Raw genomic sequence first — 62,178 nt, forward strand, 5'->3', positions numbered from 1 at the left:
ATTCATTCATCACTGGAATATACTGTCGCCTAATATTCCAGCCAATATGCTATTCATTCATCACTGGAATGTGCCTGGAGCTGTCCTTAATCCCATCGGCATTCTCCTATACTGATAATGCCCACTGTCTGTAGAGAAAGCAGTCTATTTGCGGGATTCTTACATCTGAGCCTATCTGCATGTAATAGCAGCTTAATAAATCGTTTGTAGAAAAGCACCATATTTTCTGGTCCAATGTTGTGCAGGACATCACTTAACAGTGTCATTGGAAAACGTTCGGGGAATGGTTTCCTGATTAAGTTTCCGATAATCAATAACTGCCCTTCATTTCCCGTTTTGTTTAGGTACAAAGAAAAGTGGTGCATTCCATTGGGATACTGAAGGTTCAATGGATATCCAAACTTAACATTTCATCAACATAGGCTACTGCTTTGCATAGTGCACGTTGTGAATGAGCAACTCTGTACGCTGACTGTGTATCCTGTTTTACGTTAATATGATGTTGGATTAGATTTGTGCACCCTAAGTTTTCACCAGGAAATGCAACAGGCTGTCAGTGTTTCTGCAGAACATCTAGTAAATCATTTTTTCACATCATAATTATCTGAGCAAACCAAATGCTCCTTTTAAGTGCAATCTCTTTCTGACAAGTTTACTTCTGCTCATTGCTTCCGCTACTGTCACTTCGCGTATAGGAGCTGGGCAAATCTCTAACCTACAAATACAAGTTCTTCTTTCTTAATTTAATCTTCACATCTCCATTCATGGTGTTAGCTAAAATGACATTAGTCTCACCCTTGTCATTCATCCAGCAAAAGGTGCTTTCTATCAAAAGGCTATTTATTCTAACCGTCTCTTCTAATGCAATGACATTGCAATTTCTCAATTTACTCTTAATCGTAACTTCTTGCATGAATGATTTTGGTGGTAAATTTATATCATAATTAATGCTGGCTGGATGAGTGAGCGAGTCACAATTGCATTGTGGGTGAGTGAGGAGTAGGTGTTGGCCTGTGACAGCTGGTCTTCGTGCCCATTTTCTTTGAGAAGTTATACGTCAGACTCCCCCATTTTGGTTTTGTGTGTAATCGTTCTTGTGACGCTAGTTTTCCTATAATTACTGGATGTATTATCAGGAGATGAAATTTCCTCTATGAATTCCTGTCATAATGAATTCCATTGAAATGTGGGATCAATACTACAGTATACTTTGTGTCCTCATTGTATATAGTCCAAGCAACATATTTCCTCTAATTGATAATTTTTCTACTAGGTAAAAGGTGGTAGTGAATGATTTAGTGGTCTCTGTGAATTCCATATTTAACTCAGTCATACCAATAACTGGTATTTCTTTTCCATCCACTGTTGTGTATAAATTTAAGTCTGAGTTTTCCAAAACCATCACTTTTCCTCTATTTCTAAAAATTCTTTCTAACTCATCTTGCACTATTAAATTCATTGGTGAGCCTGAATCCAAAAATAATGAAATCTCTTCCTCCTCACATTAAGCAGAGACCAAAATACTTTCGTTTCCAAAGAGACTTCCTATGTTGACTGTTTAAGTGCTGGTACGACCTTCCCCCGACCTATAGATGGATACCAATTTTTCTATTGGTTTACATTCTGAGGTCCAGTGACCAGAGTACCTATGATGTCTACAGTATGCTTCGATCCCTTTTGCCTATCTTCTTTCGATTAAATGCAACACTCCGATTTTGTGTAACCAGGATTTGCGCAATAGTAACAGAGAGTGATACTCGAGTTCAGCCTACGAGGCGATCTTCTATTTGCTTGTCTTTGTGCCGATCGATGTCTACTAGGACTTTGGCCACACTTTGTACCGCCCTGGTACCTAGTGTGCGGGAACAAGTCCTTGAGCTAACTTGACCGTGTGTTTGTTTCTGAACTGGGCGAGATTGTCTCTGGTCCTTGACAGGACTTGACTTATTTATCCCTGCTACGATTTCTGGCACTTTGATCCCTGTCCTGTTGGCCTGTGATGTGTCAGTCACACCAGCTTTAATGCAGTTTAATTCCACCCCACAAATGAAATCAAGTAAACACATCCATGGATTATAAGGGATGGTTTTGGCAATCTTTAACACCCTGTCAGGAAAATTTGCATAGGACTGATATGTGGCCAGTGGTGTCAACGACATGCACTAGTGACATATTACCATCATCTGTGACCCAGTCTGGTTTTCTAGGCTAGGTAACAAGGTTGTCTTAACAGTGGAAATATCTGCTGATATTTCCTCTAGATCTGGGCCTGAGTGTGTTTGCAAGTTAGGTCTACAATTTTGTGTAATTCTGGGGATATACCACCAAGAAAATTCTTGCCTGTCTTAAATTGCTCAAATGTTGAAGCTCTCAACAGCTTGTCTGACCTGAGCAAATTGCCAGCTGGGCATCGTTCGTGCTTTATTCTAGCTGAAAAAATCAGCTATTTTTCCTTTCACATCTGTAATGTGTCTCCTAATGAAATATTACGAACGCTGTTCAATAAGTGTGTTTATGTCACTCTTGTCTTTTTCCATACCAGAGAATTTTGTTAGTTCATTGTCTTCATGATAAAATATACGCTGGAGGTGAAGTATTACTGGAATTTTGTGGAGAAGGTACTTCACTAGTGCTTGCTGCATCTACATTAGGCATCTTTACAGTGCTTTTCTTGCAATCATCATTTACAGGCAATTTATATGTATTTTCTGATCTTAATACTCTATGGTCTAAGTTATAGTAAACTGGAAGTAAATTTTTATAAAGTTCATTATAGACATCTGAAATTTCTGACCAAGTGTCATCATCATTTGTTTCAGAGTAAATTGCATCTGTTTGCTGTTCTTTATCTCGTGCAAGTTTTGTTTCCTGGAGTTTGGTTTTCCGCTTGTTCTTCTGTCTCTGATGGTGTTTCGGAATTTATATTTTGTTGATCGATTTCCTGATGTTTGTGTCAGGGTATTTGTCAGTATTAATGTTAATCCTTCAGGCACTAATTGTGGAACTTTACTTAGCAAAATGGGATTACACACAAAATCATTTTTTACTTTTCTGTTGATTGCTTATAAAATTAAAATTATAAAACATATCTGTCAGTTTAAATTGTGTAATTGTCTCTCACTGTGTAGACTGTAATATTTATGATGATGAATAAATAAATATATATATATAAATATATATATATATATATATATATATATATATATATATATATATATATATATATATATATATATATATATATATATATATATATATATATATATATATATATATATATATATATATATATAAAATTGTTTGGTTTGTTAACTAAGTGTTAGTATTTTATGGATAGTTATGTAAGTGGTGAAGTGTTAACTAATACAACCTTGGTTAGAATAAATCAACTCACTAGAACAGCGGTGGAGATACAATCGTGGTGTGACGAGAGAGGTGTTGTTGATTGTTGATTACATCTGGGGTCAAGACACTCGTTCTCCTCTTCCTGGTGGTGGAGGTCAGATGTCACATTTCACTCGGTAGGGTTTGGTTGAGGCTATGACAGTGTCAGCGCTCGGTGTCGTCACTGGGGTAGGCAGACTGGCTGGCAGGCAGACAGTGCGGTATGGCAGGCTGGTGTCGTCGGGCACTTGGGCTGACTAACATGTTATGCTGTGCTTAGCAAATGATGACACTAATGAATCGCTGCCTTGCTTTGGTAGTGGTGGTGGAGAAGATGATGGAGAAGATGGAGGTCGTGGTGGAGGGTGGTGGAGGGTGGAGGAGGAAGGAATGGAGTCAGATGTGTTGATACATCGCCATTCTGGGTCAACACTGTTAGGAAAGTACAGATGAACTTCCTTCCTTCTCACTTTTCCTTGTTGTTGCTTGTTCTTCTTCTTAACTTGCAGCGTTTGATTTTCCTTACTTGTTGAGGTTAACTTGCAGGGTTGTAGAGTTGTTGATAGATGTAGTTTATCACTGCTACTGTTTCTCGTAGATCGTGGAGTTACTGTTGAAGTGTTTGTTTGATTGCTGATTGTTCCTTAAAGAGGAGCCGTAGACTGCTTTGACTGAGACGTTAATCGGCTTCGTTTACAGCTCGCCACTACTCTCAGTGAATGTAGTGAGGTAGATATCGTAGTTTACCATTGTAGCGGTTCAGGAGAGTAGTCTGCTGCATATATCGATGAACATATAAACTAATATCGATGAGCGTTGTATAAACTCATAAAGCATAGTTTGTCGTAGTTTACCACTGCCACTAATCTCAATAGCGTGGTCGTAGGTACTTGTAGGGAGATGGGGAAGTCGATTGTGGGTCGACAAGGACAGCCAGAATGAAGTGTTGAGATGTAGTTTCAACGAAGCGAGTTACAGCACTCTTGGGTTACGGAGTTTGTTGTACAGTTATATCAATAGTGAATTACAGCGTAATGCAGCGTGACGGCCAAGTCTTCTAATGATCCTAGTGTCGGACCTTCTCTCAAGCCCTTCTCTTCCCTTTCTGATCTGAAGGGAATCTCTCTGACATTATATACAGCTTGGAGAGGATGTGTGTGTGCGATGCAGTGTCTAGTAGATTTCCATTCACGTGGACTAACTGACTAGGGCTGGTTACTCCACGTGTTTGAATACGTCATGAAATTCTTGGTCATCTGGACTACGAGGATGTTTGAAATACATCATATGTTAAGGATTCTTGATGGTTTTAGACAACAAGATTGTGGATAGACATTATGTGAATTGACATTCCTAGTGAGAAGCTGTGTACATCTCCAACAGACACTACATCCTGTGCATTGTGTTTATGAGATGTATACTAATGGCTATATAATGCCTATATAATACCTACATTGCGCCCAGTCTCCCTCTATCGTGTCTTATGCGTATTGATACGAAGCGATCACTGAGCACTGGTGTGTATTGAGAACTTGACATCTATATCAATTGTATCTTATACTCAGCATTCTATATCTGTAGTCATTTGAGCAAGACATTCCAAAGGATTTTCACAGACCTATCGTTAACACATGAGAGAGGATGCGCCTTTTTCTTTTTTGGCCATATTCGGAATATTTTATTGTTTCAGATGACTTTTTGACCTGGAAAACCTACACATAACATCAATGAAGAGCTTCAGTATGAGAAAACCATATGAGTGTAATAAATGTCTCGTAGCAGGAAGAATAGCCCCCAAAGTAAGTTACTTGGTTCTGAGGGGTTAAAACTTTATGCGGAGTTTCAAACAAATCCTCAGTTATTGACAGCTATTATGGAACACTGTAACTGCTAGATGCGACTAACCTGGATCCCACATTACAAAGTGCATTCAGCAGCAACACAGAATGGTTAGACATTGTATCATTAACATATGCATTAGATTTTTCTTTTTCCAAAACTGATGACTTGACCACAGTGTCATCGTCAGTTTTAGTAATACTGCACAAGTCATGGCTCCTTGGTGTTTAGGTCCTCTTGTTCATTTCTGAACTAAGTGTCTTGATTATTCTATACATAACTCAGCGAGATTTATCTTATTACACACACACACACACACACACACACACACACACACACACACACACACACACACACAAAAGGGCGCGTGAACTCTCAGTAATTTTTATAAGAGCTTAAGTTAATGAGGGAAATAATACGCACATGAACGTTGCAATAAGATTATACTTGATAAAGCACAAAGGTAACCTTCAAGCAAAACAACAGAAGAATGCAGCAGCCACATACACAAATTCAAGGTGATAATCGACAGACCATTATATTTTACCTTATGTGTGTTCTTGGCCAGAAATTTATCACAGATTTAGTTCATCTTTTTCCATCAGTGTAATCTCGAACCTTTTTACTTGGTTCCTGTTAACATCTAAGCGATTTTTTTAACTTTGGAGAAACCATTGGTAGTGAAGGGATTGTATTCAGTCTTCTTAGCCCCTTCCCAATCCTATTTCTCCCCTTCAGATGAGTAAAATTGTATAAAAGTAGCGAAATACGTTTGGAAATATGGAACGCCATTAGAATGAGGGACGTGATTAGTTAGTTCTGGCTGGTACGTAACACACAGGAGCAGATGAAGAAATTAACAGATTTGTGTAGTGTGTACAGGGGATTCTTCATCCTTCTCCCCATATCATCATTATATTATTATTATTATTATTATTACTATTATTTTCATTGTTATTGAACCTCCCTTCTTTCCTACATTTCAGTTGACAAAATACAATGAATTCTGGGAAATCGTCATCATTATTATCACCCTAACTCTTTTCTTCCGTCGTAAGCTAAGGGTGAGTTAGGATCTAATAATAAGCAAAGAAGAAGTATGCAAGTGGAAAAATTACTTTATCAATATGCACTTCTAGGAAAGCAAAAAAGAGAACACGTTGGTTATAATATAAAAGAATTGTATATACCTAACAACTATCCTATTATCTTACCCACTTCACATAAGAAGAGGTCATCCATATTTCCTCTTCCTGTCTCCACACGATTTTATATCCTTTTTGGAGAGACTGTTGAAACGGAAGGAGAGTTAGATCTTACTGTAGTTTTCTCTGACCCCTTCCTTAAGACACGTCCATCCCAAATTAAATAAAATCGTCAGGAGGTGTTAGGAATAAAATATGACCTAGCGGCAGTGAAGGGGAAGGGGTGGATGTGCAGGGAACTATGTTGAATCCAGTCGAAGGTCTTCCAGGGAGAGACGATTTTCAACACCTCGTATCCGGACGTAGTGTGTGTGTGTGTGTGTGTGTGTGTGTGTGTGTGTGTGTGTTCTTGACAGCTTCAAACAATCACCTCAACTCAGAATAAACCAGCACTTATGTCAGGGTTAAACATATACTCCATAAACCCCGTCACAACCTAAGTCAACCTCAGCTGAATAAAATCGTCTGAAGGCAACGAGAATACACAGCAAAATACGTCATCGGACTGAAGGTGTTACTCTTGTCCTTAATTATTCCAGTCCATTGATGCAGGCTGTGAAACGATCCATCTGTTCCTGGAAAAATAATGAAAAAAAATTGTACAGTATACTTTTTTTTTCTTATTAACAGAACAGTGGAAGAAAAAACAAAAGAAAAAAATAACCCATGCACCTGTTTACAGGTGTCCTCCATTCTGTAAATAAAGTGGTTAATAACGAGGCTTACAATGGGGCTGTTTCTCTCATCTCTATGATTACAAAAACCAACCTGTGTATTGCCTAACCCTTTGGGGCTCTTGGGCTTGAAAGGAACAAGAATTGCTTAAGACTATCCTATGGAGATTGTTTCAAGAATCTGACTTCGTGTTCACAAAAATCTTGTTTCAAGAATCTGACTTCGTATTCACAAAGATCTTAAGGTATTCATAAAAAAACAACATTAACTTAAGAATCTATCTGAATATGATTCAGATCTCTAGAACACATCGCCTAGCATCCAGTTAGGCACAGAGAAGATTGTTAGAGCCGCCCTGTGGGCTCCAGTCTGGCCCAGTTCTCTCCTGGTTACAATGAGTGACTCAGAGACTAATATATTAGTATGCTGGACTCCGCTGCTGGACGGGTTTGTCAATTATCAGCAATGCAATACAGCTACAGGAGGTGGGGGGATTATACTTAATTTTTGGAGCTAATTTTGAGAAAAAATGCTGCTTCAACGTGGGAGCAATACTCATCCGTTTTTTAAAGCTTGGATCCAATACTCAACCATTTGATCTGAAAAAAAAAAAAAATGAATACAATAAGATAAAAGCCATAGTGACGTACAAAGCCCACGTCTGACACTTTGCTGTTTGAAAAATCCATTTTGAGGTTGCTAAGGCCGTCTAGACCTGGCAAGAAGAGCATATATAATATACTTTATTAGTCTGAAGTAATTTGGTTAGTATGTGGCTGTGGCACAAAAGAAGAAAGCATACAATGAATGGATGAGAAATATGGGCGTGGAAGAAGTTGAGAGGCGGAAGAGAGAGTTATATGTGGGAAAGAAAGAGAGAGAGGTGAAAAGATTAGTAAGAGAGAGTAAGAAGAGAGTGGATGAGGAATTTGGAAGGAATTTGAGTGTAAAGTGGAGGGACCGTAAGAAAATGTTCTGGAGAGAAGTGAAAAGAGTAAGACAGGGTGGAAGTGAAGTTAGCAGGGGAGTGAAAGATAAAAATGGTAGATTACTAGTGGAGAAGGGAGAAAAAGTGAACAGATGGAAAGAACACTTTAAGGAATTGTTGAACGTAGAGGATGGAAGTAATGCGAGTATAAGTGGCTGGGGAATGGCTGGGAGAAGGAGGGAGGTGAGAAGACAGGAAGAAATCAGTAGGATAGAAGTTGTGGAAGCAATGAAGAAAGTTAAATCGGGGAAAGCTTCAAGAATTGATGGAGTGTGTGGTGAAATGCTGAAGCATGGGGGAGAGATAGTAGTAGAATGGATGTGGAAGATGTGCAGATTGGCCTGGGAGGAAGGTAGAGTCTCGGAGGATTGGAAGTCAGGTATAATTATTCCCTTGTACAAAGGAAAAGGGGAAAAAGAAGTGTGTGGTAATCATAGGGGCATTTGTCTTTTTAGTATAATAGGAAAAGTGTATGGTAGGATACTTATAGACAGAGTTAGAGAAAGAACAGAGAAATTAGTTGGAGAAGAACAGGGAGGCTTTAGGAAGGGAAGAGGTTGTGTAGATCAGATATTCATTCTTAGATCTTTAGTGGAAAAGTTTCTAGAGAAGGGAAAGAAATTGTATGCGGCTTTCATGGATTTGGAGAAAGCATATGACAGGGTGGATAGACAAGGATTGTGGAAAGTGTTAAGAACATATGGAGTAGATGGGAAGTTGTTGAATGCTGTGAAGAGTATGTACGATGGTGCGAAGGCTGCAGTGCGTGTGGATGGTGAACTAAGTGAATTTTTCTCTTTGAAAGTTGGTTTGAAACAGGGATGTGTCATGTCTCCATGGTTGTTCAATCTGTACATGGATGGGGTAATAAAAGAGGTACAAGGTAGGGTAGTGGATGTTGGAGTGGCCCTGGTGAGAGAGGATAGTGTTTGGAAACTCCCTGTACTGTTGTTTGCAGATGATACTGTGTTGTTGAGTGAAGACGAAGGGGAGCTGCAAGGCTTGGTGGATGAGTTTGAGAGAGTGTGTAAGAAACGGAATCTAAAGGTGAATGTAGGGAAGAGTAAAGTGATGGTCTTTGAGAGAGGTGAAGTTAGTGAATGTACAGCGAGGTTGGATGGTGAGGAATTGGAAAATGTGAGTACGTTTAAGTACTTGGGTAGTGTGATGAGTAAGGATTGAGGTTTGGAGGGTGAAGTGCATGAAAGGGTACAGCAGGGAAGAAAGGTTGCTGGTTCTTTGAAAGCAATGATAAGAAACAGGGAAGTGAGCATGGAAGTGAAAAAGTTACTACATGACAGTATTGTGATACCAACTCTAACGTACGGAAGTGAAGCTTGGACATTGTTGGAAGGACACAAGTCAAGAGTGAGAGCAGTGGAAATGAGTTATTTAAGAGGAGCCTGTGGAGTCACGTGGAGAGACAGGCTGACGAATGAAGATATAAAGGAGCGTTGTGGTGTGGATGTGGATGTGATAGGAAGCGTTATGAGGAACACACTGAGGTGGTTTGGCCATGTGGAGAGGATGGAGGGTGAAAGACTGACGAAGAGAGTGTATGTGAGTGAGGTGGAGGGGGGAAGAGGGAGGGGAAGGCCGAGGATGAGATGGAGGGATGGGGTGGAGAGGTATATGAGAGAGGGGGGTGTTAGTTGGGAGCAGGGCAGTGAAATGGCGGGGGACAGGGCGACTTGGAGGCGATTTGTTTGTGGCCACCCCAAACGGGATTGAGTCGTCTGGCAATACATAGATAGATAGATAGTTTACCTGGATACATTATCTGCTTCTTAAGACATCACCAATAATATCTTTGCCACAGCAAATGTCTCAGTAAAGTTCGTTTTCCTTTAATTTAGACGGTATTTTGCACACTGGAAGGATTTCCAAACTAAAGGGGGTTAGATATAGTCTTTATTGACCCATCGTCACTATGGGTCTTTCACATTATCTTAGCCCAGCTTTCAGTCCCTTTGAAGCTTATTATACGTACAGTAGCTCAGTGGCAGAAAAAGCAATGCTATGGCTAGGTATCCTTTCCATAGCACGTCTCCACGGCTACAATCATATTCTGGTGTTAATCGATTGTTATAAGTCAATACTGAAGCTGACGAACGGTACGTTTAGGTTAATCTAATGTAAAAAAGAGCATAGAGATAAAATAGAGTCACCTGACAACAGACAGAAGACACAGTCTTTTTTACTGAAGGGGTTTAAAGACACTACGGTGAGTATGCTGAAATTTTCTTTAGTATAATGATATTTTCTACTTTTCATTACCAAAAGAAAGTTTTATTCAGTTTAGGAAAGGGAATTTAATAGCGGGATTAAAGAATGAATAACTGTACTCCACAAAAGTATATAGCAAAGCTAATTTATATCACGTTGTCCAGTTTGACGGTGACAGAATTGTGTCTGAAAAAAAAAAAAAAAATCTTGGAATGAAAAATGAAATAGTTATAGGGTAAAAAATATTGATTGGGCAAACATATAGTTACGGGTTATGGGGAAAACGAAATAGAAATGGGATACAAAAACAGAATAGTCTTGGGTAAGAAAATAAAGTCGTCAAGAGTAAAACAAATAAAATTGTGATTAGGTAAGAAAATACTCAGGGGGTCAAAAACAAATAAAAAAAAAGTAATAATTCTGTGAGATACAATGGAGAATTAAAAGTGGCAATCCAGCAGAGACAAACAGCACCAAGAGATCTTACCCGGTTTATTTCGTAGGCAAAACATCTGTACATAGGAAAGATGTTCGTCATGGTAACGCCCATGTTGGCGTAATCGTCCAGACTGATGCACCGTCCCTGGAGTTCTGGTTAAGAAACAATACGCAGCATTATCTGGCTGGCCTTTGAAGAGACCTGAGAGGCTAAGGAGGATTATGGAGGGAGATTGTGGTGGTAGTGGTGGTGGGTGGTGCTGGTGGTTGTGATAGTTAATGCTGGTAGTGAAAGTAATGAAATTTGGTGGTGCTAGTAGTAGATTTGTGTAGGGTGGTGGAAGTTATTGGTGGCAGAAGTTAGTTTTCGTGAAAGTTAGTGGTGTTGGAAATTAGTGATGGTGGAAGTTAGTTGTGTTGGAAATTAGTGGTGGTGGAAGTTAGTGGTGGTGGAAATTAGTGGTGGTGGAAGTTAGTGGTGGTGGAAATTAGTGGTGGTGGAAGTTAGTGGTGGTGGAAATTAGTGGTGGTGGAAGTTAGTGGTGGTGGAAGTTAGTGGTGGTGGAAGTTAGTGGTTGTGGGAATTCGTGGCGGTGGGAATTAGTGGTGATGGGAATTAGTGGTGGTGGAAGTTAGTGGTGGTGGAAATTAGTGATGGTGGAAGTTAGTGGTGGTGGGAATTAGTGGTGCTGGATGTTTGCAGCAGTGGAAGTTAGTGGTGGTGGGAATTAGTGGTGCTGGATGTTTGCAGCAGTGGAAGTTAGTGGTGGTGGAAGTTCGAAGTAGTGGAAGATAGTGGTAGTGGAAGTTTGCAGTAGTGGAAATTAGTCGTGGTGGAAGATAGAAGTTGAGGAAGTTAAAGGTGGTGGAAGTTAGAGGTGGTGGAAGTTAGAGGTGGTGGAAGTTAGTGGTGGTGGAAGTTAGTGGTGGTGGAAGTTAGTGGTGGTGGAAGTTAGTGGTGGTGGAAGTTAGTGGTGGTGGAAGTTAGTGGTGGTGGAAGTTAGTGGTGGTGGAAGTTAGTGGTGGTGGAAGTTAGTGATGGTGGAAGTTAGTGGTGGTGGAAGTTAGTGATGGTGGAAGTTAGTGGTGGTGGAAGTTAGTGGTGGTGGAAGTTAGTGGTGGTGGAAGTTAGTGGTGGTGGAAGTTAGAGATGGTGGAAGTTAGTGGTGGTGGAAGTTAGTGGTGGTGGAAGTTAGAGATGGTGGAAGTTAGAGATGGTGGAAGTTAGAGATGGTGGAAGTTAGAGGTGGTGGAAGTTAGTGGTGGTGGAAGTTAGTGGTGGAGTGGTGGGTGACGGGTACTCTTAGAGATTTTAGGAAAGGACATATGGGGGAGGTGGTGGTGACGATGATGGAGGGGGAGGTGGTGGCGGTGACAGTGATGAAGGGTGAGATGGTGGTGGTGAGGGTGGTGGAGAGAGATATGGTGGTGATGATAGTGGTGGAGGGAGAAATGGTGGTGGTGATGGTGTAAGGGGAGATGTTGGTGCTGATAGCGATGTAGTCGGAGATGGTGGTGTCGGTGCTGTTGTAAAGGGAGATGGTGGTGGTGACAATGATGGAAGGGGAGATGGTGGTGGTGATAGTGATGTACAGGGAGATGGTGGTGGTGGTGATAGTAATGGGGGGGGGAGATGGTGGTGGCGAGTGATGAATAGGAAGATGGTGGTGGTGAAGGGAAAGGGGTGTTTGTGGTCCAAGGTGTTACAGTGATGTAGGGGGAGATGACGATGGTAATATTGATGCAGGGGAAGAGTACGGTGGTAAACAGATGGGTAATGGTGGTGTGAGGTGGACGAGGGACAAGGTAAAGGGGTAAGTGAGGAGCTGACAGTGATGTGGTGGAGATCTGCTCGTATGGAATGGTGGTGATTGTGAGCGTGTTTGTTGGAGACCAGGTGGAGAATTCGGTGGTGACTGCAGTGGAGTACAGTACAGATGATGGTGGTGGTGAAGTGGGTGGTGACGATTTTAATAATAATAATAATAATAATAATAATAATAATAATAATAGTAATAATAATAATAATAATAATAATAATAATAATAATAATAATAATAATAATAATAATAATAATAACAACAACAACAACAACAACAACAACAACAACAACCAACAACAAGCCTTTAGGAGACGATGGCCAGCTCTAAGTGGGCCGTTGCAGTTCAGCCTGTACACACAAAGGGACACACACACACCACAAAGCCAGCCAGGAGACAGGATTTGTGTGCCGGGCAATCCCCAGGTCCTGTCCTCCCCCCTTACTGTTTTTTAACCAGCCCATACCCCACTGACCGGGCTAATGTATGGCTCGGCCTGCACTATAGGCGCAGGGAATCTTTGAACGAACGAACACACAAAGGAGGACAATTTTCTGGTTAGAGTCTAAAACTACCATCTCACGCCTCTCTTTGGTCACACACTAAACCACCCAGACAGCAGAAGTAACTCAGTAATTGGAAAAACACAGGAAAAAAAAGTGAAAATAATATTCATATTATATACTGATTTTGTTTGTAACACACATATCTAGTCATCTGAAACAATTTCAGCACAACTGAAGTTTTTCTGGGGGTGAAAATATGGATATTTCTTAGTGCAATGTTTTCTCACTCCTCTACTGTATATGTTTTCATCGGCATGTAGCGGTCATTTTTTAAAATTTCCGTGCTTCACTGTGAAGCACACAATAGGTTAAGGAAACTAAAAAGTGCATCACCAGGTGAGCCAGACGTTTCTCTTCAATTTGGCATTAAAAAAATCGATATTCGAAATCAGAAAAAAAAAAAAAAAAAATGGTGTTCGGAGAGGCCACTGGGTCCCGACAATTTCTGGACCCTGGGCGATTGAGGGGCTAAGCGGGCCGTTGCTAGGATACGGTGGAAAAATGGCCGGCACTGGGGTGACTCATAGGGAAAAAAATAGCCAGCACGCGGTGGGTTAATGACTTCCCCTCTATCACCAGTGGAGTGTACTGTGGGCTGCTGCTAGTAAAATGATGAGTCATTGAATGAATAGGTAGGTCTTTCTCACTCTCACCTTCCTCCTGTGTGTATCGTGAGCGAAGTTATTGGGTTACGGAGTTTATTGTACACAGTAATACTGAAATGTATTTGACAGCGTAACATAACATGACGCAAACCTCCTAGCTGACCCTATCTCCTGCTTTCTGCCCTCAATCGTACTCTCGAGCTCTCTTTGCCTTTGCCCTCTGGAATCTGAGAATATATATGGCTCGGTGGGGATGTAGTCTCTGGTAGATTTCCATGGTTATTTTCCATGTCGTCAGGTAACTGGCTCAGTCTGGTTTACTTGCTCGTATCATGAAATTCTTGTATCGTCTGGACTAAAAAGAGAGTATTTGAGACACATCATGTGTTAAGACACTATTGATGGTCTCAGAGAGCAGAATTGTGGATTTACATCATGTGGATTGACATTCCTAGTGAGAAGCTGTGTATGTCTCCAGCCGACACTACATACTGCACATTGTGATATGAGATGTATACTAGTGCCAATAATGCCAACATATTGCTTGCTCATGCAAAGGTGTTGTACCCACGACAGTACGTGCTGTCATAAAGTATTAATCCATATTATATCCACATTACAATCAGCTTGTGAGCTACATAAGTAAAATATATAATACTGGTCTTGAGGATGACATAATGGGTTGTTATGAAGCACCAGGAGAAAATAATAATGGGAAGTGACTAAAGAATATGTGTCAGGAAAGGAGGTTGTGCATTTGTAACTCTTATTTTAAAAACAAAGATGCACATAAAATACGTGGTGTAGAGGGAACGGGGACCGTGTTGAAAGAAGCCTGATTGATTATGTGCTCGTAGAAAGGTCGATGATGGAATGGTTGCTGATACGAGGGCCATGAGAGGACGATGCGGAGGTCTGTCAGATCATATGATTGTGGTATGCAAGATCAAGCTGAGAGGAGTGAGGTGGATCAGAGAGAAAGACTGAAAGTTTGGAAGCTGAGGATCAAAAAATGGCAGATGATTACAGGACCAAAGTAGAGGAGTTAGAATCAGTGAACTGGAATGAAATGGATCTGGACAGCCTGTGGAATACATATAGGGACTGCTTAGGTAGGAATGCTAAAGTGGTGTGTGGTGTGGCAAGAGTAACAACAAAGAAGAAAGGTACGGTATGGTCGCATAAGGAGGTTGAGACAGCGGTAGAGGAAAAGAGGAAAAAGTGGCTAAAGTGGTTATAGGATAGGGGTTCAGTTGAATTAAGAACTGAGTATATTGAGAGCAAGAAACATGTAAATAGACTAGTGAAGAGGAAAAAGAGGGAGGTAAATGATGATCTAGGAAGAAAACTGAAGTGAACTACTCTGAAAATAGGAAGTTATTTTGGAAAGAGATGCGGAAATGTAGAAGTGAAAGCAAAAAGACATGTGATGGTGTGAAGGATGCAGGTGGTATATTATTAACCCATGGAGATGAAGTAAGGACCAGATGGAAAGAATATTTGAAAGTCTGATGAATGGGAACAGACTGAGCAGAGCGGCTGTAAACATGATTGGTTTTGGGGGTGTGCAGATAAGGAATGCAGTGGCAGGAGACGTGACACTCGCACAGGTGAAGAGTGCTGTGAAGCACCTGAAAAATGAGAAAGCAGCTGGGGTTGGCGAGGTGTATGCAGAGATGCTTAAGTGTAGTGGAGAGAGTGGAATGAAGTGCTTGTTGGATATGTAAGAAGGCATGAATGAGTGAAACTGTGCCTGCAGAGTGGAACAAGGCTGTGGTTGTACAAACAGTACAAAAATTGGAGTAAGCGAAGGGAGTGCAAGAATTATCGTGGCACAAGTTTATTGAGTGTGGTAGGAGAGGTATATGGAAGAGTTATTATAGAGAAAGTAAGAGAGATGTCAGAAGTCCTAGTGAGTGATGAACAGGGTGGCTCTAGGAGTGGTAGAGGATGTGTGGATCAAATATTTGCAGTGAGACGGATAGCAGAGAAGGCTTGTGAGAAGGACCATAAGGTGTTTATGGCATTCATGGGTCTGGAAAAAGCATACAGCAAAGTAGACAGAGAGGGATTGTGGAAAGTTTTGCGCAGGTACGGTGTAGATGGTAAGCTGCTAGGTGCTGTCAAGAGTATTTATGATGGTAGCGAAGAATGTGTAAGGGTTAATGGGCAGGTAAGTGAATGGTTCACGATCGGTGTGGGCCTGCGACAAGGTTGTGTGATGTCCCCATGGTTGTTCAATATATATATGGATAGGGTGATGAGAGAAGTAAAAACACGAGTAATGGAGAGTGGGACGGCACTGGTAATGAATGGTGATGGATGGAATATATCAAATTTGTTGTATGCTGGTGATGCAGTACTGCTTGCAGGTACCGGAGAAGAACTTGATAGGCTAGTGCAGAGTTTTGCTGATGTCTGTGAGCGTCATGCCTTGAGAGTGAATGTAGAAAAGAGTAAAGTGATGGTTATTGAGAGAGAAGGTGACTCACAGTGTGATGTTACAGTGAATGGAGAGAGACTGGAATTGGTGAGAGAGTTCAAATACCTGAGTACAATGATAGAAAAGAAAGGAAAATGTGCAAAAGAAGTTGAAAGTAGAGTGACACAAGGAAGATAAGTAGCTGGTGCAATGAATGTCTTGATAAGAAACAGAGGCTTGAGTATTGCAGCTGCACGAGGCCTACATGAGGGAGTGTTAGTGCCAACTTTAACATATGGATGTGAGACTATGGTGCAGCATGAAAATGAAAAGTCAAGAGTAAGAGCAGTGGAGATGGGACTGCTGAGGAATATATGTGGAGTACAAAGGGTAGATAGGATACGAAATAATGTGCTTCGTGAAAGGTTTGGAGTGAGGATGTCTGTGGACACCAGAATCGAAGAGAGTGTACTGAGATGGTATTGTCATGTGGAGAGAATAGATAACAATGGTGTGGTGAAAAAGGTATATCTGAACGAATTTGAAGGCGGGAGGAGGCGAGGTGGGCCAAGGAGAAGGTGGAGAGATATGGTGGATGAGTGTGTGAGGAAGAGAGGTTTGGAAGTCAGTGAGGCTTTGGAACTGACAAGAAATCGAGCTGGCTGGATGAATATTGTGAGAAGTACATGATCAGGGATTTTAGCACCGCTTTTTAACGTGGCAGCGTCCAGATTGACTCAATCGGATACGTTTATGTGAAGCTACAGAACGTGGTAAATGTTTTTGGCGTATCTGATAAAGCCAGGATTCCGGGGGCTTGAATGATGAGTGAATGGAAGCGTGTCTCATTGGATTGGGCAAATTTGGGCTGTCTGGACATAGCTACTCCTAATCCTGCCCTGGGGTGGGAAAGGAGGTCCGGATGATGCTGATGATGATATAATGCTGTAACAGTAACATTTTTGTACAAATATTGTATTATAATTGCAGTTACATCGTGTTAATGCAGTTATAGTTACATTGTTTAAATGCAATTGTTACGGAAGTGTGGCTGTAATATAACATTGTGTTAATGCAACTGTTACACAGTTGTGGTTGTAAAAAAAAGATAGTTACATCGAGATCATGCAACTGTCACAAAATGTAGTTGAAACAAACTGTAGTTACCGAACTGTAGCAATCGTAATATGATTGCAGTATTGCTAGTGTTCGTTGTTATATAATTGTAGTTACATAACTGTAGCAATTGTAAAGTAACTGGAGGAGTCAGAAGTGTAGCCACTGTAGCTATATAATTGATACATATGTATATAATTTATACAATAATAGGTATACAATGGCAAGTCTACAGTAGGCAATCGTATCATGAATCAGCCACATGTGATGTACTTGCTATCAGTTTATTTGAGACACCATAGGTGTATTGGCTTAGTTATGTTGCACAGTTTATATTTAAATGACATTATATGTAACTCCATACTTTGTTAGTTTATATAAAATATTATATACATATTTACAATATGTTCAGTATTCAGTTTCCATTATACCACATATCACTTGATACTATACTGTAGTTCTCCAATGGCTGTGAAGTCAACTTGATATGTGTACTTACTTTTTGGTATTGGTTGGAAGTAGGTTTATTCATGCGTCTGGCTGAGTATAGCATAATGGTTTCACTTTTTCCAGTTTCATTTGTGTTAGCCATTTTTACCGTATTACCCTTGCAATTGTGATGTGAAGGATATATAAGTATTTATATTTTAATTATCTTGTCTTACTAGATTTTCATGTGTATTATATGTTGATGTAAGGATATATATTGGCTATCACTGTGTTTGTATGTAAATGAAGTAGTACTATTAAACTAATAGAGTAAAATTTACTGTAATGCTCAAGTCACTGATATTAACTGTGGTGGTAATGGTGAATGTGGTGGTGATGGTGGTAGATACGGTGTTGGAGGAAGTCTGGCAGTTGTTTTGATGATGTATTATCGTCAGCGCCATGCCTTCCCAATGGTAGATACATAAGTAGGTGGGTAAGTAGGTAGGGTGGGTAAGTAGGTAGGGTGGTAGGTAGGTCAGTGGTGTCGTTGTCCCCACTCAATGACTAATGACACAATGCTTTTCTTTGTGGTGGTGAAGAGTGGAGGGAAATGGTGGAGGTCCTCTGTGCTGTGCTGAACTAAGCTGTCACACACTTCGCTCACTTCCTTGTTCACTTCTTCTTCTTAATTTGTAGTGCTTGATTTTCCTTACTTGTTGTGATTAACTTGTAGGCTTGTGGAGTTGTCGATGGACGTAGTTTATCAGTGTTATTGTTTCTTGTAAATAGTGGAGTTGTGCCTAAGGTGGTTAAGAGCAGTTAGGGGCAATGTTATGTTGTGTTGATGCTCCACCAGCACTCGCTCTCTGCTTTGCTTTTATTTTATTTATTTATGTATTTATTTTTTGTTGTTGCTTGTGATTGTGTGAAGGCACCAGATTGAGTGTAGTCGACTGTTTTCGCTACCAATACCGATGACGTGGCCGTAGATAGACGAAGAGATAGGAAGGTTGGTTGTAATTGTAGATCGTCAAAGCACAGTATAAAGTCGCGAGGCGTATGGCTCGAACTTGCTGCTGTCAGCAATATCGATGAATGTAGTTTATCGTAATTTACCGTTGTTCACCACTGCCGCTAATATCGACAAACGTAGCTAATTGGTTTGATTAGATGGAAAAATTGTAGGTGTATCGTAGATTAATGGCTTCCCCTCTATCGTCAGTGGAGTGTAAGGTGGGCCGCTGCTAGTAAAATGGTGCGTTGTTGAGTAGAGTGAATAGGTAGGTCTCCCTCTTTCTCATCTTCCCCCTCTGTGTATCGTAAGATGAGTTATAAAGCACTCTTGGGTGTTGGATTTTATTGTAAACAGTTATATCTAGATGTGACTGAGAGTGTAATGAAGCGTGACGGCAAATCTCCTAGCTGACTCTATCTTCTGCCTTCTGTCCTCGATCGTACGAGTACTCTCGGGCTCTCTTTGTCTATGCCCGTCCGAAATCTGAGAATACTGTATATACAGCTCGATGGGGATGTAGTCTCTGGTAGATTTCCATGGTTAGTGTCCATGAGGTCGGGTAACTGGCTCAGTCTGGTTAACCTGCTCGTATCATGAAGTTCTTGTATCGTCTGGACTAAAAGGAAATTGTTTGAGATACATCATGTGTTAAGAAATTCTTGGTGGTCTGGGACAACAAGATTGTGGACATAATTATATGGATTGACATTCCTAGTGAGAGGCTGTGTATGCCTCCAGCAGATGCTACATGCTACACATTGTGATTCAAGATATACTTGTATACTAGTGCCAATAATACCAACGCCTCCAGAATTCTCTGTTTTTACTGCAGAACTGACTGCTGTCGTTTCAGCTTTTCGACAGATACTAACAATGAGAGAGCTTTTTGTACGATTTTTGTGCTTCTATAAAAGCCATTTTGGCTTTTTCTGATACAGGGGCATGGTAAGCTTGTCTAGGTTTGTTGGGTTCCCGCGCATGTTGGTGTGGGAGCAATGAGAGGTCAGATACATTAGCTAAAGCTGTATCTTCATGACGGCTCCATACCAACTACCCACTTCCCGCTTCCGATATGACGCCTTCCTTGAAGTATGCGATTCGTATTTGTTGGCAGAGACAGTGGCAGCTGTTCCTCATAATACAGGAAATATATCATAGGGTAGTTGTGCCGAGGATTCTCTCCCCCATGCCTTGGCGATTGGAGATGTTTGTTGCCCTGCTTTGCATTGGACACTCAGGGCTTACTCACGGGTTCCTGATGTGTGATGGGACTCAGCCGTATTGTGATGATAGCCTTGTTCCCCTCACCGACCGTCATTTGCTGTCTGGGGGCGGATGGTGCCTACTGTCTGTAGTGCTTGGAGGACCATTGACTATTTCACTCATGTTTTTGGTTTTCTTCAGGAGGCGGGTTTCCTACCACTTCTATAGGTAACTGATATTTAATGAATTATTCTGTTGTCATTTTACGTGCTTAATTTCTACATGGGGATATCTCCTTTGTTTTTGTATGAGTTTTGTTTTGCGGGGGGAGCGTCTTTTACCTTGCTGCCCGATGGCATATGACCCTAGCAGTTGTGCAGTTTTTTTTTTATTTTTTTGTTTTTTGATAATCGATAAATCACTGAAACCAGGTCAGTGTAACAGGGCCAGGGTGCTTTACATCCTCAAATCGGTGAGGAAAAGTGATGGAATAATAATAATAATAATAATAATAATAATGACATACAATGATCTCCACCTATGGTAATAGGTGGAGATCAATAATAATAAAAATACTGATAGATACAAGGATCTCCACCAATGTTAACAGGTGGGGATCAACTAGAACGCTGTAACTGCCAAATGCAGTTACTGCGCTCCATCTATGAAACAGTACCTTGTCGGACTCCGTCCAGGCGAGGTAAATATTACTGAACTTATTTTTTTTTTTTTACTAATAAAACGATGGTCAAACTGCCACCGAAAAATATATATATCAGGTCCAGGACCAAACCAAACTTCTTAGGCCAAGAAGTGCCTCATTTATTTATTTATTTATTTCTGTATGGAAGAGCAATTGAAAAATGTTGAAAACTAGGGTGTCCGTAGTATCTTAATGCCATGCATGAATGACCTAAAAGTTTTCAGTACAAATATTTGAAAAATAATATCATCAGTTTTTCCTTCCATGTCCATGTATATAGAATAGTTTTGGAGTAAATTTTGGTCGAAAATTCATGATTTAGATTTTTGGACCTTTCTGCACCAATACTTAGAATTGGGTTAACGTCATTAAATCTGGGTCAGTGAAATAGTCATGCTGCTGTATATCCTCAATAAGTATGATGAAATTCACAGATGTACGGTTATGTAGTAGTAATAATAATAATAATAATAATAATAATAATAATAATAATAATAATATAAATAATAACTAGACGAATGTAACTGTCAGAAACATTTAATGATCTCCACCTCCGAGAAAATTGCTGACAGGCACAACATATATATATATATATATATATATATATATATATATATATATATATATATATATATATATATATATATATATATATATATATATATATATATATATATATATATATATATATATATATATATATATATATATATATATAGGTAATAGCTCAGACACCGTTGAATAAACTGCATCCAAAAAGTAAACAAGCCTATGTCAGGATCAGACAAACGTGTCGCACCGAAAAGTGCCTTACCGTGTTTTGTTTTCTCCTTTATGGAAGAGCAAAATGAAAAGGGTGTACGAAATATTGTAATGTCATGCACGAATGTCCATTTTTTTTTTTTTAATACAAAAATATTGAAAATCATTCTATCACGGGATTCCCTTCCATGTTTATCTATCTGTAACAGTTTTGGAGTAAACTTAGATTAACAATTCATGATTTTTGGACATATTTAAACACGTGCCCATGACAAGTAAGTCAAAAGCTACTGAAACTTTGTAACTGTGACAGTGTCTTGGTGTTGTACATCCCTAGTATCTATGAAGAACATCAGAGAGGAAAAGTGCTGGAATAACTACAACAACAACAACAACAACAACAACAACAATAATAATAATGATGATGATGATATTAACTAGAAGCCTCTAACTGTCAGAAATAGTTACTGATCTCATGATGATGATAATATTAACTAGAGGACTGTAACTGTCAGAGATAGTTACTGATCTCATGATGATGATAATATTAACTAGAAGACTGTAACTGTCAGAGATAGTTACTGATCTCATGATGATGATAATATTAACTAGAGGACTGTAACTGTCAGAGATAGTTACTGATCTCATGATGATAATATTAACTAGAAGACTGTAACTGTCAGAGATAGTTACTGATCTCATGATGATGATAATATTAACTAGAAGACTGTAACTGTCAGAGATAGTTACTGATCTCATGATGATGATAATATTAACTAGAAGACTGTAACTGTCAGAGATAGTTACTGATCTCATGATGATAATAATATTAACTAGAAGACTGTAACTGTCAGAGATAGTTACTGATCTCATGATGATGATAATATTAACTAGAAGACTGTAACTGTCAGAGATAGTTACTGATCTCATGATGATAATAATATTAACTAGAAGACTGTAACTGTCAGAGATAGTTACTGATCTCATGATGATAATAATATTAACTAGAAGACTGTAACTGTCAGAGATAGTTACTGATCTCATGATGATGATAATATTAACTAGAAGACTGTAACTGTCAGAGATAGTTACTGATCTTATGATGATGATAATATTAACTAGAAGACTGTAACTGTCAGAGATAGTTACTGATCTCATGATGATGATAATATTAACTAGAAGACTGTAACTGTCAGAGATAGTTACTGATCTCATGATGATGATAATATTAACTAGAAGACTGTAACTGTCAGAGATAGTTACTGATCTCATGATGATGATAATATTAACTAGAAGACTGTAACTGTCAGAGATAGTTACTGATCTCATGATGATGATAATATTAACTAGAGGACTGTAACTGTCAGAGATAGTTACTGATCTCATGATGATGATAATATTAACTAGAAGACTGTAACTGTCAGAGATAGTTACTGATCTCATGATGATAATAATATTAACTAGAAGACTGTAACTGTCAGAGATAGTTACTGATCTCATGATGATGATAATATTAACTAGAAGACTGTAACTGTCAGAGATAGTTACTGATCTCATGATGATGATAATATTAACTAGAAGACTGTAACTGTCAGAGATAGTTACTGATCTCATGATGATGATAATATTAACTAGAAGACTGTAACTGTCAGAGATAGTTACTGATCTCATGATGATGATAATATTAACTAGAAGACTGTAACTGTCAGAGATAGTTACTGATCTCATGATGATAATAATATTAACTAGAAGACTGTAACTGTCAGAGATAGTTACTGATCTCATGATGATAATAATATTAACTAGAAGACTGTAACTGTCAGAGATAGTTACTGATCTCATGATGATGATAATATTAACTAGAAGACTGTAACTGTCAGAGATAGTTACTGATCTCATGATGATGATAATATTAACTAGAAGACTGTAACTGTCAGAGATAGTTACTGATCTCATGATGATGATAATATTAACTAGAGGACTGTAACTGTCAGAGATAGTTACTGATCTCCACCCGTGAGAATGTTGCTGTACTTTTTTTTTTGTACTGACTCAAAAACCGTTGGCGAAGCTTCCACCAAAAATATAAAAACCTGTTCCAGCAGCAGACAAAACTTGTAGGGCCAAGAAGTGCCGCATGTATAGTTTTTTTTTTCCCCTCTCTATGGAAGATCAATTTAATGGTGTTGAAAGTGGGGCGTCCGAAATGTCATGCATGAATGACTCAGATCTTTTCCATGCAAATGTTTAGAAAATAATTATATCCAGGGATTTCTTTCCATATTCCTGTAACTATGGAAGTGTCGGAGTAAGTTGAGGCTGAACTTTATGATTTTAGGACATTCTTGGAAGTGTTACCTAGTAAAGTAGATCAAGGTCAATGAAACTGGGTCATTGTAATAGGATGATGGTGCTGTGCATCCTTAAGACGTACGATGAAAATCGCAGAAGAAACGTAACGGAATAATAATAATCTATCTATCTATATATTGCCAGACGACTCAATCCCGTTTGGGGTGGCCACAAACAAATCGCCTCCAAGTCGCCCCGTCCCCCACCATTTCACTGCCATGCTCCCAACTCACACCCCCCTCTCTCATATACCTCTCCACCCCATCCCTCCATCTCATCCTCGGCCTCCCCCTCCCTCTTCCCCCCTCCACCTCACTCACATACACTCTCTTCGTCAGTCTTTCACCCTCCATCCTCTCCACATGGCCAAACCACCTCAGTGTGTTCCTCATAACGCTTCCTATCACATCCACATCAACACCACAACGCTCCTTTATATCCTCATTCATCAGCCTGTCTCTCCACGTGACTCCACAGGCTCCTCTTAAATAACTCATTTCCACTGCTCTCACTCTTGACTTGTGTCCTTCCAATAATGTCCAAGCTTCACTTCCGTACGTTTGAGTTGGTGTCACAATACTGTCATGTAGTAACTTTTTCACTTCCATGCTCACTTCCCTGTTTCTTATCACTGCTTTCAAAGAACCAGCAACCTTTCTTCCCTGCTGTACCCTTTCAAGCACTTCACCCTCCAAACCTCCATCCTTACTCAGCACACTACCCAAGTACTTAAACGTACTCACATTTTCCAATTCCTCACCATCCAACCTCGCTGTACATTCACTAACTTCACCTCTCTTGAAGACCATCACTTTACTCTTCACTACATTCACCTTTAGATTCCGTTTCTTACACACTCTCTTAAACTCATCCACCAAGCCTTGCAGCTCCCCTTCGTCTTCACTCAACAACACAGTATCATCTGCAAACAACAGTACAGGGAGTTTCCAAACACTATCCTCTCTCACCAGGGCCACTCCAACATCCACTACCCTGCCTTGTACCTCTTTTATTACCCCATCCATGTACAGATTGATAATAATAATAATAATAATAGTAGTAATAATAATAATAATAATAATAATAATAATAATAACCATCATCATCATCCGATCTTTTTTCCCACCCTAGGGTAGGGTGAGCAACGTCCAGACAGCCCAAACTTGCCCAATCCAATGGGCCACGCTTCCATTCACTCACCATTCCAGCCCGGAGAATCCTGCCTCTGTCTGATACGCCAAAAACATTCACCATGTTCTGTAGCTTCGCAGAAACGTATCCGATATAATCAATCCGGACGCTGTCATGATCAAATCCTTGATCATGCGCTTCTCCTCACAATATTCATCCAGCCAGCTCGATCTCTTGTCAGTTTCCTAGCCTCACCGACTTCCAAACCTCTCCTCCTCACACATCCACCATATCCCTCCACCTTCTCCTTGGCCTACCTCGCCTCCTCCCGCCTTCAAATTCGCTCAGATATTCCTTTTTCACCACTCTATTGTAATCCATTCTCTCCACATGACCATACCATCTCAGAACACTCTCTTCGATTCTGGTGTCCACAGACTTCCTCACTCCACATCTCTCAGGAACCACATTATTTCGTATCCTGTCCACTCTCTGTGCTCCACATACATTCCTCAGTGGTCCCAACTCCAATGTCTCACTTCTGACTTTTCATTTTCATCCCACACCATAGTCTCACATCCATATGTTAAAGTTGGCACTAACACTCCATCATGTAAGCCTCGTGCAGCTGCAACACTCAAGCCTCTGTTTCTTATCAAGACATTCATTGCGCCAGCTACTTCCCACTTCTTTTGCACATTTTTCCTCTTCTTTTCTATCACTGTCCCCAGGTATTTGAACCTCTCACCAATTCCAGTCTCTCTCCATTCACTGTAACATCACACTGGGATTCTCCTTCTCTCTCAGTAACCTTCACTTTCATCATTTGCACACTTATTGTCGAGACACGACTCTCGCAGATATCAGCAAAACTCTGCACTAGCCTACCAAGTTCTTGTCCGGTACTTGCAAGCAGTACTGCATCATCAGCATACAACAAATTTGAGATATTCCATCCATTACCATTCATCACCAACGCCATCCCTTTCTCTTGAATACTCGTGTTTTTTTCTTCTCTCATCACCCCATTAATATATATACTGAACAACCATGGGAACATCACACTACCTTGTCGTATACCCACACCAATCGTGCACCATTCACTTAGATGCCCATTTACCCTTACATATGTTTCACTGCCGTTATAAAAACTCTTGACAGCACCCAGCAGCTTACCATCTACACTGAACATGTGCAGAACCTTCCACAATCCTTGTCTGTTTATTTTGTCCTATGCTTTTTCCAGATCCATGAATGCCATAAACGCCTTAGTTCCTTCCCACAAGCCTTCTCAACTATCTGTCTTACCCCAAATATTTGATCTACACATCCTCTACCACTCCTAAAGCCACCCTGTTTATCACTCACTAGGACATCTGAGACTTCTCTTACTTTATAATAATTCTTCCACATACCTTCCCTACCACACGCAATAAACTTATGCCACGAAATTCTTGCACTTACTTTGCTCACCTTTATTTTTGTACAGGGGTACAATCACAGCCTTTTCCCACTCTGCTGGCAGTTTCACTCATCCATGCCTTTTCACATATCTCCAACAAGCACTTCATTCCGCTCTCTTCACTAGCCTTAATCATCTCTGGATGCACCTCATGAACCCCTGCTGCTTTCTCATTTTTCATTCACTTAACAGTGTTCTTCAAGCGTGCGAGTGTCACGTTTCCTGGCACTGCATTCCATCTCTGCCCACCCCCAAAATCAATCATGTTTACAGCCGCTCTGCTCTTATCATTCCAATTCATAAGACTTTTATAATATTCTTTCCATGTGGTCCTCACTACATCCCCATGGGATAAAAATCTACCACTTACATCCTTGACGCTCACATTTCTTTCTGCTGTCACTTCCACATTTCCGCACCTCTTTCCAGAATAACTTCCAATTTTCAGAATAATTTGCATTCATTTGGTTTCCTAGATCATCATTTACCTCCTCCTTCCTCTTCACTAGCCTCATTGCGTGCTTCTTGCTCTCAGTATATTCAGTTCTCATTTCAACTGAACCCCTGTCCTGTAACGAATCTAGCCACTTCATCTTCTTTTTCTCCACTGCTCTCTTAATCTCTTCATCCCACCAAGTCGTACCTATCTTCATTGTTGTTACTCTTGCCACACCACATGCTGCTTTAGCATTCCTAACTAAACAATCGCTATATGCATTACATAGGCTGTCCAGATCCATTTAATTCCAGTTCACTTACTCTAACTCTTCCCCTACTTAGACCCTGTATTCATCTGCCATTTCTTTGATCCCCAGCTTCTCAACTTTCAGTCTTTCTCCCTGATAGCTCCTCTCTCTCCTGGTCCATCTCACTCCTCTCGGCTTGATCTTTCATTCAACAATCATATGATCTGACAGACCTCCACATCGTCCTCTCATGGCTCTCGTATCAGCAACCATTCCCAGCATCGACCTCCCTACGAGCACATAATCAGTCAGGCTTCTTGCTGCATGATCCCAGTTCCCTCCATACCATGTATATATATGTGCATCTTTGTTTTTAAATTGAGTTACAAATGCACAACCTCCTTTCCTGACACATCCTTCAGTTGCTTTGCATTATCATTTTCTTCTGGGACTCCATTACAACCAATTATGTCATCCTCAGGACCAGTGTTGACGCTTCCATTCATATTGCCCATTACGATCACTAAATAGCTCTTGGGCATTTCTCCCACTGCTTCATCCAGCCCATTCCGAAATCTGTCTTTCACTCCTGTCATTACACGACGTATACGTTACAATCACAGCCAAATTCACCTTCTCAAACTTGAACTTCACATACATACATCTCGCTGCTGACACATTTGTAATCTCTCATTCCAGTCTGCCACACCTCATTCTTCAACAAAGCAACTTCTTCCTTGCATCTTCCTCGCACATTCATGCCAGATCTTACACATTTCACACCCTCCCACTCCTCCATTTCACACCCTTTTCTTTTTTTGTTTCACACAGTGCCATCACGGTATATCTTGCCCATTTGAACACATTCACCCCTTTCACTCTCTTGCTGTCCTCATTCATACTTCTCACGTTCCACATGGCCATACGAATCTGCCTGCCCATTTGATTGGGACCCTGAGCAGGTATTGGGCTCTCCTAGGCTCTCTAAAACATTTGCCATGATTAAGTGATTTTAGATAGGCGAATCGGGGGAACACTCAACCCAGCCAAGAGGGGATTTAATCCCCAAGCTAAACCTCATCAGATCATATAGCCCGGCTAGGATTACAGAAGACTGCAACCCCTTCCAGCACAGCAGTCACCGGGCAGGGCGCGAACTCACAACCTCACGATTACTAGCCCGACACCCTACCACTGAGCTACTGTGCTCCCCTCAACCCGGCCAAGAACCCCAGTTATATGGATACCACCATCGTTGTAAATGGTTTCTTGGGTACTGGAAACCATTTGGCTTGCCACTCATTGTAGAGACCATATGACATCCCTACTTCAAGTGAGTGGGTGATGGGCACCCCATCATTTTTTTTTAAGCTAGGCAGAAGGAACCAAAGGCAACGAGCCCGCAATAACTGTTCCGTCCAAGAAAAAAACAAAACACAAGAAAGAGCCAAATTCAAGATCCGATCATTTCGAGATGCCTGGACACTGTGTTTGAAAGACTGGAGATCATTGAAGGCAGGAAATACAGACAGAGGGAGACAGTTCCGGAGTTGACCTGTTGCATAAATGAAGGACTGGGAGTAACAGTTAACTCTTCCATTAGAGAGTTAGACAGAAAAGGGATAAGAGTTTGCTGCTAGGCGGGTGCTACGTAGAGCTGGAGGAATGCAAGCAGACGGTTCAGAGGAGTAGTGACCATTAAAGCAGCGATAGAAAAGAGATAAAGATGCAACAGTGTGGCGAAGAGACAGAGGTTGAAGGGAGCCAGTAAGAGGAGCAAAGTTAATGAGACAAAATGCCTTTGACTCCACCCTATTGAAAAGAGCTGTATGTGGGGAGCCTCCCCACACATGCGAGTTGTACTCCATACAGGGGCGGATAAGACCCGTGTATAGAGTCAACAATTGTACAGGGGTAAAGAAGGAACGGAGTCAGCTTAGCACACCTCTTAGAAGCAGATTTTACAAGAGATGTAATATGATCTTTCCAAGATAAGTCCCGAGCGAATGAAACCCTAAGCATGTTCAAGGATGATGCAGGATTAAGCTGAATATTATTAAATATTAGTGGGCACACCTGTGGAAGATTCTGTAGGGTTGATAGGTGTAAGAACAGAGGCTTTGATGCATTAAAAACAACCAGATTATTTTTTACCCGTCAGAGATACGAGCCAAGTCAGACATTAGGTGTGCCATAGCCTCATCCCTTGTTTGCTGAAGTAACTGCTGAGATGGACGTTGGGGGAACCGAATGGAAAGGTGAAGGGTGGAATCATCTGCTTACGAGTGAATAGGGTTAGATATACAGCTTAGAAGGTCATTGATGAATAAAAGGAAGAGAGTTGGTGATAGGACAGAGCCCTGAGGAACACCACTGTTGATAGATCTAGGAGAAGAACGATGGCCGTCTACAACAGCGGCCATAGAACGATCAGAAAAGAAGCTATAGATGAAGGCACAGATAGAAGGAACGAAACCGTAAGAGGGCAGTCTGGAAATTAAAGATTTATGCCAGACTCGATCGAAAGCCTTTGAGATGTCAAGAGCAATGGCAAAGCTTTCGCCAAAGTCCCGAAAGGAAGATGACCAGGAGTCTGAAAGGTAAGTGAGGAGATCGCCAGTGGAGCGTCCCTGACGGATCCCATACTGACGATCAGAAAGAAGGTTGTGGTAGGAAAGATGCTTTAAAAATTTTTATTAAAAACTGACTCGAAAACTTTTGAGACACAGGATGTTAAAGCAATTGGACGATAGTTAGAGGGGTTGGGAATGGTCGCCCTTCTTTGGGACCGGCTGAATGAGAGCAAACTTCCAGCAAGAAGGAAAGGTACAAGTTGACAGACAAAGGCGAAAGAGTTTACCTAGGCAAGATGTAAGCACAGAAGCACAGTTCTTGAGAACAACAGGAGGGACTCTATCAGGCCCATATGCCTTGTTAGTATTGAGGACTGTGATGGCAGAAAATACATCAGCTGAAGAAATTTTAATGTCAGCCATGAGGAAGTCAGAGGGGGGAAGTGATGGAGGAACACACTGGAATCGTCTAAGGTGGAATTGGAGGAGAAAGGCTGAGTGAAGAAATCTACTTTATCAGTAGAAGAAATAGCTACAGAACCATCAGAGTAGAAAAGAGGAGGGAAGCATGATGAGGTAATAATAATAATAATGATGATAATAATAATAATAATAATAATAATAATAATAATAGTAGTAGTAGTAGTAGTAGTAGTAGTAATAGCAGTAGTAGCAGTAGTAGTAGTAGTAGTAGTAGTAGTAGTAGTAGTAGTAGTAGTTGTAGTTCTAGTAGAAATAGTGGTAGTACAGCAGTAGTAGTTGAAGTAGCAGTATTAGTTGTAGCAGTAATAGTATTTTTCCAATTGTACTACTACTACTACTACTGCTACGTCAGTTGTTGTTGCTGCTAATGGTACTACTACTACTATTGCTGCTGCTGCTTCTAATATTGATTTCCACCCATTAACATCGATGGAGATCTTTGCTTCCATCAGTATTTATTATTATTATTATTATTATGTGTAGATTATTATGTGTAGATTGGCTTGGGAAGAGGGAAGGGTTCCAGAGGACTGGAAATCAGGTATAATTGTTCCTCTGTACAAAGGAAAAGGGGAGAGAGAAGTATGTGGTAACCATAGGGGTATTTGCCTTCTTAGTGTGACTGGTAAAATATATGGTAGAATACTCATTGATAGGGTTAGGCATATGACAGAGGAGCTAGTTGGAGAAGAACAAGGGGGATTTAGGAAGGGAAAAGGGTGTGTAGATCAGATATTTGTTCTAAGATGTTTAGTGGAGAAGTATCTAGAGAAGGGAAGGAAAGTGTACGCTGCCTTCATGGACTTGGAGAAAGCTTATGACAGAATAGATAGGAAAGGTATGTGGAAGGTATTAAGAATATATGGAGTGGAGGGGAAATTGTTGAGTGCTGTGAAGAGTATGTACGAGGGAGCTAGGGCTACGGTGCGAGTGGATGGTGAGCTGAGTGAGTTCTTTGATCTCAATGTGGGACTGAAACAGGGGTGTGTAATGTCTCCTTGGCTGTTTAATATATATATGGATGGGGTCGTAAAGGAGGTACAAGGTAGGGCAGTGGATGTGGGGGTGGCCTTAATGATTGAGGGGGTGTTGCTGTTTGCTGATGATACAGTATTGTTGAGTGAAGATGAATGGGAGTTGCAAGGTTTGGTGAATGAATTTGGGACAGTGTGTAGGAGGAGGAAGCTGAAAGTTAATGTAAACAAAAGTAAAGTTATGGTGTTTGAGAGGAATGAAGTCACAGAGTGTGCAGTGAGGTTGGATGGTGAGGATATGGAGAATGTGAGTGCATTCAAGTACTTGGGTAGTGTGATGAGTAAGGATGGAACTTTGGGGGATGAAGTACGTGAAAGGGTACAGCAGGGAAGGAAGGTTGTTGGCACACTGAAAGCAGTGATGAGAAATAGGGAGGTGAGTATGGAAGTTAAGAAGTCACTGCATGATGGTATTGTGATCCCTACCCTGACGTATGGAAGCGAGGCGTGGACCTTGCAAGAGGGGAACAAGTCAAGAGTGAGAGCAGTGGAAATGAGTTACTTGAGAGGAGCATGTGGAGTGACATGGAGGGACAGGTTGACGAATGAAGAAGTGAAGGAACGTTGTGGGGTAGATGTGGATGTGGTTGAAAAGATTAGGAGAAATACACTGAGGTGGTTTGGACATGTGGAGAGGATGGAGAATGAAAGACTGACTAAGAGGGTGTATGTAGGTGAGGTGGAGGGAGGGAGAGGGAGGGGTAGACCGAGGATGAGGTGGAGGGATGGAGTTGAGAGGTATATGAGGGAGGGGGGGGTGAGTTGGGGGGAGGGGAGTCAAATGGTGGGTGACAGAGTGACTTGGAGGCGTTTTGTCTGCGGCCACCCTTTGCGGGATTAGGGCGTCGGGCTATAGATAGATAGATAGATAGATTATTATTGTTATTATTATTGTTATTATTATTATTATTATTATTATTATTATTTATTATTAGTATTATTATTATCATTATTATTATTATTATTATTATTATTATTATTACACTAAATAGTAAAGAGACTACTGAAGAAAAAAAAGGAGGTAAATGATGATCCAGGAAGAAAAATTAATGCAAACTACTTTGAAAATACTGTAGGAAGTTATTCTGGAAAGAGGTGCCGCAATGTTAGAAGTGACAGTGGAAAGAAATGTGAAGGTGTGATGGATGTAGGTGGTAGAATTATTAATCCATAGGGATGAAGTAAGGACCAGATTGAAACAGGAGCGTCATTTCAATTTTCCTGGAGGGGGGGGGGGGACATAGGCTATTTAGGAGGCGCCCATACTCCCACCTCTCCAAACGGGTGGGGTGGCAAGCAAACATTTTGAAGCCACATGCAAAGCTGTATTTAGAGAATTAAAGCAGTAAACAAATATATACACTGTATATAATTATTTGCTAAACCAATTACTTCCTCAAAGACACACTAATGGATATTCTAGCATTGGCAGTATTTCTGTGTGAAGTTGAATATGTAATTTAAAGTGCATGGTAAAGTATATATCATTGCATTATATGCTAATGACCTTGGATAATAGACCAAACTGGAATTAAAATATTTGTATTGGTGAAAGCTTAAACTGACTTCATTCTTACAGCCTGATGAAAAGATAATTATTATAAAATTGAGAACGAAAAGATGTAATCTTGTAACTGAATTAAAAATGGAAAGCTTTTAGCTTACTAGCCTCCAAAATCCCATGAACCATATAAAGTAATGTGAAAAAGTAAGCTGTACACTAAGAGCTAGCAGAAATAAAATGATGGTTTTAAATTTGGAAGAGGCTTACGTAAGAAGAGTACATTAATATAAGATTTCATTAGAAGAAATTGAAAATTAAACTACATATGATGAACAAACTACTGCAACAGTGGATATCTCCGTGATCTCGGCTTTGCAAAGTTATCAACCAGGATGTTAAAGCAAAGATTTTTAATAAGTTCCTTTCCTGAGGCCATAAGTACCAAGTAACTTAAGCGATCATTTCTCATTGAAGTTCTTAGATATGTCATGACTAAGCGAAGTATTGATAAAAGTCATTCATTGCCTGCAGTAGTTACTGGAAGGATGAGAAGAATTTTGATAATCTTCATTATTTCTGAATACTGTATGCACAATCTAATGGTCTGAGTTCATATAATTAAAACAGATTCTTTGGCTTGTCACTCTTACTTAGAAAATGTCTTTTTGCAATAGATATTTGGGAAACTAGAAGAATTTCACCTATGTCTATATCTTCCTAAGACTGTACTATAATAGAATGCTTCTCATATTATTCTAGAAGGTCTCTGGAACTGCATTCAAGTGCATTCTTTGCTTCTATTAGGGGCATGTTTTGTGTGAAGCGAATATCAAGCTCTGAGATAAATCTATCAAAATAGGTCCTTTTGATTTCAGTCTTTGTAGCAATACAAGTATTCACCTCATTTCTCCCTAGAGCTGAATCATTTAAGAAACTCTTTAGTCCTGATGATACCTCCTGAATTCTCTTAGGCTTAGGTCTGCTCAACTGATTTGAATTTTCCAAGTTGGTATCTGCCTCATATGTTGAAGCAAAATCTTTTGCTTTGTCAAAAATATCAGAGAAAGCCTCGTCCGTTCTCAAGACCTGCAATTCCATAATAGTTGACTGTATGAGAGAGCAAGCTTCAGATAGTAAGACTTCCTTTGCTTGAAGCTGATCTGACAAACTATTGGTAACTCTAAGGACTTGTTCATTAATAGGAAGATCCATTACGAACCTGATAGACTAATTTTTTGTACAGTCCATTTCTTCTGCCTCAGCTTTTAAATCAGAACCCTCTGAAACTGTATGAAACACTGATAGCAAACCTCCATAGAAAAGCTTAATCTTTGATATTGAACTATAATAGTAAGAGCATCTAGTTATAGTAGGTCTTTCTGGTGTCAAAACCTGAAGATCTTCTGCTTTCTGTGCCTCTGTGAAAAGTTGGTTCCCTGTGTTACTGCTTAATAAATGTGTAAAATGTGTTAATAATTGAAAAAAAAAATGAAGAGAGGCCACTGGTATTCTTCATGCAGACGCCCACTGCTAAATTCAGCCTGTGTGCATGGCAATGTATGTATACTGCTTGAGGAATTTTATCCCGTGGTCTTGCTTGAATCCCGCTAGAGCATCCACTCATTACACTAGCACCGTCATAACACTGAGCCACACACTTATACTAAATTAAACCAGATTGTTCTATCTCCTTACAAATAAAATCAGCTAAACATGCAGCATCAACCTTTTCCATGTGATAGGTTCCAATGACACGTTCCTTCACAATACCCTCACTAAAGTACCGCACAAGAATAGCCATCTGTTCCTTTTTTGACAGGTCTTTCCTTTCATTAGCCATAACTGAAAATTACTTGGCTTCTTGTGCTTCAGCATAAATTGTGTCCTTGATATGTCTTCCAACAACTGATGTCAACTCATTCTGGTCGATCTAACTTTTGTTTTAGAGAGGGATTTGATTAAGCAATTAGGTGAAGAATTTCTACAAAATTTCCTGAGTTTAATGTATCACCACCCTCATTACGTCCACGAAAAAACGGGCCTTGCCTTGCCAGTAATGCAGTGACTTTTAAAAGTAACTTTACATGATACATGTTGTCCTCAGTTTCTTGTAGCCTAGCTGAAGCTAGAGAAGATGCTACAGACTGAGTGGACCCTGACTGAATATCCTTGACATTAGACCAAGCGATCATACTATTAATGTGTCTTTCACTTGCCTGATGTTGTTTTTGAAGGGTACTGGTATCTTTCCGTTTCCTTGTTCCAACATCAATAAACTGTGGCCTACCTAATCCTTCCTCCTTATGAACAGATGCTCCAGCAAAATGCCTACATGGAGGGCAGTAACACGCATCTTGTGAGACTGAGTGTTCTAACCAAGAAAAGAAATCAAATTAGGGACTTCTCAGTTTCCTATTATTCTGGTTGCTTGAGTAGCTTGGCAATTTTGGTTGACTGGGTTTATCACAGGGGGACTTAGATATATCAGCTGCTTGAGTCGCTGGAGTTTTTGATGTGGATGGACTGTCTTTTGTACCTTTTTATCCTGGTTCAGTGCAACAGTATGTGCTAATGTGACTTCTGCTTCATCAACGGAAATAAAATCTGAGTCTTGACTAGGGGATGATGTAGTGGCTAAGTCAGTAATGTTGGTTGCTTTACTAGTTGAATATATATATATATATATATATATATATATATATATATATATATATATATATATATATATATATATATATATATATATATATATATATATATATATATATATATATATATATATATATTGTATATGTTTCCACAATATAGCATGATGATGCCTGTAGAGCTTCAAGTTCTTCAATCAGTAAAGCAACGCCCACTTTGGGAACCACTGCTCTACATGAACTCTTAAGACTCCTACCTACAGGTACGTACTTCCTAAAATAAATAAAAGCTATTAATGATAGCCAGAATACAATAGAAAAGGCAGCTCTATACTGAAGTTAACTGAACAGGTGGCTAGGAACATATTTATATTGACATCCTTTAATATGCCTAGTAAATAATTATGATTATTACACACACACACACACACACACACACACACACACACACACACACACACACACACACGATATATTTCACTCAAACCGTATTGAGGCTAAACACACACTATTTTTAATTTCACAGTGTTAACCTTATATATTTTTTTCATTAACTGTAGTTGATTTGGAGGTCCCCTTAGAAAGCTTGGGGGGGGCAGCGAGGGGCGCTGCCCCCCCCCAATGACGCCCCTGGATTGAAAGAATATTTTTAAAGCTTGATGAATGGGGATAGAGAGAGTAGAGCCAATGTAAGCATGTTTACAGGAATGTATGTGGAGTACAGAGAGTGGATAGGATATGAAATAATGTGATTCGTGAAAGATGTGGATTGAGAGAATCCGTGGACACCATTACGGAAGAGAGTGTACTGAGATGGTATGGTCATGTGGAGCGAATGGCTAACAGTAGTGGTGAAGAAAGGTACAGTATATCTGAGCGAATTTAAAGAAGGAAGGAGGCGAGGTAGGCCAAGGAGAAAGTGGAAGGATATTGTGGATGAGTGTGTGAGGAAGAGAGGTATGGATGTTGGTGAGGGTAAGGGACTGACAATAGATCGAGCTGGTTGGATGAATGTTGTGAAAAGAAGTGCATAATCAGGGATTTGGCACCCCTTTTTAACGTGATAGCGTCCGGATTAATTCTACCGGATACGTTATGAAGCTACAGAATGTGGTGAATGTTTTTGGCGTATCAGATAGAGTCAGGACTCCGGGGGCTTGAATGATGAGTGAATGGAAGCGTGGCCCATTGGACTGGGCAAACTTTGGCTATCTGGATGTGTCACTCCTCACCCTGCCCTAGGGTGGGAAACGAGGTACAGATGGTGATGATGATCATTAATATTATTATTACTGTAATAGCAAATATCAAAATTATATTATCTCTCTTGTCTTCAGGATATTCAAGGTGATCCACATATGTATCACATCTTCAAAAGTTGTGTGTTGTAAAGACGGCTCAGTCTTCTGAGGTGGGAAAAAGAGAGTTTGGTTTGTCTCTGAAATTAGTAAAAACGGTACAATTCATGAACGTAAAATAAAATGTACTATAAATCAGAAGAGGCGTAATGAGAAATAGAAAATGATTTTGGAGAAGCACTGCATGGTATCGCTGACAGAGTCGTCCCCGAAGCAGCTGAGAAATGGATGGGCAATATTTGGACAACCCTGCATGAGTTTTTTTTTTTTTTTCAATGCGAGAAAGGACCCAAAGGCTAGGAGCCCGCAAAAGAGCTCCTTCCAAGGAAAAAACAAAAACAAAATAGAGCCAAATTCAAGATCCGCTTATTTGGAGATGCCTGGACACACTGCGTTTGAAAGACTGGAGATTATAGGAAGAAGGAAATACAGACAAAGGGAGACAGTTCCAGAGTTGACCTGTTGCATAAATGAAGGACTGGGAGTAACGGTTGACTCTTGTATTAGAGTGTTGGACAGAAAAGGGATGAGAGTTTGCTGCTAAACGTGTGCTACGCACCCGTCGTTGAGGTGGAGGGACGCAAGCAGATAGTTCAGAGGAGCAGTGACCATGAAAGTAGCGATAGAAAAGAGATAAAGAGGCAACAGTGCGGTGAAGAGACAGAGGTTGAAGGGAGCTAGTAAGAGGAGGAGTGTTAATGAGACGAAAAGCTTTTCACTCCACCCTATTGAGAAGAGCTGCATGTGGGGAGCAGCCCCACACATGAGAATTGTACTCTACATAGGGGCGAATAAAACCCATGTATAAAGTCAACAACTGTGCAGGGGTAAAGAAGGCACGGAGTCGGCTCAGCACACCTAATCTCTCGGATTTGTGCAGAGGGTGGCAATTTCGGGTATTAATAAACCCTTTCTCCTCAGTGACAGATTTTGTTTTTATTCTTGTTTTGAGAGAGAGAGAGAGAGAGAGAGAGAGAGAGAGAGAGAGAAAGTAAAGTATGGTCATAAAATCTTCCTCTAACACTATAGTATTGGAGATAAGTTGAAAAAAAAAAGAGAAAACTTTATGTTAAGGTGGACGAACGAGAGAGAGAGAGAGAGAGAAACAGAAGACAACTAACTTACCAGCCAGGGTTGAAGGGATGTTTTCTACATTAATGTTGGCGCCCAAGAACTCAGAACATTCAGAAACATAACCAAGCACGTCTTTGTAGATCTGCTCGTTCACCTCACCGTGGAGTTTATGCAGAATCTGTGGAAGTAGTTATGAAGAACCTTAAGTATTTGATCACAGGGGTGCGTCCTGACTGCGAGCGGGCTGGCGAGGCGAATGAGAGCTGGAGCGTTTGAACGTCCGAACTAGAGGCGAGTAGGCTGGTGTTGCCATGGCAACGTCATCACGTAACCCTCGGGAACTGCAGGCAGCAAGATTGCTGGCGCTAAGGGGAAAAAAAAAAAAGTAGATGGTATTCTTAAGAAAGTCCTGCTGAAGTACAGTATGCTGGTGTACAAACTGCTTCCTGAAAGACACATCATACCCTAGACAGGGTTGAAACCTGCAAAAATGTGTTAATTACCACCTATGGATGTAGCCAGATGAATATGAGTTTGCTTTTGAAAATTACGACAAAAACTGAGAATAATGAACAGAACAAAGAAATTTTTCGATAAAGCTATATGGATCACTAAATGTTTATATGCATCCTTCAGTACAACATTATTACAGAAGAGGTAACGGGTGCAACAGCAAGATCCGTAGGTTATGTGAATGAAAATCCTGGTAATGTGTTCCACCACTCACACCCAATTAGGAGTGAGCCAAAAGTATTGATGCAGTTTTAATGGGTGCTAACAGGTCTAAACCGTTCTAAGCCAGCCCTTCAACTGCCAGCAGTGGTGCAGCAGTGGTGTGGGGAGTCGGCTACAGTTGTCATCACATCTTCAAAAGTTGCTGAGACTTGCACTAATGGTCACGTAGGCATGATACAGCTGCACACTACTAGATACATATACTGTTGTGCTTACACAGTATAGATACACATACTGTTATACTGACACCCTATTAAATACATATATTTTGTTTTTATCCCAATTTGCAAGTTTAAGAAATTATTCTAATATGATTACAGATGGTTAGAGTAAAAAAGTATGGTTAGAAATGTGTGGTTTTACATCTCAACAGGAAAAAGTTATACAAAAATGAAAAAACACATGTGAGAGACACTTGTAAAAATAACAAAAATACTTCTTTTCAGATGTAGGCTCAGTATCTTGGCAAACGCACTTAATTTTTGATTTACTGCCCATGAGCAGAGCTTTGCGGTAGTCCAATTATTTTATTGGTGCAATTTTCAGCCTAATTATCTTCATTATCTCCCACAGTAACTATAGTGTAAATTTTCATTTGCTTTGTAATGGGAATTCATGGACAAAAAGTCTGTCACCAGATGAGTATGTTTATGTATATAAAAATAAACTGACTAGATACACTTTTTTTTTCCCCACCAGTCCTTTTCTGCTGCTGTGCAATACAAGCAAATGCTCTGTCACTGTACATCATATGGCATGTCTCCCATATAGATGATGTTAGTGAAACCTCAATTTTAAACTGCTCCTTATCCATCCCGTATGCGTGGGTTCAAGTTAACTGTCAACTACAGTGTGAACCCGCGCGGGCTCACGCTAATACCTGCTTGCAGCCACTGGCAGTATGGCCAGGTGTTTTTGTTCTAGTACACTTAGTCATCCAATCATATTGGTAACATCTGAGAGAGTTCAGCGCTAAATAATTCGGCACCATCGCATCCTCACTTGGGAGTAGATGAAAGAATTCGCGTAATCAAACCACAAAAATATTCAGGAAAAACGTGTTTTGACATTAAATCAACCTACAGTATACCCAACCAACGTTGGTCTAACCTAATATTAACATGCCATAATACCTGATTTTGTTTGGGAGGATGTTAAATGTGTGATGTTGCCACTTTTCTCTAAGGACTCAATCGGACAGTGCCAATATGACTGAATGACTTAGTCTACCCGAAGAAAAAGAGTTGCATATGGCCAACTGTATGAGCTACTGTGATTTAAAACCTCCCGCCTCAACCTTCCCTGGCTCGCAACTGCATGCCCACTCTCAGTCCGGATGCACCCTAACACAGCCACCTCCACGTAAACCAAAATGGCAGTATTGTATGGAAGGAAAGAAAGAGGTGTTAGTAACCTTCCCAGCTGCACGAGATTACCGCCCATAGAACTAAGCTGATTATATTTTCTTTCCCATCTGCCATTCATAATCAGATTGGGTACCCTTAACTCATTACGATACTAGAAGCCACATAGTAAGAAAAAAATAATTAAGACCCGTTAGTTTACAGTTACAATAGGTCTTGCAAGGTGGGTCTGGGTAGAATATCTCGTTTTGTACATTAGATCATAAGAAGAGAAGATAACTGCAGAAGGCCATGCTAGGCAGTTCCTAAAAGAGTGTGACTAAACTACAAGAATAAAACACGGATAGCATTAAAGAAAGCTCTCCCCTGCCCACTAAACCCTCCAGTAAACACTGACAAGAAATGGTGAGAAAGAACACCACGCAGTATAGAAAAACTGACTTGGAATAGGAAATTATATTGTCAAGTGCAAAAGGAGGTTCATGAAGGTAGAATAAATCAGCTAATCACCAAAATATAAAGATTTAACCCACTCAGATTCTACCTAACGAGTCTGGCCTCACTGTGAAGCAAGGACAATTTAATCCGACATAACAGAGACCGATATTTTCAATGATGCTATTTTTTTGTTTTCAGTTTACGGTATGTCCCGTGCTGGAGAGGGACCCCTTCACGTGATGACACCGATATGAACAGGTGGACCCACTGCCTGGTAATAAAAATGTCCTGTAAGTCACACCCTATCCCTCAAAAGGAGGATGGTCATCCACAGGAGAAGGGTAACTTCAGCCTGCAGTCACTCGGCTCACATTCAGATAAATCTGGGGTTGCAGTTACTACTACTACTACTACTACCACTACTATTACTTCTACTACAACTACCGCTACTACTGCTGTATGTCCGCTGAGAGGGTTCGTAGATATTCATCCATACTTAATTATATTTAACGAGAACTCAGTCACAGTATTAATATCATGGCTTTAATTTTTTTTTTCCTATGATTCACTCGAGTTTCATTGTGCAACATCTTATAAATGTAGTGAAGATATATATATATATATATATATATATATATATATATATATATATATATATATATATATATATATATATATTTGTGGCTTCACGGCCATCGCCTTCTGTGTGGGCCATTAGTCCTACACGCCGGCTGACTTGACAACCGTCATGATTCAGGGCGCTGAGCACCACCGGCTGATGGGATATGCCACAGGCACCTTCCCGCCACCCTCTGAACTCGTGCCCATTTTCTGTGACAATATACGTATGTGAATTGTAAGATATTATAAGTTATATCTTGCAAGCGTTATGAAATAAGTGTTTCATAGTAAGTTTTACAAGTGCATTACAATCAGTGTTACTTTTATGGGTATTTGTGAAACAATGATTGGAAATTCCTTGAATAACCCTATCTAATACATTGAGAGAAAACCAAAAGTGCATAGGAGAGAAAGAAAATGAGCTGGGTGGCTGTAACTAACTTGTTTCCTCGTTACTCAGATTATAATGGTGAATATGTGAGCATTAGCGTATTTGTGAAGTACAAAAATGTAAGTTGTGTATAACATTAGTAATATTTTTATGATGCCCGTGATTAGTACAAATTAGTCACAATTTTAGTACAAGTAGTTACCTCATACTCAACCATATTTCGTGAAACAGCCAGAACATTTGCCTCTCGAAGTGCAGTTACCTGTAATCATGATGTCTAGTGCAAGCATAAGTGTTGTAGTAGTGGGAAATTATTAAAATTATCGGAAGACGCGAGTACAGAAAATAGCTATTCTTTCCCCTTACATCTATGGGGCATGGTTGTGCTATGAAACGGGCAGAGAACTCTATGGGGAGCCACATGGAGGGGGTAATGACTCTTCCTTATGATGGTAAGGAAAAGTAAAAAAAAAAAAAAAAAGATTGGAAATTTCCGAGAGTCTGGTCAGTGTTACAATCACCACTCCGGTCAGTATTGCCAAGCTAGCCAGCAAGTTCAGCCGTGGTGGCCAACCAGATTAGCCCGCCAAAAAACAGAAAACCAGTCATCTATCCTTACTCATCGACTGGACCACCTGGAGACCTCTGGATACTTTAATTTGAAAGAGGAAGAGTTATTGAGTCTTATGTATACTTAATATTTTCTCTAACTATAAGAGTTTGGCAGTTATTAGGGTTTGAAATAAGGGTATTTTTCCCAAAATCTCGCAAATTACTTGTAAGGAGTGGGCGATGGTGCAGAACCCCCGGCAGATAAGAGTTAGGCCAAATTAGATGGTGGAGGAAATCAAATTGTCATCATTGCACCAGCGCTGCATATAAAGGCCATTCTAAGGGGCCAGACGTGGAGGTAACATACGATAAAAGGCTCAAAGGTCAGCTAGATGCACATCCTTCCCCCTGACAAAAAACACTGATCAGATCACCTCACTCTGGCTGGCAGCCTAGAGCAGGTCGTATAGGTTGGAGTCTATCGTGGCTCCAAGCTGGTAGACTGGGTGTGGGCACTAGGGTCAGGAAGCGGCGGTAAGAAGATGTGTCTAGCCGATCCTTGTGGTCCATGATGGGAGGGCAGGACAAATTGCCCTCCACTGCAGGAGGAGGGGAGGACTCATTGACCTCCTCCTAGGCCAAGGAGCTGGTCAGCGCAACCTTGGCCATGAAGGCGGTGTCAGAAGAGTCCTGCCCCTCCTCAGTGTTTCATGGCAGATGGTGAACTTATGCCATGGTCTGTGCCGTGTTCATTTCCAAAGCCGCGTCAGAGATCAGAGTCACATTCTTCCTATTGAGTGGGGACTCCAGCTGAAGCCTCTTCAGTGGTGTTGTGCAGGGGGTGGTAGGCTGCAGGAGCCAGGCCCGACATCTCCCTCGGTGAGGAGCAGAATATATGTCGTGGGCAAAGCACCCTGGGATAATAAGGAGAGGCGGCCAGTTCTCCTCAACCATTTTGGGGAGGAGAACACGCAAACCCCCTTATTACCACCACAGAAAGCCTTCGCAATCACAATGCACATTTCAGCAATAGTGTTTATCTCCCAAGAACTTGTAGGATCCCTGGCCTGGCGTCCCTGGGCCGTGAGTCGTCGCTGTGCATCAGCAGAACCCTGCACGGCCACACCTCCCGGCCCAGTAACATCCCATGCCTCAGGACCCTTAGGAGTTCCGAAGAGATAAAACGGGGGCATCTCTCTATCTGCAAGGGAGCGTTGGGTTTGCCATGGGTTTGATTTAATGATGGTCTGGCAGTGCACAAAAAGATCAACGCCAGTATGCTGGCACTTGATAAATCTGTACCCCGTCCTAACGTTAAACCAAACCACAGTCCCTTTGATTTTCTGGGCCGCTGGAGACTTTGGTTTGTTAAATGCCCCCCTCAACGGGTCGCAGGCAATAGCAGATGCATCGTCCATGGGTGTCGGTCTTGCTCTCCCTCAGAACTCTACAAAATATATATATATATATATATATATATATATATATATATATATATATATAAAATCAGCCTTTTTATACAACTGGGGGGGGGGCAGGGTGGCTCAATGGCAGAGCATTTGACTCGGGACCTTCAGACCGTGAGTTCAAGCCACGACCGGTAGCTGCGGTAGCTGCCATGTCGGGAGGGGTAGTGCTCTCCTGTCGTTTAGGAGGATTATATGATCTAATAAAGTCTAGATCGGGAGAACATTTCCCTTTCCTTTTACATACAACTGAAGCCCTTTAATAAAAATCGCAAGTAAAACATCCCTGACTGAATCCATACCTATTGTCAGAGAAAGGTTTACGAATGGACAGATGCTTCAGAGTCATAGTTAAGACAGAGTCAAAGACATTTGAAATACAAGCGATGAGACCGTTTTGGTGAAAACAACAGGTTTGATTGATGGATGGATGGAAGAAATTTTCCTGGCTGTGCAACAGGTACGGCAACAGATACAGTTAAAGGCCGACCAAAAAGAAACAAGAAATAGACACAAAGATACAGTTAAAGTAAAAACTAGAAAGCAATCAAGTCATTATACATTAAAAAAAAAAAAAAAAAAAAGCAGCGCAAAAAAACATTAAACACAGGGCAGCGGTTGATGTTTTTAGAGACAGACTGAAAAAGAGTAAACTTCGAGAGAGAGAGAGAGAGAGAGAGAGAGAGAGAGAGAGAGAGAGAGAGAGAGAGAGAGAGAGAGAGAGAGAATGTGTGTTGTTGCCAAACGTTTAACAGATGGAATAATTAAGGTAAAGCCAAAAAATTTATAAAATTAACACTTGTGAAATGTGTTACCTGGACGCAGTTGTCCAGCTGAGACTGGCAAAACTCCATCGTCCTTGGTTTACTGCACTGAGTTAGCGCTGGGGAAAGGAAGGAAGTTATTGTGAGATTCTGACACATGAATGAAGTGATGTGGCGGCAAATATTGCTGCACGCCGGCATGACCGTCTCTCTCTCTCTCTCTCTCTCTCTGAGAATCTTTAGGTTATATATATGAAATGAAGCTTTGGGTTATATATATATATATATATATATATATATATATATATATATACCGGTAGCCTATACAATCATAACATTCGCGATACATCAATACATTATACACACTTGTCTCACTCCATTGTTCATATTTAAGCACTCTCTTAGAAATCCACGCCACATTACCATCATTAAAATATTACAATGTTCAGCAGTTCTCTGTCCACACCATACATCCGCAAAGCGTTCCATAATCCTTCCTATTCACCTTGTCATACACTTATTCCAGATCCATGAATGCCCAAAATACCTTACCTACCATCACACTTGCATTCTCCCTTTTCTCACAGTAAATATTAGATACACACATCCCCCACCAAACTTGAACCTGTATTAACCTCGGTCAAGATTGCTCTCCAGCATCTTTTCCTTACCAGTTAGTTTTGCAAACAGCTCATTAATAATCACTTGTTTGTTAATTTTGCCTTCCATGTTGGTGTTTAAAAGATAAGTGCAACATAAAAGGCAGCAGTAAGGTAGTGTATGGATATAAATCTCAAGGGGAAAGGTATTAGGGAGTGTCCTTAACGACGAGAATACGGGTCTTGAAAACATTCAGTGTGATCTCGGTTTTAACGAGTTCACAGCAAACAAATTTGTATCTAACGACACTATTGGACCACTACCCATATTCGTATCTAACGAGAATAATCCAGGGCGCACGGTTCAAATCTCCCGTCGATCTGGCACAAAAAATGGAAGTGTTTCTGTGTAGTACTGGCACATCAGAGTCTCTGTGGGTGGGGAAGGTGTTACCTTTGATTCAGAAACCAAACCAGGAGGTCAGTGAAACCTGTGCAAAGAAAGTGAATGAAAGAAGACAAACAGTTATCAATGAATATTTAAACAAACGCCGTGAGCTTGGAGAAGTTGTGGCAAATCTCAGTGGAAATGAAGGACGAGAGACTGAGTGACGATGAGAACACAGAAACAGAGAATCTTCTTGGTGACATTCCTGATGACTTTTCTGGATTTGTTGGGAAGGAAAAGAATGCAGACGAGAAGATAAAACTCGGGGAGGCATCGCGAGAGGCAGTGGAGAGCGAGAGGAGGGAGGAGGCTGGTTGTGGTGGTGGCGTAGGTGGGGAGGAGAGAGGAGGAGCGGCCTACAGCCTCCCTTCCCGCCTCGGATACCACCTTTCGTCTTACCTACGCACCTCATTCATTACTCACAGGTGAGTTATCCACATTATTTCTACTTTATATTATATATTTTACCACTATGTATAATTTTATGACCTACATTAATGCCAATAACTTACATAATGAGTGAAAATAGTGTCATAATAGGGGTTCGGTCCAATTATTTTACCTGTTATAATTTTCCCCATATGTTTATGTATTAGCATCTAACGAATTCGCATCTAACGAGTGGTTTTTTTGGTACCAATTACTCGTTAGATGCTAGATCTTACTGTACTGTTCATCACAAACCAGACATTCTGATATATTCCCCACCTTTCCTCTAATTATTCTTCCATATCAGATTCCTAAATACACTCATCATACTAATTATACTATATTTTTACTTTCACTTATTTTACCATTCTTTTTGAACAGTAACATAACTAAGGCATTCTTACACTCCAGTGCTATAATTTCTCTTTTATCAACTCCTAGTAAAATCCACGAAAAATAATTCTGCCACTCCACGCTACATTTACGCCCGTATTCTCGTCAGTTAAGGAAACTCACTAACACCATTTCCTAAGCAATTTATTTTATTATACCTTACTGTCCTTGTCCGCGTTACATAAATTATTCCACGATCACCATAATCTGCATAAGTGACGTATGAAAGGATATTAACCAGCCATATCCAAAAATAAATCGCTAAGGAAAAGGTGTTAAGGTGCTTCGTTTCCCGACGAGAATAGAACACACATAACATCAACATCTGCTGTTTTAATGCTGATTAATCTCCTCACAGCATTAATAAAAATAAACAAACTAATTCTGCTCACCTAACTCCCAATCAAAGAGGTCCCTGAGATTAAACTTGAACGGAGTACCAGCATGACAACCAAATATTCCTGTCTCGTCCGTTGACCCAGAGGCTGCCATCATCATCATTACCAGAGTCAGCAGTGCCTTCATGATGGACGATTAAGCAGCACCTTTCCAATCTGTCGAAGAGTTAGGTTAAGTCTGGTTAGTCAGATTAGGTTAGGTGTAGTGTGGTTAGGTTAGGTTGGATTAGGTTAGGTTTGTTTAGGTTAGGTTAATTATGTTAGGCTGTGTTAGATTAGTTTAATTATGTTAGGATATATTAGGTGTGTTAGTGTGGTTAGGTTAGATTAGGTTGAGTTAAGATGGGTTTAGATTAGGTTAGGTTAGGTTGTGTTGGCCAGCTCTTGCTGCCCTTATTGTTAGTTGCGTTTTCTTTCTTTCTTGTTTTCCTGTTTAATTGTAGCAGGCACTTCTACTCTTCATAGTTAACCGATTTCGACCAAACCTGGATATAATGACCAGCCTGTGACCTAGTTGTGTCCTCAAGGTTTCAGTTGCAACTAATCATTGGCTAGTATCGGCTGAAAAACCGCATTTTTTTCGTACTAATTATGGTTTGAACTGTAGAAGCTTTATTACTGGGCATAGAAAGCTCTGACTTTTTTAGGCATTATCTTGAGGCCATTCCCTATCGGAAGTGAGCTATCCATTTTTTCCCTCTCTCCTCTAGTCCTTGAGTGGCAACCCTGTTAATATGGGCCTCAGCGTCCCAAGCAGTCTTGTTTAATTGTGGCAGGGACCTATACTCTTCAGAATTAACTGCGTCCTACCAAACCTGGACACAATGACCATCCTATAACCTAGTTTTCTCTGCAAGGTATTGGTTTCTAGCCAGCTACTAGTTCCCTAGCAACGGCCCGCTTAGAACCGGCCATCGTCCCCTACTGTCTAGTTAGATTTGGCTATTTTTTAAAGATGCTCTCGGGTGTCTGCCCTGTCCTCTCCTCCATCCTTCTTTCCTTCCAGCTTCTTCTGTCTTTCTTTCCTTCATTCTTTCCTCGTCTTTCTGCCTGCGGGTGACTTTACACTCCCTCTTCCATCTTTCATTCCTTCATTCTTTCCTCTTCCTTCTGCGTGTGGGTGACTCTACGCTGAGTGACAAGCCAAATGAGTTTCCTGTACACCAGGAAACCATTTACTATGCTGGGTGGTAACCATATAACCAAATTTTGGCGCCTGGTGGTTTAGTGGGTAATTATTGTGCTCCAATCGGATTGAGCCGGTGAAGGTTTATATCCAAGGAGTGATTGGGGTTTATTGCTCACGTAATGCCACTCAGGGATGAGTGAGGTTGGTCACTCTCTTAAATGTCAGGACGAACTGCCTAGCCCCGGGCTTCTACGCTCCTCATGGGGCAACGTAGGAATGAATGATGGATGGATGGATGGTTTATGTTGTCAGGTTGCTTTAGGTTAGGTTAGGTTAGGGTTGGTTAGATTAATTAGGTCAGATTAGAATAAGACTTAATTTATTGGCTATCGAATACACAAGTGCAATGAAGAATGAAGCAAATGCAAATTGCTTCTTCCAAGAAAAATGAAAACAAGATAATAGAGCTAAATCGAAGATCCATTCATTCTGAGATTATTGGACACATAGCATTTAAAAGACTGGATATACCTAGTAGGAAATTCAGACATAGGAAAAAAGTTGACTGTTGCATACATGAAGGGCTGGGAGTAACAGTAAACTCTTGCATTAAAGATTTGTGCAGATAAAGGGTGACAGTTTGCTCCTAGATGGGTGCTATTCACATGCCATGGTGATGGAAGGATCCGAGCAGACAGTTCAGTGGAGCAATGACCATTGAAGTAGTGATAGAAAAGAAATACAGTAAAGACACAACAGCAAAGAAAGAAAGAGGTTGACCGGAGCCCAGTTAATGAGATGAAGGGCTTTTGACTAGACCTTGTTGCAAAGAGACATATATATATTTTTTTTAATCTAAGGAAAGAGGAACCAAAGGCCAGGAGACCAGATACTGTTCCCTTCAAGAAAAACAAAAATAGAGCATCGCAGAGTCTATTTGAAGAGCCATTCATTTCATTTCGAGATGCTTGGACACACTGCGTTTGAAAGACGCAGTAGGTAATACAGACAGAGGAAGACAGATCCAGAAGTTACCTGTTGAATATATGAAGGACTGGAAGTTGCGGTTAACTCTTGCTTTAGAGAGTTGGACAGAAAAGGGATAAGTGTTTGTAGCTAGACGAGTGCTGCTGGCCAGCCATAACGTTAGAGGGAAACAAACAGGCAGTTCAGTGAAGCAGTGACCATTGAAGTAATGATAGAAAGAGATAAAGATGCAACAGTGCGGCAAAGAGACAAAGGTTGAAGGAAGCCAGTAATAGGAGGAGAGTAAATGAAACGAATTGCCTTTGACTCCACCTTATTGAGTAGAGCTGTATGTGGGGAGCCTTCCCACACGTGACAGTTGTATTCTACACAGGGGCGAATAAAACCCATGTATAAAGTCAACAACTGTGCATGGGTAAAGAAGGCATGAAGTCGGCTTGGCACACCTAACCTCTTTCAAATAGACTTTTCAAGAGGGGTAATATGATCTTTCAAAGATATACCTCAATAAAATGAAACCCCAGTTATGTATAAAGATGGTGCAGGAATGAGAAGGATGCTGGTAAAAAAAAAAAAAAAAAAAAAAAAAAAAAGAGAGAGAGAGAGAGAGAGAGAGAGAGAGAGAGAGAGAGAGAGAGAGAGAGAGAGAGAGAGAAAGAAACGAGAATCCTGTGCAAGATTTTATCAGGTTGACAGATGTAAGGAGTGAGTTTTTGATTCACTAAAAATAAAGACTACTTTTACCCCAACCAGAGATATGAGCCAAGTTATATATTAGGTGAGCCATAGCGTCATCCCTTGTTTAATGAAGTAACTGCTACTTTGGATGCTGCATGAAGCAAATGGAAAGGTGAAGAGTGGAGTCATGAGCGTTTGGGTAGATAGGGTTTGATATACACCTTAAAACAACATTGATGAATAAGAAGTACACAGTTGGTGAGTGGACAGAGCCCTAAGGAACATCTCTAGTGACTGCTTTAAGAGAAGAACGATGACCGTCTGCAACAGCTGCTACAGAATGACCAAAGAGGAAACTAGAGATGAAGGCATTGATAGAAGGATAGAAACCGTAAGAGTGCAGACTGGAAATTAAAGATTTATACCAGGCTCGATGGGACACCTTTGAGATGTCAAGTGCAATGGCAAAGCTATCGCCAAAGTCCCGAAAGGAGGATGACTTAGTGTCTTAAAGGTAAGTGAGAAGATCGCTAATAAAGAGTCCCTGGCGAAATCCATACTGACGATCAGACAGAGGGTTGTGATAGAAAAGATGCTTTAATTTTATTGTGCTAAGACTAGACTCGAAAATTTTTGAAACACAGGATGTTCAGCAATTGGGCGATAATTAGAGGGCTGGGAATGGACACCCTTCTTTGGGACAGGCTGAATAAGAACAAACTTCCAGAAACAAGGAAAGATACAAGATGACAGACAAAAACGAAAGGGTTTACCTTGGCAGGGTGTAAGCACGGATGCAAAATTCTTGAGGGCAACAGGAGGGGCCCCGTCAGGTCTATATGCCTTTGTTAGTACTGAGGCCAGCAAGGAAGAAAATTAATCGATTGAGCTAATTTTAGTATCAGCCATGATGAAGAGGTGAGCACTGCATGAAACTGATGGAAACTTGGAGGATGGTGACATCAGCGTATGAACTAATAGGGTTGGATATAGAGTTTAGAAAGTCATTAACGAATAGAAAGGAGATAGTGACAGGACAGGGCCCTGTCTAACACCACTAATAATAGCCCTAGGGGATAAACGGTAGTAGTTTACAATAGCAGCTATAGAACGAACAACCAGATAGAAAACTAGAGATGAAGGCATGGAGAGAAGGATAAAAACCATAAGAGGACAGTTTGGAAGTTAAAGATTCATACCAGACTCGATTGAAAGCCTTTGGCATGTCATGTGCAGTGGTAATGTTTTCTCCAAAGTACCGAAAGGAGGATGACCAGGAATCTGAGACGAAGGTGGGAAGATCGCCAGTGGAGCAACTCTGGCATACACCATACTGATGATCGGAAAGGTTATGAAAGGAAAAGTAATTTAAAGGTTTCTTTTTTAAAAGAAAGTATTTTAAAAAAATAGAAATACATGATGTTAAAGAAGTTGGGCGATAGTTGGAGGGCTGGGAATGGTCACACTGCTTTCGGAGAGGCTGAATGAAAGCAAACTTCCAGCAAGAAGGAAAGGTACAAGTTGACATACAAAGGCAAATGAGTTTACCTAGACAGCGTGTAAACACAGATGCCCAGGTGCTGATGACAGCAGGAGGGATCCCACCAAGCCAAAACGTCTTGTTAATGCTGGAGCCAGTGAGGACAGAAACACATCTTTTGAAGAAATCTTAATGTCAGCCATGAGGAAGTCAGAGGGAATGATGGAGGAACAGCACCCAAATCGTCTAAGTTTGAATTTATGAGAAAGTCTGAGTGAAGAGTTCTACCATATTAGCTGGAGAAACAGCTATAAACTCATCAGAATGGAAAAAAAAAGGGAGGGATGATAAAGTTAATAGAAAATTTTTTGGCAAGATGCCACAAGGAGCAGGAAGAATTTGAGTTGGAGCATTTAGTGGGTTTAGTACGAATGAAATTATAGTTAGCAGAGCCAAGGAATCACGTAACACGGTTCTTGGTAGAAACATAAACGAGATGAGAATCATGGGTCGGTTGGCTCCAATACCTTTTGTAGATCTCTTTGTTGTAGGCAACATTAGGACAAGCATGATTAAACCACGTTTTTATTTTCTTAAGTCACAGGATAAGGAAAAGGAATGTATACTTTCATGGCCAAGAGAATAACCTCCGTAATGCTCAAGGCACATTGAGATGGATATTGGTCATGGAAACGATAATCATTCTATGGAAATTTAAGGTACTGCCTGAGGGCCTCCCGATTACACAGCTTCAAATTGCCAAAGCCTCTGCTGCTAGGGAGGGTCTGCAGGACTTACTGGAGCGACTGAACAGGTTAAAATATTAAGGTTGTAATCAATGGAGCCCAACGGAGAGAAAAGATTAAGAGAATAAGTTGAAGGATTAGTTGTAGGAAAAAGGGCAATTACGTTGCAACTCTCTCCAAGGCGGTCTTTTTGTTTGATTTAGGTAATGAAAAATTAATAAAGTTTTGTGAAAGAATTTACTACATTGGACGTTATCGTATTATTGTTGTAAAGTGGTTGTGTATAGGAACCAACCAGTCACGCAGTCGCCTACAGTTTACAGACCTGCGCAATTTACTTTAAAATATTACGAGCTTACCAATTCAACAGTTATTTTAGGACATATTAATAGCAAAATACTGCTCAGCAACCATGAATAGATAACGTTTTTGTGTTTAACAATGAAAAGTTTGTGCATTAAGAGATCCTGTTTATTGGGTGTGGTGGACTGCTGCACTGTCACTGTGTGTCGAGGTGTGTCACGGACTGGTACGGTAACCAAAGTGCCTCGCCCGCTAGGTTAAAATATTGTTGTTAAAAAACGACTCCACAGTTAATTAATTATGTTTTATTTTTTCATATTAGTACCAAAGATTACTGTGTGTTAGAATCTGTTTAAAACCAAAATTTGTCAATATTGAAAGCATAAGTAACGAAATGTTTTGATAAATTACAAACGAAACTGTGCTGTGGTGGCAATAGGTGGCTGGTAGTGCACTGTGTGGTGATCGAGTTGAGCACCAATGCACTGCCCTGGGTGGGGTTAGATCAGGTCGTGCTGAAAAGTTCACTAACTCCTCTGCATCTGACAAAAAAAAAAAAAAAAGCAGTATTGTATTCACGTACCACTCCATATGATCACTGCCGTATGTACCATTTATAAACAGCCTCATGTACATGGAGTTTAGTTCGATGGCAGTTTTAGGTTTTCTTTTACATTCACTTACATTCACTACCAGACGCCAAATGAGCTCCATCGCCTTAAAAAAAAAAAAAAAAAAAAGCTTATCTAATTATTAAGGTTGTTTTATTCCAATGTTATATCTATAGTTTTTTTATTAGGAACGGTTTGGGGGTGTTAAGTGGGCCATCCTGTCTCCACGTGATTTTTGGCTTTACGCGAGGCCTTGGGAACCTAACCCTCGCCTGAGGTGCGACGCGATATATATATATATATATATATATATATATATATATATATATATATAATGATGGCCAGCAAAACCGGAGTGATGATGTACATGATTTATTATTGGTGACGTTTCGGTTTTATAACACAAACCATCTTCAGACCTAAAACAAAAATAAAAACACACAAAATAGAAAATAAACCAATATATAATTTTCTCATCTTCCACAGAATAAAATAACAGGGAACAGAGCAGGTCATATGAAATAAAATTACAATACAACAATTTACCAGCTAAAAACAGAGCAACTGTGTAGAGGAGTCGTGTGAGCCAAGGGATGGTCGTAGCTCTGCCGTTAGTAGAGACTGCGCTACAAGTCTAGTCAAGTTTTTTTTTTTTTTTTTTTTTTCCGGCCTATCAGCCACTGGGGCCGAAGCCCCTGGTTATTGAGGCCATATATATATATATATATATATATATATATATATATATATATATATATATATATATATATATATATATATATATATACACACGTATATACATTTAAACATTGTTCCGGAACAGAGAAAGATAATGTACACTTTAAGTGAGAATACTAAAAATCACTACTGTCCCGTAAAGTTCCAGGTTCAAAACAAAAGAGTTAGGTAAAATTACAAGTTAAAGTTTAATGCTCAAACTAACAACAAAACATTCAGGACTCATAAGGATAATGTAATGGCAAATAAACAGGTTAAATATATGGTTAACTGCAATAGCCTCTATTAACACGAAATTAGCAAGAGTAAATTTATCTAAGTCAGCCCTGATAAAATGAGATACCAGATAATACTCAGTGAATGCCAGATAAATTATTACAGATACAAACTATTATCAAAAATGACTGATATAAAACTCTACATTAATCACAAAGACCTCACTAGGCCTAAGAATCAACCATATGCTACACAGTACAAGAAAAAATGCAACAACAGTGATACTCAAATTACACACAGCTGCTAGATGTTTGGAGATTTCTTGAGCACTCACAATAATAATATCTGTACAGGGGAGGACAGAGATGTGAACAAAATGAGGAGCAGATCTAAGTGGCCATGATGCAGAGACTGAGCTCATTATATAGGGGCCGGCAGAGCTTGATACAACTTGTAAGAAGGACGCGCAAATGAAGCCATGGGGACATAGAGTTGACAATCCCGCTCTGGACAACAGAAAGGACGACTTACTCTACTATAACGGTAGAAGGGGGGGACTGAGGCAGAACACGCTCGTGATCAAACATGCAGCATACTGTGCGTTAAAATTACACAAAGGATGATGAAATCATAGGCTATGTAACACCTCCCCACAAAGAAAAAGAAATTTACAAAGGAAATTTCTTATTACTCTAAAACAATCTGTCTAAAGTCTAGATAAGCAATCTGCAATAACATTTTCTTTCCCCTTGACATGTATGTCTAAGGAAAACTCCTGAAGAAGTAGACTCCATCTTGTCAATCTCTGATTTTTATCTTTAAACTTACCAAGGAATTTCAGTGGGTTATGATCGGTATAAATGACTATGGGGTCAAAACCAGAACACAAATAAAATGAAAAATGCTGTAAACCCAAAATCAAGGCCAAAAGCTCTTTCTCAATAGTGGAGTAGTTCTTTTGAGGTGGAGTGAACTTCTTACTGTAGTAAGATACAGGGTGTTCAATACCCTGATCATCCTCTTGCAGCAAAACAGCCCCAGCTCCTGTATCACTTGCATCAACAGCCATCTTAAAAGGCTTAGCAAAATTTGGAGTAGCGAGCACTGGCTGACTTAATAGAATAGCTTTAAGTTTGTTGAAAGAGGATTCACAGTGATCGGTCCAGACAAATTTAACTCCCTTTTTCAGTAGGTCTGTAAGTGGTGATACAAGAATAGAAAAGTTAAGAACAAATCTCCTGTAATAACCTACCATTCCCAAAAATCTTTGTAGCTCCTTCCTACTTTTAGGTCTGGGAAGATCACTTATAACCTGAACCTTAGCTCCTGGTGGTGCAACATGTCCATCACCAATTACATACCCAAGGTACTGAACTTTAGCTTGACCAAACTCACACTTTGATAAATTAGCTACAAGATTAGCATGAACCAAACGGTCAAGAAATTTACTGACATGGCATAGGTGATCTTTCCAGTTGTCACTGAAGATTAATACATCATCAATATAAACAACACACCCTGCCAAACCCTCTGTTACAACATTCATGAGCTTCTGAAATGTGGCTGGTGCATTCTTCATGCCATATGGCATTACAGAACATGCAAAAGTCTTTCCTAGTGTTACAAAACATGAGATCTCCCTAGCACGTTCAGTCATAGGTACTTGCCAGTATCCCTTTAACAAATCAAACTTACTTATGTACCTAGCCTTTCCGATCTTGTCTATGCAATCTTCCACGCGAGGGAGAGGGGAAGTGTCTGTTTTGGTTATCTGATTAACACGTCTGTAGTCGATGCAAAGCCGCTGTGACCCACCCGGCTTAGGGACCAGAGTGACAGGAGAACTCCACTCGCTCTGACAGGGCTCAATCATCTTGTGGTCCAACAGGTAGCCAAGCTCCTTCTGGATGAGAGGAACTTTCACTGGGTTCTACACGGTAAGGAGGCAATTTAATTGGCTTTGCATCTCCAACATCGACATCATGCATCAACACAGTGGTTCTTCCTGGAGTAGCACGGAACACTTGCGGGTACTCCTGCAGTAATGCCGAAAACTCCTGCCTTTCCTTGGGAGGTAGATGAGAAAGCTTAGTCTGGAGATCATTCATGATATCAGGATTCTTCCCCAAACTATCACTCAGGCTCATACTGCATGGGAGAGCTTCACTTGCAGACTTGGGTGGAACAGCTACAGTGCAGACTGGATTATTTTCGTCCCGCCTGGGATATAACTTTAGCATGTTGATGTGACATAGTTGCTTGCTCTTTCTACGATCTGGTGTGGCGATGACATAGCTGACATCACTAAGTTTCTTCTCCACGAAATAAGGGCCACTAAACTTGGCTTGAAGAGGTTGCCCATGAACTGGTAGCAGAATCAAAACCTGATCTCCTGGCTGAAAGTGGCGTAACCTGGACTTCTTGTCATACCAAGTCTTCATCTTCTCCTGAGCAGCTCCTAAATTCTCTCTCGCCAGCTGTAAAGCAGTGGACAGCCGTTCTTTGAACTTCATCACATACTCCAGCAGGTTGACGTCATCTTCCTCCGACAGCCAGCATTCCTTGAGTAACTTAAGGGGTCCTCTTACTTCATGGCCAAACAGTAGTTCAAAAGGTGAGAAGCCCAGTGATTCATTTGGAGATTCTCTTGCAGCAAACACAACGAATGGAAGACCTTTATCCCAGTCTTTCTGATGTTCCAAACAGTATTTCTTGAGCATCGATTTGAGTGTTTGATGATATCTCTCCAACGCTCCTTGGGTCTGGGGATGGTAAGCTGAAGACGTGATCTGGGTGATGCCCAACTCTTTCAGAGACTGCTTGAAAACGTTTGACATGAAATTACTTCCCGGTCTGACTGTACCTTCTTGGGCAGACCAAACTTTGTGAAGAACCCTAGCATTTCCTTAACCACGTTCTTTGCTGAGATGTTTCTAAGTGGAATGGCTTCAGGATAACGAGTAGCCATATCAATCATGGTCAACACATAAGAAAATCCTGAAGAAGTCTTAGGAAGAGGGCCCACAATATCCACCAACACACGGGTGAAAGGCGCCTCAAAAGGGGGAATGGGAACTAGAGGTGCAACCTTTTCGGTCTGATTACACTTCCCCACAACTTGACAGGTGTGACAAGACTTACAATACCAGGAAACATCCCTGAAGATACCTGGCCAGTAGAAGTGTTTCAAAATGCGTGCCACAGTCTTCCTCACTCCAAGGTGTCCTGCCAAACTGGAATCATGAGCCACTCGAATGATATCCTGCCTACAAACACGAGGGATGACAACTTGATGTACAACCTCCCATTCACAGTCGGCTGATGCTGTTGGGGGTCTCCACTTCCTCATAAGTACTACTGACTTTACATAATAACAAGTAGAAGCACCGGCTGACTCTTCTTCACTGTAAGCAGAGTTAGCTAGACCTTTCAACTCAGGGTCAGCAACCTGCAACTCAACCAACTCTTGACGAGACAAATTATCAACACTACGGGGTACTGCCTCATCTGGTGAGTGGTCCAAATTAGCAAGAAAAGTGTCAGCTAGGATAACATCATCATCATCATTATCCTCTAAATCACCAGTAACTTTAGACTTAGCCCTAGTGACAGCACATGCAGGGAACACATCAGGGACATCACAATCCTGGGACGCAGCCACTGGCTCACTAGACAACTGAGGAGCTGGACACACTTGACTTCCACCAATATCATTTCCAAGTAAGAAAGTTACACCTGACATTGGGAGTGTCTCAACCAACCCAACCATAACGGAACCATTAACAAAACCAGACTCTAAATTCACTCTGCACAGAGGGACAGAGAAGTAATTATTCCCTACACCTTGTAAAATTACAGTTTCATCAGAGGAATTAACATTAGAGCCTAGAACACTGGTCAGCATAAGGGATTGGCAAGCACCTGTATCACGATATATTTTAACTGATTTCCTGTCATTACTGTCCAGAGGACTGACAAAACCATCAGACAGGAAATTAGCACATGAACTCTTGAGAGTGTCACCCACGTTACTGCTCAAAAGAGGAGCTCCATCATGAGAATTTAAGTTACCCCTCAAAGCAGGTTCAGTTAACTCAGTTAAAGAATTCTGGGAACTCTCAAGAGTGGACACTAGACCAATTGACTGAATATTTAAAGACTCCTTTTTGTTCACATCACGCTGTCTCCTGAAACATCTCTCCGTTGTATGACCAAGCTTACTACAATAAACACATTTACTTTTCTGAAATCTAGAGGTGAAGCTGGTATTTACTTCCTGAGAAACATCATCTTTATTCTCTTTCCTGTTACCTGTACTCTGAGTAGAGGCAACGTACTTACTCTCAGCTTTCCCTTTTTCTCTAGAATATCTCTTGTGAGTGAGAACATACTCATCAGCTAAAACTGCAGCATCAGACAAATTATCTATTCTTTTCTCATCAAGATATAGGCTTACATCTTTACTAATACACCTTTTGAAATCCTCCAGCAAAATCATCTGCTTAACTTTACCAAAATCAGAATCCACATTCTTAGAATTTAACCACTGCTCTAACAAATCTTCTTTGATTTTTGCATACTCAACATGGGATTGGTTATCTTGCTTGTAAGTTGTCCTAAATTTTACTCTATAGGCTTCAGGAACAAGCTCATAGGCCTTAAGAATCAAGCTCTTAACTACATCATAATTATCAGATTGATCCTGAGGCAAAGATGCATAAGTTACTTGAGCTTTACCGGTGAGAACAGTTTGAAGGAGTACTGGCCAATACTCCTTAGGCCAATTAAAACCTGTAGCTACCCTCTCAAACAACTGAAAATACTTAGTTAAATCAGATTCATTAAAAGGAGGGACAAGTTTAACATTTTTAGCCACATCAAAATCATCAAAGCTAGATGATCCAGTTCCACCTTGTTTCATGCGATACTCATGGTCTGCCTGAATCCTGGCAAGTTCAATTTGTGCCTGAGCCTGTACCTGTGCCTCTTGAATACGAGCATTTGCCTGAAATTCAGCCTCTTTAACACGAGACTCCGCCTCCTTAGCCTTAGCCTCCTGCAGGGCTAGCTGTAACTTAGCTAATTCAATCTGCGTTTGCTCATTTGGAGGAGTTACATTAAACAAGCTTTCATTAATCATGTCAACAATTTGATCTTTAGAATGATGAGAGCGAACAGCAATTCCCAATTGTTGAGCAACAAGCTTAAGTTCATTCTTTGTTCTGTTTTCTATATCACACACTGTTTGCACATTTGACAAAAAATCTTTGGCTTCATCAAGTGTAGTAATAGTAGCCATCATGAATAAGTAACAGTCATAAAATATCGAGCAATATCCTTATGATAATATCCTGAATATCCTGATAAGAGGTCGCCAAATTTATGTTACGGAACAGAGAAAGATAATGTACATTTTAAGTGAGAATACTAAAAATCACTACTGTCCCGCAAAGTTCCAGGTTCAAAACAAAAGAGTTAGGTAAAATTACAAGTTAAAGTTTAATGCTCAAACTAACAACAAAACATTCAGGACTCATAAGGATAATGTAATGGCAAATAAACAGGTTAAATATATGGTTAACTGCAATAGCCTCTATTAACACGAAATTGGCATGAGTAAATTTATCTAAGTCAGCCCTGTTAAAATGAGATACCAGATAATACTCAGTGAATGCCAGATATATTATTACAGATACAAACTATTATCAAAAATGACTGATATAAAACTCTACATTAATCACAAAGACCTCACTAGGCCTAAGAATCAACCATATGCTACACAGTACGAGAAAAAATGCAACAACAGTGATACTCAAATTACACACAGCTGCTAGATGTTTGGAGATTTCTTGAGCACTCACAATAATAATATCTGTACAGGGGAGGACAGAGATGTGAACAAAATGAGGAGCAGATCTAAGTGGCCATGATGCAGAGACTGAGCTCATTATATAGGGGCCGGCAGAGCTTGATACAACTTGTAAGAAGGACGCGCAAATGAAGCCATGGGGACATAGAGTTGACAATCCCGCTCTGGACAACAGAAAGGACGACTTACTCTACTATAACGGTAGAAGGGGGGGACTGAGGCAGAACACGCTCGTGATCAAACATGCAGCATACTGTGCGTTAAAATTACACAAAGGATGATGAAATCATAGGCTATGTAACAACATATATACATATATATACAAACATACATATATACATACACACACACACACACACACACACACACACACACACACACACACACACACACTTCCATGCATACATACAGACACAAATTCATACAAACATACATATGTATATAATAATTTTAATTTTATTTATTTTTCTGTATTTTTATTTTTTTGATTTTTTCTTGGTTTTATATTTTTTATACCTTATATTACAAAGTAAAACTAATCTAAAGACCCTAAAACTAATCACCTAACAGACAAATCGCTAACCTATACTAAATCCTACAGAGACAAATAGCTAGACCTACACTAATGGTAAAATACCTCGACTAACAGAACACCATCGACTGCAGATATGTAATGCCTTTCTACATGACATACCTGCACTCATCACCTGCTGACTGTCAGTCGAGGCACAGCCTAATATAGGGGACATCAATATATGAAAGGGAACCAGACGAGTCAGGAACATTTCCATATACGTCAGCTGTCGTCCCTAATTAGAATAACTTAAGCAAGATAATATAATGTATTTACATAATTTGTACAAAAAGTGAAGAACCTCGCCCAGCAGACCACCATCGACTGCAAGTGCCCAATACCTTCCTATATTGCACACTTGCACTCATCAGCTGGTGACTGTCAGGCGAGAAACTTGGCTTAATATAGGGGACATCTATATTAGAAATAGATCGGTGGGAGGAGGAACTATTTAAAATATGTCAACTGTCAACCCTAATTAATATTACAATATATACATATTTACCGTTGATAAAAACCATAACCACACAGTAAAAAAGTCACATCACTCTGATCAGTCCGGTCTCTCTCAAGAAAGCCATCAATTTATCAGTCATAACAATGTCCCCATCACCCAGGATGGTGGAAAGGGTGAAGGGAACGTCTACTGCGCCGCAGTAATTTATAAGTGAAGCACGTTCACGAATAAATCGCCGACAGCGCAGGATGATATGACTGATAGATAACACCGCATTACAGATGTCACAGTGCGGTGGGAAGCGTCTTTCCATATATGGTTTTATGTGGGTTAAAATGGTGGCATTGAGCCGTAACCGTGCCAACACTTTTTCTTCTAGGCAACTGGGACGGTTGGCAGTGTCCCAGTCGCCCAGGTACGGCTTACAAGTTGGAATATTTAGTCTGGTCCACTGACCTTGCCACAGAAGATTTATTGATTTCTTTCCGAGAGATAGACTCGACCGTAGATCACAAGGAACGTCCCAAGTCTCCTCGAGCTCTACAGCCGACTTTGCAAGTAAGTCAGCCTGCTCATTGCCGTAGATACGACAATGACCAGGCACCCAAATCAGTGTGAATGACTTGTTGCATGAATGCAACTTATTAACGATGCGGCCCTGGATCTCGTGAGAGTCCGTAGTACAAGATGCAATTGCCTGAAGGGCTGATTTTGAATCTGAAAATACGACAAATGAGTCATGCCTAGAATTGAGAGCATAGTCTATGGCTTTGTCAATAGCAAAAAGTTTGGAGGTAAACACAGATGTATGAGTCGGCAACTGATACCTAAGTGCACATTCAGTCGACCACACAATGGCACCCACACATTCACTCGACTTGGAGCCGTCGGTGTACAATTGATAGGACCCCAAGTGATGAACAATGATGTTACGAAACAAGTGGTGGACCTCCGCCTCCGGCGCCTTGGCCTTTGGTGCTGCGAGCCATGAGATATCCTCTGTAAAGCCAGGTGGCTCCCAAGGCGCTATCTTTTTAAACACCAACTTGTCACAGTCACTGGGGTCCACACCAAGCTCCTGAGTCAGTAAGTGGAGGCGAACGGCAAGTGGCTGACGCACCCCCCGCAGAAGGTGGTGGTATTGACGCAGTGGGGTACAGGCCACATTGCCGATATTACATTTCCTGAATGTCCTTATGCCACATGACAAGGCCAGGTGGTCACGGCGAATACGGAGGGGAGGCACATTCTCCTCCACTTGCATACGAGTCACACGGATACACCGGACGGCTCCGAGACACATTCGCAAACATTTATTCTGCAACACATCCAATCCTTTCAGCGTGGCATCGGATGCCGAACAATACACCTGTGCGCCATAGTTTAGCTTTGATCGAATAAGGGACTTATACACCATTAATAAAGATTTTCTGTTGGGACCCCAGGTAGTACCTGCTAGGTACTTGAGGATATTTAACGGTTTATCACAACGAGCAAGCAAAGTATTAATATGAAGTTTAAAATTCACTCTACGATCAAAATGTATTCCTAAAAATTTTACAGAATTTTGAAAAGGTACCGCCTGATTATCCAAAGTTAAGCACAAATTAGGTACGTTACGATTAGTGAAGACTATAGCGGCACACTTACGGACGGAAAACTTAAATCCCCACTGCAAGGCCCATTGGTGGACGGAGTCAAGGGCTGCTTGAATCCACCCAGCCGAAAATTGTGCATTACGGGAAGAGTGCCATATTGCACAATCGTCAGCGTAGAGCGAGTATTTAAGATTCCTCGGGATGGGAGCTGATGACAGAACATCACTGGTCATAATACTAAATAAAGTAGGACTAAGCACACTTCCCTGTGGCACCCCGTTTTCCTGGATAAATATATCCGATGTTACGTTACGGGGTAATTTGACAGGGAAAGTTCTGTCCCTTAAGAAATTTGAAATAAAAATAGGCAAATTTCCTCTTAAACCATAAGCATAGAGCTTCATTAGTATACCGTGTCGTCATGTCATGTCATAGGCTTTATGAATGTCCAAGAACACCCCTATCATGAATTCTTTATTGGCAAATGCCTCTG

General features: G+C 40.5%; 1 protein-coding gene across 1 annotated transcript; it reads right to left on the minus strand.

The window, feature by feature from the left end:
* Positions 1-6,826: 6,826 nt before the first annotated feature.
* On the minus strand, positions 6,827-46,426 carry LOC145390163 (uncharacterized). Its single transcript, XM_080265190.1, has 5 exons — positions 46,294-46,426; positions 44,084-44,151; positions 37,753-37,879; positions 10,805-10,908; positions 6,827-7,003 (listed from the first exon to the last, which is right to left on the minus strand). Exons 1-5 carry the CDS (start codon positions 46,424-46,426, stop codon positions 6,959-6,961), a joined length of 477 nt encoding a protein of 158 aa, XP_080121316.1. The 3' UTR covers positions 6,827-6,958.
* Positions 46,427-62,178: the final 15,752 nt, after the last annotated feature.

Source organism: Coenobita brevimanus, unplaced genomic scaffold, assembly GCF_032717465.1.
Source record: "Coenobita brevimanus isolate Jiangsu-jjx unplaced genomic scaffold, ASM3271746v2 jjx.HiC_scaffold_3093, whole genome shotgun sequence".
Lineage (NCBI taxonomy): Eukaryota > Metazoa > Arthropoda > Malacostraca > Decapoda > Coenobitidae > Coenobita > Coenobita brevimanus.

Coding starts and splice junctions, on each gene's coding strand:
- LOC145390163 (XM_080265190.1), bottom strand. CDS start 46,426: ATGAAGGCACTGCTGACTCTGGTAATGATGATGATGGCAGCCTCTGGG. Junction 44,152..46,293: donor CCTCTTTGATTGGGAGTTAG/GTGAGCAGAATT, acceptor TCCTTTCCCCAG/CGCTAACTCAGTGCAGTAAA. Junction 37,880..44,083: donor AGCTGGACAACTGCGTCCAG/GTAACACATTTC, acceptor CTACTTCCACAG/ATTCTGCATAAACTCCACGG.